Source organism: Eleutherodactylus coqui, chromosome 9 (genome assembly GCF_035609145.1).
Source record: "Eleutherodactylus coqui strain aEleCoq1 chromosome 9, aEleCoq1.hap1, whole genome shotgun sequence".
Lineage (NCBI taxonomy): Eukaryota > Metazoa > Chordata > Amphibia > Anura > Eleutherodactylidae > Eleutherodactylus > Eleutherodactylus coqui.
The window spans coordinates 102,195,546-102,267,634 of record NC_089845.1 but is presented as its reverse complement, the minus strand read 5'-3'; the positions used below and the strand labels follow the sequence as shown (position 1 = coordinate 102,267,634).

Below are 72,089 nucleotides of genomic sequence, written 5' to 3'. Positions count from 1 at the left end.
TCTTGTTCCTTCTTTTTTCCTTCTTCGTTTCCCACCGTCTTCTTCCTTTATATGGTTCAAAAGTATTTTACTAAATAACTGTAGGATACAATACAAAATGGTTTTACATTCAAAATATGTTTTACGGCAGAATGATACATTTCCTTTCTCTAATTCAAACTGATTAATTCTTGTGTTTTAATCTATATAAACAGTCATAGGAAAACTAGGTCTGCTCTCACCAGACCCGCTCAGACCTTAACTATGTCAACAGGGAAAGGATAACGAGGAGGGAGGGGTGGGGTGGTGTGAAGGGTTATGCCCTACAGCCCAAAGGCGCTATTCTACTTAGGCTGCATCCGCACGGGTTTTAAGATCTCGCTACAAAATCACTACAATGTAAAGCCCATGGTCTCCAATGGGTTCTTTCACATGAGCGATGTTTTGTAGTGTGATTTGGTAGCCCGTTCAGATGCAGCCTTATAGTGATGACTTTATTAAAGGGGTTGTCCCGCGCCGAAACTGAGTTTTTTTTTTTCAATAGCCCCCCCGTTCGGCGCGAGACAAACCCGATGCAGGGATAAAAAAAACCAAAACAGATAGTACTTACCCGAATCCCCGCGCTCCGGTGACTTTTTACTTATCTTGCGAAGATATCCGCCGGGATCTTCACCCACGGTGGACCGCAGGTCTTCTGTGCATTCCATTGCCGATTCCAGCCTCCTGATTGGCTGGAATCGGCACACGTGACGGGGCGGAGCTATGCGATGACGCGTCGAAGGGGGCGGAGCCAGAACTCCGCTGCTGCCGAGACCCAAGAGAAGGGAGAAGACCGGACAGCGCAAGCGCGTCTAATCCGGCGATTAGACGCTGAAAATTAGACGGCACCATGGAGACGGGGACGCTAGTAACGGAACAGGTAAGTGAATAACTTCTGTATGGCTCATAATTAATGCACAATGTACATTACAAAGTGCATTAATATGGCCATACAGAAGTGTATACCCCCACTTTGTTTTGCGGGACAACCCCTTTAAGTGGAGAATAAAGTAGATTTTGTGGTTATGGAGTTACAACTCCAGATGACAACCACACGTCCAAGCGGGGGGAAGAACAAAATATTATCCACACTGCCCATGTATTGTAGAAACTGGCATGTTTGTTGTCACCAGCGCCAAGCTCTTCCATATGAATTATATTATCTAATGCTTCTAGCTCTTCTTCCTTTTTAAAAGCAGAACTGAAGGATGTAACAAGGTTACCTAGAAGTGTAGCTAACTATTTTTGAGCTGTTTTTAAGGCTAAGTTAATGAAGACAAAGGAAAAAGAAGGAAAGAAAAGGGAAGAAAAGAAAGGAAGGAGAAAACAGAAGAAAAAGAAAAGAAGAAGCAAAAGAAGGATGAAAAAAGAAGGAAAAGAGAGGAAAAAAGAAGTAAAATATTATTTTTCCTTCCTTTTGTTCCTTTTTTTCCCCTTCTTTATTTTACATAGTCTTCTTTCTTTTTAAAAGAAGGAAAAAGAAGAAGCAGAAGAAAAAAGAAGTAGAATTTTAGTTGGTTTGGCCGAGACAAACCACCTGAGGCTAAGCTTTGAACCGAAGTTTTAGCGATGTTTGACCCGAAACATGGTTCGACTGTTTTGGTTCGTTCCAAACACTAATAATGATTATGGACCCAAAAAAGTTTCAACCACAGATAAATGTGATGACTAATGTGGTAGACCTTATCACTCCGGTTCCATTTATGGAGGAAAGTTATGCCACCTTCACCCAGATGAGTGTGTTTTGTTGTTTTTTTTTAGTTGAAATATGTATTTTGAACTCCACAACCTTGCATTTTTCCATCAATGGCATTGTGTGAGGGTTGTGTCACGTTTGTGCTCCTGGGACCTGTGGTTCTGTGGGTTTCCAGGAGCAAATTGCTGCAGGTGTGGTCGGTTTAGCTGGCTGATGACATGGAATTTTCTGTCCAACCAGTCACCTCCAGTCTACTGCATATAAATACCAACCCCTCTTACTAGAGGGTGCTGGTCAATTATTCATTTTGTCCCTTTTTTCTATTTTCCTCGTTCCATCTCAGAACTCTTAGGAGTCATGCATATTCTGCTCTGCTGTTGTTTGCACGAGGTCCCTCATCGGTTTGTAGGTGTGAACTGTCCTTTTCTGTGTTTGCTGTAGGTGACCAGACATGATGTGTGAACAGCGACCTGTTCAGTTTGTATGTTGTGTTTCCCTTGACTCAACTCAGTCTCATGATCTGTTTTGGTTTATTTCTAAACTTCGTCCTATGTTTGATTCACTCGTCCATTGGTTGTCGGACACTTGGTCCATGTTTGTATGTCCTACCCGACCGTTAGTGGGTTGATGCCTGAGCCTTGTCCTGTCCCGCTCGTCTGTTGGTAGGGGGACGCTAGGGCCTTATTTTGTCTGTCTGTACATCTGTAGAGTTCAAGCACTTGCAGTGTGATGGATGATGAGAAAAGAGTTTTTTAATATAAAATGGTGTCACAGCGGCTATCACCACAACTCTACAGGTAGTAATGTCTGGAGTCCAATACATTTTATGGTGTTGTAGATAATGTGATTTGTCGTGATGCCAGTGCTATATAGCACACTAGTTAGGTGAGAAGAGTCAGTATTACATGGAGGCCAGTAGTTATGAAAATATTCAAATAAACCTTCTTTACAGTAATTTTATGAGAGCAAGTAAAAGAGCATTTGTCTCAGTATATGGTGAAACTAGTCCAGGGAAGCCTGAGATAGAGACCGATGAGGAACAAGGAGGCCATCTTCACTCCCAAGTCACTACAGTGGAAATTAAAACATCTAAAGTGTGAGTATTAAGAGTCAAGTTATTCTGGAGAGCGAGTAGAAGAGGAAGATACAGAAGGAAGAGGAGGAAAGTTCAATGGGAAGAAACCAAACAGAATTCAGAGTAAAGAGACAACTCAGAACAACTTAACCCTTTCAGTCAACATCAGCTAACAAAATCTATAGTGAATGATGCATGTGGAGTTGGTGTTCTAATTATGCCGTGATGATCTTTTCCATCCAACCATAATTTGAATGATGTAACTGCTACCAAAAAAATAACTCTCTCTCAATATAGCTGTTAAACTGTTTTCATCAAAGTCAGCTTCCTGGAGTGCTTCCCACCATCCACAACATCTGCCTGGGGGTAGTAATCCTAGCTGTCTTATGGGCACACTACACCCATAGGACAGCTAGGAATACTACTCACAATCCTAGCTGTCTTGTGGGTACACTACACACTAGTCCCATTTTTTTCCTCTTATTTTTGTATTTTATTATTTTGCTCGAAATGGGTTCCTACTAGAGATGAGCGAGCACCAAAATGCTCGGGTGCTCGTTACTCGAGATGAATTTTTCGCGATGCTCGAGGGTTCGTTTCGAGTAACGAACCCCATTGAAGTCAATGGGCGACTCGAGCATTTTTGTATATTGCCGATGCTCGCTAAGGTTTTCATTTGTGAAAATCGGGGCAATTCAAGAAAGTGATGGGAACGACACAGAAACGGATAGGGCAGGCGAGGGGCTACATGTTGGGCTGCATCTCAAGTTCCCAGGTCCCATTATTAAGCCACAATAGCAGCAAGAGTGGGCCCCCCCCCCCAACAACTTTTACTTCTGAAAAGCCCTCATTAGCAATGCATACCTTAGCTAAGCACCACACTACCTCCAACAAAGCACAATCACTGCCTGCATGACACTCCGCTGCCACTTCTCCTCGGTTACATGCTGCCAAATCCCCCCCCCCCACGACCCAGTGTCTACAGCGCACACCAAACTGTCCCTGCCCAGCCTTCAGCTGCCCTCATGCCACGCCATCCTCATGTCTATTTATAAGTGCGTCTGCCAGAGGAAAAGCAGGCACACACTGCAGAGGGTTGGCACGGCTAGGCAGCGACCCTCTTTAAAAGGGGCGGGGCGATAGCCCACAATGCTGTACAGAAGCAATGAGAAATCCAATCCTGTGCCACCTCCATCTGGAGCTGCACACGTGGGCATAGCAATGGGGAACCTATGTGCCACACACTATTCATTCTGTCAAGGTGTCTGCATGCCCCAGTCAGACCGCGGTTTTTTTATATATATTGTCACAGGCAGGTACAACTCCGCAATGGGAATTCTCTGTGCACCCACAGCATGGGTGGCTCCCTGGAACCCACCGGCGGTACATAAAAATATCCCATTGCATTGCCCAACACAGCTGAGGTAGTAATGTCATGTTTAATACAGGTGGGCTTCGGCCCACACTGCATGCCCCAGTCAGACTGGGGTTCTTTAGAAGTGCAAACAGATGCATTTACAACTCCCTGTGGACCCACAGCATAGGTGGGTGCCAGGAAGCCACCGGCGGTACATAAAAATATCCCATTGCATTGCCCATCACAGCTGAGGTAGTAATGTCATGTTTAATGCAGGTGGGCTTCGGCCCACACTGCATGCCCCAGTCAGACTGGGGTTCTTTGGAAGTGGAAACAGATGCATTTAGAACTCCCTGTGGACCCACAGCATGGGTGGGTGCCAGGAAGCCACCGGCGGTACATAAATATATCCCATTGCATTGCCCAACACAGCTGAGGTAGTAATGTCATGTTTAATGCAGGTGGGCTTCGGCCCACACTGCATGCCCCAGTCAGACTGGGGTTCTTTAGAAGTGGAAACAGATGCATTTACAACTCCCTGTGGACCCACAGCATGGGTGGCTCCCTGGAACCCACCGGCGGTACATAAATATATCCCATTGCATTGCCCAACACAGGTGAGGTAGTAATGTCATGTTTAATGCAGGTGGGCTTCGGCCCACACTGCATGCCCCAGTCAGACTGGGGTTCTTTAGAAGTGGACACATGTAGTTACAACTCCCTGTGGACCCACAGCATGGGTGGCTCCCTGGAACCCACCGGCGGTACATAAAAATATCCCATTGCATTGCCCAACACAGCGGATGTAACGTCAGCTGTAATGCAGGTGGGCTAAAAATTCATTTGATTACACTGTAGGCGAGGGACCACAAAAATTGCTGTATCAACAGTACTAATGTACATCAGAAAATTGGCCATGGCCAACCAAGAGGGCAGGTGAAACCCATTAATCGCTTTGGTTAATGTGGCTTAATTGGTAACTAGGCCAGGAGGCAGCCCAGTTAAAATAAAAATTGGTGGAGGTGAAAGTTTCAACGCTTTAATGACCATTGAAACGTATAAAAATTGTTTAGAAAAATTATATGACTGAGCCTTGTGGGCCTAAAGAAAAATTGCCCGTTCGGCGTGATTATGTGAGGTTTCAGGAGGAGGAGCAGGAGGAGGAGGAGGAGGAGGAATATTATACACAGATTGATGAAGCGAAAAGGTCCCGTTTTTGATGGGGATACAGAACGATGCTTCCATCCGCGGGTGCAGCCTACCTATTGCTTAGGTATCGCTGCTGTCCGCTGGTGGAGAAGAGAAGTCTGGGGAAATCCAGGCTTTGTTCATCTTGATGAGTGTTAGCCTGTCGGCACTGTCGGTTGACAGGCGGGTACGCTTATCTGTGATGATTCCCCCAGCCGCACTAACCACCCTCTCTGACAAGACGCTAGCCGCAGGACAAGCAAGCACCTCCAGGGCATACAGCGCTAGTTCAGGCCACGTGTCCAGCTTCGACACACAGTAGTTGTAGGGGGCAGAGGCGTCACGGAGGACGGTCGTGCGATCGGCTACGTACTCCCTCACCATCCTTTTACAGTGCTCCCGCCGACTCAGCTGTGACTGGGGAGCGGTGACACAGTCTTGCTGGGGAGCCATAAAGCTGTCAACGGCCTTAAAGAGTGTTGGCCTGCCTGTGCTGTACATGCTGCCTGATCTCGGCGCCTCCCCTGCTACCTGGCCCTCGGAACTGCGCCTTCGGCCACTAGCGATGTCGTATGGGAATTTTACCATCAGTTTGTCCGCCAGGGTCCTGTGGTATAGCAACACTCTCGAACCCCTTTCCTCTTCGGGTATGAGAGTGGAAAGGTTCTCCTTATACCGTGGGTCGAGCAGTGTGTACACCCAGTAATCCGTAGTGGCCAGAATGCGTGTAACGCGAGGGTCACGAGAAAGGCATCCTAACATGAAGTCAGCCATGTGTGCCAGGGTACCTGTACACAACACATGGCTGTCCTCACTAGGAAGATCACTTTCAGGATCCTCCTCCTCCTCCTCCTCAGGCCATACACGCTGAAAGGATGACAGTGGCCCTCACCAGTGGGCCAAGCTGTGTCTTCCCCCTCCTCCTCATCTTCCTCCTCCTCCTCCTCCTCCTCACCGCGCTGAGATATAGACAGGAGGGTGCTCTGACTATCCAGCGACATACTGTCTTCCCCCGGCTCTGTTTCCGAGTGCAAAGCGTCTGCCTTTATGCTTTGCAGGGAACTTCTCAAGAGGCATAAAAGAGGAATGGTGACGCTAATGATTGCAGCATCGCCGCTCACCACCTGGGTAGACTCCTCAAAGTTTTGAAGGACCTGGCAGATGTCTGCCAACCAGGCCCACTCTTCTGAAAATAATTGAGGAGGCTGACTCCCACTGCGCTGCCCATGTTGGAGTTGGTATTGCACTATAGCTCTACGCTGCTCATAGAGCCTGGCCAACATGTGGAGCGTAGAGATCCACCATGTGGGCACGTCGCACAGCAGTCGGTGCACTGGCAGATTAAACCGATGTTGCAGGGTGCGCAGGGTGGCAGCGTCCGTGTGGGACTTGCGGAAATGTGCGCAGAGCCGGCGCACCTTTCCGAGCAGGTCTGACAAGCGTGGGTAGCTTTTCAGAAAGCGCTGAACCACCAAATTAAAGACGTGGGCCAGGCATGGCACGTGCGTGAGGCTGCCGAGCTGCAGAGCCGCCACCAGGTTACGGCCGTTGTCACACACGACCATGCCCGGTTGGAGGCTCAGCGGCGCAAGCCAGCAGTCGGTCTGCTCCGTCAGACCCTGCAGCAGTTCGTGGGCCATGTGCCTCCTATCTCCTAAGCTGAGTAGTTTCAGCACGGCCTGCTGACGCTTGCCCACCGCTGTGCTGCCACGACGCGCGACACCGACTGCTGCCGACGTGCTGCTGCTGACACATCTTGATTGCGAGACAGAGGTTGCATTGGAGGAGGAGGAGGAGGAGGGTGGTTTAGTGGAGGAAGCATACACCGCCGCAGATACCACCACCGAGCTGTGGCCCGCAATTCTGGGGGTGGGTAGGACGTGAGCGGTCCCAGACTCTGACTCTGTCCCAGCCTCCACTAAATTCACCCAATGTGCCGTCAGGGAGATATAGTGGCCCTGCCCGCCTGTGCTTGTCCACGTGTCCGTTGTTAAGTGGACCTTGGCAGTAACCGCGTTGGTGAGGGCGCGTACAATGTTGCGGGAGACGTGGTTGTGCAGGGCTGGGACGGCACATCGGGAAAAGTAGTGGCGACTGGGAACTGAGTAGCGCGGGTCCGCCGCCGCCATCATACTTTTGAAGGACTCCGTTTCCACAGCCCTTACTACTACCTCACTGATAGACAACTGTGTCTCATCGTCATCGGCCTCCTCACCCACTGAAAGGTCTTGAGACAGTTGCCGGAAGTCCCCAGCCTCATCCCCCGGACCCTGGGAACTTTCCAATGGTTGGGCATCAGTCACGAGAAACTCCTCTGGTGGGAGAGGAACCACTGCTGCCCAATCTGAGCAGGGGCCCGAGAACAGTTCCTGGGAGTCTGCCCACTCCTCAGAATGTCTCATTTTCATGGAGTGAGGAGGCTGGGAGGAAGGAGGAGCAGCAGCCAGAGGATTCTGAGTTGCAGCAGTGGACGGCGCAGAACTCTGGGTGGACGATAGGTTGCTGGAAGCACTTTCTGCCATCCACGACAGGACCTGCTCACACTGCTCATTTTCTAATAAAGGTCTACCGCATGGACCCATTAAATGTGCTATGAATGTGGGGACGCCAGAAACGTGCCTCTCTCCTAATCCCGCAGCAGTCGGCTGCGATACACCTGGATCAGGAGCTCGGCCTGTGCCCACACCCGGACTAGGGCCTCTGCGTCCTCTGCCGCGCCCACGTCCTCTAGGCCTACCCCTACCCCTCAGCATGCTGTATTACCAGGAATGCAGAAACACAACACTGTAATTAAATGTGCCGCTTATTGGCCTGTGATTGGAGGCTGAGTTCGCTTACGGAACGCCAGGAAATAATTTGGCGCAAGCCTGCTGTAACACTTAGCTGGCTGCGTATTTATTTGGAGAAATACTACCCCCAGCAGACACGGACCCAGAACACTGAGCAGAGTGACAGGCAGGCCAAATAGATTTTTTCCAAATATTTTTTTCAAAAGGACCACTGCGTATATTCAGTCTATAATATATGTCTTCTGGCCCTGCCTACACAATTCTGTCCCTGGACTGTGTGACGGAACTGCAGTGTTGCACTGTTATTAACTGCAACAGACCGGTGATTTCAGAGCCAGGAAATAATTAGGCGCAAGCCTGCTGTAACACTTAGCTGGTTGCGTATTTATTTGGAGAACTACTACCCCCAGCAGACACGGACACAGAACACTGAGCAGAGTGACAGGCAGGCCAAATAGATTTTTTTCAAATATTTTTTTCAAAAGGACCACTGCGTATATTCAATCTATAATATGTCTTCTGGCCCTGCCTACACAATTCTGTCCCTGATGTGTGTGTCACGGAACTGCAGTGTTGCACTGTTATTAACTGCAACAGACCGGTGATTTCAGAGCCAGGAAATAATTTGGCGCAAGCCTGCTGTAACACTTAGCTGGCTGCGTATTTATTTGGAGAAATACTACCCCCAGCAGACACGGACCCAGAACACTGAGCAGAGTGACAGGCAGGCCAAATAGATTTTTTCCAAATATTTTTTTCAAAAGGACCACTGCGTATATTCAATCTATAATATATGTCTTCTGGCCCTGCCTACACAATTCTGTCCCTGATGTGTGTGTCACGGAACTGCAGTGTTGCACTGTTATTAACTGCAACAGACCGGTGATTTCAGAGCCAGGAAATAATTTGGCGCAAGCCTGCTGTAACACTTAGCTGGCTGCGTATTTATTTGGAGAAATACTACCCCCAGCAGACACGGACCCAGAACACTGAGCAGAGTGACAGGCAGGCCAAATAGATTTTTTCCAAATATTTTTTTCAAAAGGACCACTGCGTATATTCAATCTATAATATATGTCTTCTGTCCCTGCCTACACAATTCTGTCCCTGATGTGTGTGTCACGGAACTGCAGTGTTGCACTGTTATTAACTGCAACAGACCGGTGATTTCAGAGCCAGGAAATAATTTGGCGCAAGCCTGCTGTAACACTTAGCTGGCTGCGTATTTATTTGGAGAAATACTACCCCCAGTAGACACGGACCCAGAACACTGAGCAGAGTGACAGGCAGGCCAAATAGATTTTTTCCAAATATTTTTTTCAAAAGGACCACTGCGTATATTCAATCTATAATATATGTCTTCTGGCCCTGCCTACACAATTCTGTCCCTGGACTGTGTGACGGAACTGCAGTGTTGCACTGTTATTAACTGTAACAGACCGGTGATTTCAGAGCCAGGAAATAATTTGGCGCAAGCCTGCTGTAACACTTAGCTGGCTGCGTATTTATTTGGAGAACTACTACCCCCAGCAGACACAGACCCAGAACACTGAGCAGAGTGACAGGCAGCCAAATAGATTTTTTTCAAATATTTTTTTCAAAAGGACCACTGCGTATATTCAATCTATAATATATGTCTTCTGGCCCTGCCTACACAATTCTATCCCTGGAGTATTACTGCAGGGCGCAATGCTCTTCACGGCCGATATACCAAAAAAAAAAAAAAGTGCAACACTGCTAAAAGAAGCCTCCACAGTACTGCACACGGTTAGATGTGGCCCTAAGAAGGACCGTTGGGGTTCTTGAAGCCTACACTAACTCCTAACACTCTCCCTGCCTCCACACTTCTGTCCCTGGACTATTACTGCAGGGCGCAATGCTCTGCACGGCCGATATACCAAAAAAAAAAGAATGTGCAACACTGCTAAAAGCAGCCTCCACACTACTGCACACGGTTAGATGTGGCCCTAAGAAGGACCGTTGGGGTTCTTGAAGCCTACACTAACTCCTAACACTCTCCCTACAGCAGCTCCAACACGATAGCACTGTCCCTCAGCTATCTCACAACGCATCTGAGGCGAGCCGCGGGAGGGGCCGATTTTTATACTCGGGTGACACCTGATCTCCCCAGCCACTCACTGCAGGGGGTGGTATAGGGCTTGAACGTCGCAGGGGGAAGTTGTAATGCCTTCCCTGTCTTTCAATTGGCCAGAAAAGCGCGCTAACGTCTCAGAGAGGAAAGTGAAAGTAACCCGAACATCGCGTGGTACTCGTTACGAGTAACGAGCATCTCGAACACGCTAATACTCGAACGAGTATCAAGCTTGGACGAGTACGTTCGCTAATCTCTAGTTCCTACCTATATGTGAGCTGGCATCACAACAAACTAACATCTTTCCCTACCCAACTCCACAGGTAGCACAGAATAAGAACTGCCAAGATATTTGCAGTGTTACCAGCCCCAGACCAAATCTACCATCTTTCCAGGAGAATCAGTAGAGCCACTGTGACTATTCTCTCAATTTCCTTTCACTGCTTTTATGGCGGCCCAGCGCCACTCCCTTGTGAAAATATTAAAATAAACCTTTACAGTAATTTTATCAGAGCAAGTAAAAGAGAATTTGTCTCAGTATAGAGTGAAAGATGGCAGGGTAAAGAAATTACTTTGTCACAGATGGCTCTACCCATCTTCTCCTCCAGGTGCAGCCATCCCAGTTGCATGCAGGCCCCATAAATAATACCTGTGTAAGGAACCGCTTGATACCTGTTTGTCTTCGTGACGCCTGTGCCTCTTTCCATTCATTGGTGCGAATAATTGACAAATGAATAACTTTTCAAAAACTGGAGGCATTCAGTACAGTTCCAATACACGGCATAAACAGTCTTAACAATTAACATGTGAACTTAATCCAATAATTCTTCCCATCAACAAGTTTGTGTCCAGCAGTCACTCTCTTTCTTTGGTACATTTGCAGTCTTAGTTATCTATCGGATTCCTGTTGGAGTGCTCCTGTCACAAACTAGTCACGCCTTTCAAAACTTTACTCCACTTTCACAGTCTCTCTCACATACTTTCCTTAATGGAACAGGTATATGGAGGAACCATGTACACGCTGTTGCAGCAGTTCTGAGATCTTCCCCTTGCTTTCAGGCCAGACCAGGTTTTAGTAGTATCTCTGTCTTTCCTGGGGCTGGGGGGCATGGTGTCGGGTGAGTGATGTCAGTTCTCACCTGTCTCTAGTTGCCCTGCCCTATTTAGTCTAACTTAGATTTGATGTCAGTGCAGGTCAATTCAGTTTGCTCCTGGATTGCTGGTGAGGAACACTACCTGTCTCTGGATCTCCATTTCCTTGCTATAGATGCTGCACCAGCAAAGTACCACAGTTTGTTACCTTGTACTATTCATTATTGTGTTCAGGGCTCCCTGATAGGGATTTGTTAGTGCCAAGGTAGCCATGTGGGCCCGCACTTATCAGAGCAGTCGGCCTGCAAATTAGGCAGGGGTCTATCCCGTGGTAGGGGTTTTCAGGGAAAGGTTTTCCCATACTTTCATTTAGTATTTATGTTGCACTGTCATGCTTTTTGGTTGTGTTATGCACAGTTGTGCTTACTCTTTTTGTTTGTCTACGCCGCACATCCGGTTAGAACGCAACACACACCACCGCCGACTCCAGGAAGACAGGACTTGCTCCCTAAATTCTCCCATGGCCAGGCATTCCATCAATGCAAGAGGATGCCCAGGACACGGCAAGGGTAAGCTGCGAACCTCCTGTCTTCTCACATGGCTCTTGCTCTCCATTGCATCTCCACTCTGCAACCTCCTCGTCTCACTCCCGACTACCAGTCTACTCTCACTCCTCCCCTAACATGTGACTCATTCTTTTCAACTCACACAAGCACAGAGGGCCACTACAGTTTCCCTCTACTTAAAGAAAGCCAACCCGGCGTCCTCTGAAAACAAAGGGAACTTGTCTGGGACAGGGGCTCTCAGTGTTCTAACCCATTTTTGGTTCCATGACTTCTTAGTAAAGATGCAACACCCCCAGAGGGGTGACCCTGAACACCTGGCTGGAATCGGCACATGTGACGGGGGCGGAGCTATGCGATGACACGTTCAAGGGGGCGGAGCCAGAACGCCGCTGCTGCCGGACCGAGCCGAAGGGAAAAGACCCATCTGCGCAAGTGCGTCTAATCAGGCGATTAGACGCTGAAATTAGATGGCACCATGGCGACGGGGACGCTAGCAACGGAGCAGGTAAGTGAATAACTTCTGTATGGCTCATATTTAATGCACGATGTATATTACAAAGTGCATTAATATGGCCATACAGAAGTGCATAACCCCACTTGCTGCCGCGGGACAACCCCTTTAACTCTAGAATACAAGATTGAGATTGAGTGTTTATGTGAAGAATTTTTCACTAGGATATCAATAGGATTAAGTATCGCTTCCTTAGATGCATCAGTTAGTCTTTCATGTAAGAAATTTCGCACTTGTGTGTATGGGGGGAAGTGAGATGTGGGTAAATTGTATTCCTCAGACATTTCCTTAAATGTCCTGTATCTAGGTGAATGTCTGGAAAATTGAGTCCTCCTCTGCTCTTGGGGAGCATCAACTTTTTTAAAGCAATGCGTGGGCATTTTTGTGACCATATAAAGGCACAAATGCCATATGCAGTTTTCCCAAATCTCACTGTTGCAGTAAGAGTGGTATTGTCTGCAATAGGTATAGGTAAAGGAGCCTCGGGAAGCTGATCTTTTTGATTAAATGACATCTGCCCAAAAAGGAGAACAGAAGGTTGCTCCATCTATCAAATTCCTTTGTTATTTTTAGTAATATTGGGGGATAGTTCAGTGTGTATAGGGTTTCTGGCTTCTTGCCTATATTTATTCTCAAATACGTAATAGAATTTTTTGCTATACTGACAAGACATCTTTTAAGATCTATATCAGCTGTTTTGCCACTGGGAGAAATATCCAGCAGTTCACATTTTGTGGTGTTTGCCTTGAATCCTGACTGTTTCCTAAAAGCATCTAATAAAGCAAAGACCTGGTAAATCATATTGCGATCACACAAGCACTAACAAGATATCGTCTGCAAATAACATAGTCTTAACTGTCCGACCACGGACCTTGATGCCTTTGATCTCTGTGTTCCCTTCCAACTGTCGCACCAACGGTTCAATGGCTAAGTTGAATAATAGTGGAGATAGGGGGCACCCTTACCTGGTACCTTTCTGTAGAGGAAATCTTAGGGAAAGGAAACCCGGTGTCTAGATTTGTGCTTGAGGAGAGGAATATAGATTCCATACATAGGAACAAAAGGGGCCTTTGAAGCCCATTCTGTCCATTGCTTTCTTCAACCATGGCCATGAGACATTATCGAATGCCTTTTCCGCATCTATCGTGAGAAGAGCCAGGGAGGGATGATCTGTTGAGTGTAACTTAATGTCATCGAGGACTGTCAAGATTTTCCGTATATTTATAATAGCCGAACGCCTTTTTGTAAAACCTGTTTGCAATGGGAAAATTATTTGGGGCATGATGGTGGCTAGGCGGTCCGCCATAATTTCTGCCATCAACTTTAAGTCAGTGTTAATTTTGGAAATTGGTCTATACGATCTAGTGGCGCAAGGGTCTTTTCCAGGTTTGGGTAGCAGCTTGATATGGGCTATATTTATGTCAGAGGGAATTGGATTTTCCTACATATAACCATCAGGCACCTGTTTTTAAGACACTGGGCTTGCTCTCTCTCTTGCTGGGACTCACTTCTAATACATCCACTCTCCAGACGCTACGGGATGTCGCTCTTTCTCCTCCATCTTCACCTACATGGAAGCTTAAGGTGCTTTCATGTGTCTCTGTGTTAGCATACTCCGGTAGACAAAATGGATCTCTCTTCCCGCTCTCAGACACTCACATTTATAACCTCACTTGTACCACATGACACAGTAGAATAGATACAGTCAGCAGACAGGCAATGATTTTAGTACAGTTAACCCTTCAGACGCGGCAGCTGTGCAACACATATACAGAAAATGACATGACAGCTCTGCACAATGCATCCACGTGAGACAACACCTGTATGACAGTTATGGAGGGGACCAGGTTTCCCTCCTATTTAAGAATGAAGCTGCTCATGGCGTCTCTAAAACAGAGTGTATACATCTGGAGATGTGCCATCCTGAGTGTCTTACTTACAATACTTTTAGGGACACACTGCTCAGTCATGGAGTGTGCAAGGCGAAACCTGTAAACACAACTCCAACCTCTGGTCACCTATACATAAGGATGTACCCACCCCCAGTGGACTGTGAATAAAGGAAGTGTCATTTCTATGTTTGGCCTCTATTTATGACAGCATGTAAGGAATTGACTTGCAATTACATTAGGGTAAAAATCTCCCAGGGTGGACAGAATCCAAAACCACAGGTATTGCTATGGAGCTTCTTACATAACACTTTGCTCTAAAGACTAGTGGTGTAAGATCAGCTGAATGATCATCACTGTTTCTTACTGTGAAGAGAGAAACACACTGTACCATACATAAAAATATGAAAAGGCGACTGGCAGGAAAAAGAGAGCAAAAATATCACTAGAGCAGTCAGTAGCTTAAGTCAATACCGCTGTCCGTGATTTGAATGAGGTGGATGAAATTCCCCACCCACTGTGACAGACTAAATGGGTTGCGTAAAGACTGGACTAAGGGGTACACGAGATCTCAAGTCATACACATTTAACTAGCACTCCATACACACAATCTTGAATAGAGATGAGCAGAGTATACTCGCTAAGGCTAACTACTTGAGCCAGTAGTTCCTTAGCCGAGTGTCCTCCCACTCATCTGTAAAGATTCGGCTGCCGGCGCGGGTGACAGGTGAGTTGCGGCGGTGAGCAGAGGGGAGCGGGGGGGAGAGAGGGAGAGAGAGATCTCCCCTCTGTTCCTCCCCACTGGCCCCCGAATCTTTAGAGACGAGCGGGGAGATACTCAGCTAAGGCACTACTCGCTCGAGTAGTTAGCCTTAGTGAATATACTCGCTCATCTCTAGTCTTGAACATACGGTGTCTGTACTTGGATTTGCATGAATTTAGTATTAAACTGATTGTATTAATACTAGACATTAATTAAGCGTGAATATGTAATGGCATTAAGCATTGAAATGACTTTACGTATGAAGATGACTGTTAGAGAAAGAGCATAAGCAAATAATTTTTGGCTGAATATGCCTTTACTACCTCCAGCACATGCTTGAACATTTTTTAAATATTGCATATCTTTACATGAAAAACTTTTCAATAAGAGAAAAAAGTGCAAGAAAATATCACTTTGCATTTACTTTGGTATTAAAGAATTATGTAAGAACGAGAAAAAATGAGGAATTGTCTCTTGTTATGTAAAGAGTCTTATGAGCAAAAGGGAAACAGTTTTTCCTCTCCTCACCACTGACGACACCGGAATCTCTTCATTGTCCGAATCCGTGGACTATCCGGTGGGTGACAGCATGCTCTTTATTAGCTCCAAGAGCTCCAGCTCATCACCCCAATAGTATCGGGGTTCAGGAGGTGGGTAGCCTGCCGGCACCCCACGGATCATGGGTCACGCATCTGTTGCTGCAGACATCTTTTCTGCTCTCTGGTCAATAGTGCTCTGCATCCAGAAGTCTGCGGCCGCAGTTAGCTCCTCCCACTGCAGGCGCCGGCAAGTCCATAAAGTAGTACTAGTCCCCCCTACTTTGCGCCAAGCCAGGGCGTTGTCATTTTGGCACTGAGCAACTTTGGTGGGAGTTACTTGGCAGGAGTGAGTCACAGAGGAGAGCATATAATGGGTGCCATCTTGGGTGGCCCTATTGGGAATAAAATGGCAGCCATTGATTTGATTAGGTTCACCAAATTAGATCCTGTGCCAAGTGACGCCAGAAAAAGCATATGGCTGCAACACCCCAGAGGGGTGACACTGAGCCCCTGGCTAACGTGAAGAGCTGGGAGGGTTAAGTGCTGACATGTCACGGTGGCACTTACCATGCTCTGGTCCTGGAGGCATGACATGCTGCCAAGGCCAGTGCAGATTGCCGGACGAGCTTCGACACTCCTTTGGCAGGGAGTGCCAATAAAGGTGATGAGGGGGGTTGTAATAGATATTACTCGTGACGCCATTGTTCCCACACACCGTTATTCAATGCGGCAAAGTAAATAACACGGAGACGTATGTAGTACCTGTGGTCCTTAGGAATGGTTAAGACCCGGTATAACTTTTAATTTAAATAACTGGTATAACAGGTAATTACAGGCACAATTCACTTGTAGTAGTTACAGGCTGTAACTCAAAATAAATAACACGGAGACGTGTGTAGTACTTTGGGTCCTTAGAAGAGATGAGCGAGCACGCTCGGATAAAGCAGTTACTCGATCTCTCTCACCCGTTCCGGGATTTGGAGGACTCCGGAGGAGGAAAAGGGCTAGGGGTCACTCTGCATACACTCTTGTCAGAAAACGTATTCAAGTAGGCTTAGCCAATAAAGTACTTCTGTGCGGTGATCCTAATGACGAATGGACACACAGGAAAACGGGTGTAGTGTGGTGTGAAGGGTACCACATATGACCATCAGGCACCTGTTTTTAAGACACTGGGGTTGCTCGCTGTCTCTCTCTCGCTGGAACCCACTCCTAATACATCCACTCTCCAGACGCTATGGGATGTCGCTCTTTCTCCTCCATCTTCACCTACATGGAAGCTAAAGGTGTTTCCATGCAGCACTGTGTTAGCACACTAGACAAGATGAATCTCTCTTCCTGCTCTCAGACACTCACATTTATAACTTCACTTGTACCACATGACACAGTAGAATAGATACATTCAGCAGACAGGCAATGATTTTAGTACAGTTAACCCTTTAGACGCTGCAGCTGTGCAACACACATACAGAAAATGACATGACTGTTCTGCACTGTGCATCAACATGAGACAACACATGTATGACATGTATGGAGGGGACCAGGATGGTGTTCTGAGCCACCACAAAGACAGCATATACCAACTTCAGTAAAAATAATACCAACCATAAACATGCTAAACCAGACTAATAATAGGTTACAGTAGTACTCTAAGGCCGCCTGCAGATGGGCGGAAATTCCGCAGCAGGATTTCCAGCGGAATTTCCGCCCGTGGTAGCTGACATAGGATTGCGTTTAGCAAACACAATCCTATGCAGACGGCCGCGGTTTGTCCGCGCGAAATCTCACGCGGCAAACAAACCGCGGCATGCTTTATTTCTGTGCAGGGCTCACAGAGCCCCGCACAAAAAACGTCACGCCCCGGCCGCCGGCTCCGGTCTGCGCATGCGCCGGCAGCCGGCACATGAAAGAGCCGGAGCTGCGGGTCGTGGGTGAGTACACACTGCTCTCTGCAGGCGCTCGGGTCAGGTCCGGCTGCAAGAATTCTCGCAGCCGGATCCGACCCGGCCGTCTGCAGGCAGCCTAACTCTTTTTCCATTTTGGTTGTGACAAATCATGCAACCCATTCTGGCAAGACTTACCAAAGATCTTACTTCCGATGCTAGACTCTTAAGAAATGTCAGCATTTTACTACATTTAGGACTGGCTAGTACCTTTTACTAAATTACTGCTGAGCTGATGGAACTCGGGATACATCAGCATACGTTATGGGGCCCTTTCATAATTCGTCTACCCAAAGCCTTGTGAACATTACACACACAGTAAAGCTAACATTCAGATAGAAAAGGGTAGCTAGTTTAGACAAAAATAAGGGTGGAAATTGTATGACCTTCACTTTCCCCTGTTTCGTACCAGATAGCAGGACTACTACCATTGCTTTCAGCCGACCTCCCAATGACATAAATGGGCCTGTGCTCCTAAGATACCATCTTTTGCAGAGTCACAAGTAAACACTGGCCTCCAAACTGCAGTCCACTTACACTCCATTCACTCTCTTGTTTATTCACTACTAGCAGATTATAAATATTTATCACTACATTAACATTCTTTTTCTTTCAAAGGTAATCATAAACATTACTATGCAAAGCACTGAAATAAGTATTAGCATAAGCATGAATTAAATCTACCTTGTACTTTTGGAGAAAATCAACTCTAGAGTCCCAAAAAGCGTTCAAGGTAATACAACGATACCTTCCATAACTAAAATTCCAATTTTGTTTTGGTTTTGTTTTTTTTGTTTTTTTAGTGTCCACCATTCTTTAAATTTTAGTAGTTCTCACATTCATACCATCCTATTGGTCATGTAGGCTCCTCAGTCTCTGACTCCGTTGAGAAGCCAGTGGGGGTGGGATTAATTTCCCATGACCTGATTTCCAATGACGAACAAACAGAAGGAGTAGGACTAAGGAATCCACGAACCTCCCGATCTTTCTCCAATTCTTCTTTTTCTTGGAGTTTAAAAGTTTCTATACCACCATACCTCTCACTCAGGTTTACACATGACGAAGGCACAGGGGTATTCCTTTGCTCTTTACACCCATCAGATGCCACTTAGTACGGAGGACCCGTGTTCAATTGGGGTCAATCACAATTAGATACAAATGAGAAGTTTTAACCCCCATACTCTCTGATAAATGGCTGTAATTGGGCTTGTTGAGCATCCTCATTTTTCTTATGGATCAAGATCCAGGGTAGACAGTGAGCACGGACAATCCCCGTAGATTCCATAAATGAAAGCCACCTCACAGTTCCAGCAGTAGGCAAACTTTTTATTGCATCCGCAGGGGTAGGAACCCCCCCCCCCCCAAATCAGCTTCCACAACAGCTTTGATTCGTATGCTGGTAATATCCAGCTCTTGACTGGCCGGCTTTTCAGCAGCTTCTCTTATAGCTCGGTATTGGTGAGGAGCGCGCTTAAGCGCTGTCGAATTTCAAATCCCTTCTGGGTATTCGGATCTCTAGTGTGGGTTCCATCAGGAGTTCTCTTTCAGAGCTGCTACTGTCTATTACTACCGGGTCTGGTTCTAACTCCCCAGCACATTCTGCTGATTTTTCCGTGCACGGGGTAGACTCCACCCTTGGGCAGTTCTAACCACCGCCCTTCTCTAGCTCCATTATGGAGATTTCTTCCCCCACTACTTTCTCCTTGCCGGTGGCAAATTTTTTTGGCGGGAAGTTTTGGCGGGCTTCTTTTGGCAAAGAAGGGTTGGGCTAGGCGCCATCTTGAGAATCCATTTCTTCGATCAAATGAATGTCTAACGGTGATACTTTCTCCAACAATATAATACAGTCCCCTCGCATCTCATAAGGCATCTTCTTCACAAACGGGTCATCCCAAGTGAGGCTGTCATCATAACACAAAAAATAAAGGAAAAGAAAGTCTCTAATTTAAGGTGCAAAGGTGTCATCCTGTTCCTAACGCGAAGACGCCATTCCCAAGTGCTGGGGAAAGATGGCGGGGTAAAGAACTTACTCTGTCACGGGTGGCTCTACCATCTTCTCCCTCTGGGCCCCAGCCGCAGCTGTCCGAGTCCCACGCAGGCCTCGTAAATAATACCTGTCAGAACCAGCAAAACTCGGGGCCGCTGTGCCCACACCACCGGTCCTGCCACCCGGGTTGCAGGTGTGCGGCGCAGGGGAGCCCCGGTTCTAGTGATCTCCCCTGGCCGCTGTAAATCCGGTCGCTGCTGGCTTGCTAGGGAGGCAGCAGGTGCTTCGCCATTTCCTTGACTACCAAGCGTGCTTCCTTGGTAACTGTCTGTTCAGCAAGGCTGGGGGCGGTGTTCCAGCACCTCCTTGATTGAGTCCTGCTGCTGTCAGGCTCTCCGCCCCAATCAGCTGCTGGGGTGGGAGTTCTGACAGCATTTAAATGTGTGTGCTTTCCTTCCAGCCTTGCCAGTGTTAGTTTGGTTCTCCAGCTGCACCCGCGTATATTTTGACTTCTCTTGTGACCCCGGCTTTTCTGACTTCTGCTTTTGGACTTGACCTCGTTTTTGCCTTCTCCTCTGTACCGCGTACCCTCCTGTTGCCGACCCGGATTGTCTGACTCTTCTACTGTTGTTTGTCTTCAGCGTCTGTTTGTCTTCCCATGTGCCGCTTCCCTAGCGAGGGTAGGGACCACCGCCCAGTTGTCGCCCTGGGGGTTAGCCCAGGGGGGCAAGAAGGCAGGGACAGGGATTGCAGGTTTTCTCAGGGACTCCCATTATCCCGGACACTGTCCTGACAATACCTGTGTAAGGAACCGCTTGATACCTGTTTGTCTTCGTGACGCCTGTGCCCCTTTCCATTCATCGGTGCGAATAATTGAGTTCACAGATCAATAATGTTTCAAAAAATGGAGACCTTCTGTTCTCCTTTACTTATAAATCCAACTTGTGCAGCTCCAATACACGGCATAAACAGTCTTCAGTATTAACATGCAAACTTAATCTAAGAATTCTTCCATCAAAAAGTTTGTGTTCAGCAGTCACTCTTTTCTTGGTAAATCCGCAGTCCAAGTTATGTGGCAGAGAAAAGATAAGCAGTGGCAGCATAAATGGTGAATAATATAATATTAGATTTTATTGCTCCATTATCTTGTGGTAGGCGACATTTCGAAATGCCTACTATAAGATTATGGAACAATAAAATCTAATATTATATTATTCACCATTTATGCTGCCACTGCTTATCTTTTCTCTGCCCTATTTTTGCCAGAGTTGACGGTTCATTAACTCCTCAGGTGGCTTTGCATTTTTCCATCTCCCCCTATTGGGTTAGAAGTTTGAGTGCTGCTGGATTTTTGCATTGCAGTTTACTATATATACTCGATTATAAGCCTAGTTTTTCAGCACATTTTTTTGTGCTGAAAAAGCCCCCCTCGGCTTATACTCGAGTCAGGGAAATGTTTAAAAAAAGAGGAAAAAACACCCTCTGTACTCACCTCCCAGCTGGCGTCTGTGTCCCCGGCGGTGGTGTGGCAAGCTGCTTGAATTCCTGTGTTCCCGGCGGCAATGTGGCAAGCTACTGTAAATCTCCCCACTGACATCCTCCGCCGTCCTCTCTTCTCGGCTCTGTCATCCCCCGCCATCAACGCTGTGATTGGATTGAGTGCCAGCCAATCACAGCCAACGCTCGATCATTCACAGCCAATCGCGAGCTGCTTTAGAATTTTCCCAGCTGTCATCTCCCTGCTCGGCTTTGAAATCCCCCGCCATCAGCCCTGTGTAAGTAAGCACTGTGATTGGATCGAGTGCCAGCTGTGATTGGCTGGCGCTTAATCCAATCACAGCGCTTACTTACACAACACTGACAGAGATGACAGAGCCAAGCAGAGAGGACGGCAGGGATGACACCGGGGAGAATTCACGCAGATTGCCGCACAGACACAGACACCGGCTGGGAGGTGAGTATGGAGGGTTTTTTTTCACCCAGTATATACTCGAGTATAGCTCGGCTTATACTCGAGTCAATACATTTTTTTTTTTGTGGTAACACTTGCTGACTCGGCTTATACTCGGGTCGGCTAATGCTTGAGTATATACGATAAGTTATCTGTCAGATTCCTGTTGGGGTGTTCTTGTCGCAAACTCGGCACACCTTTTCCAGTCGTTACTCCACTTTCACAGTCTCTCTCACGTACTTTCCTTAATGGAGCTAGTATATGGAGGAACCATATACATGCCACTGCCAACTCCAGGAACACAGGACTTGCTCCCCAAGCTCTCCCATGGCCAGGCATTCAATCATTGCAGGAGGATGCCCAGGACATAGCACGGGTAAGCTGAGAACCTCCTGTCTCCTCACATGGCTCTTGCTGTCCATTGCATCTCCACTCTGCAACCTCATCCTCTCTCGTCTTACTCCCGATAGCACTCTACTCTCACTCTGACTCCTCCACTAACACGTAACTCATTCTTTTCACCTCACATGCCCACAGAGGGTTAGGTAGGACAACACACAAAACCAGACTAAACAGATGCAATACCAGACACCAGACATTAACTGTTTAGTGAGCTGTTTGAGCCAATACACATAACCTTACACTGTGTCCAATGCCTTTCACATGAGACAATCACATAACACAGGAACAAACACAACTCTCACACTTAACTCTGGGCCACTACACTCTAACCCTCCGAGGTCTGGGGTGCTGCAGAAATATGACCATTTATATACCGTGGCCTTCTGACCTTTGTCAATCTACGGCCTTTCCGTTACCAGTATTAGACAGATCCTGTCCTTGCCTGCTGCGTTGTCTCTCAGGAGCACTTTACTAGGCCTCTGTCACTTCTGGGCCATCTTCATCATTCAGGAGCACTTCATTAGGCTCTGTCACTTCTGGGCCATCTCCCAGCTATGAGGCACCTCTATGCTTTGCCTTGCATGTACAGAATCACAGTCACGGACAACCGCTAGAAGAGGGGCTTCGGTCCTTCCCTCTCCACAGCTCTCATGCCTTCTGTGATCTGTCTCACGTCCTCTCCTCAGTCCGTCACAGCTCTCCGCTGGCTCCTCACTTCAGCGCTGTATCACACCAACTTGCAGCTCTCCACTCACCACTGACTCTCTGACTATCTTTTCCGACCGATTAAAACTCAACTGCTCTTTCCAACCGACTTCTCTAAAATAACTACCACTTCCTTTTTTCGACCTCCCACATGGGCTCTGGCGCTGCTTAGTTACGAAAATCAATTGCGGCCTGCCTCTTAACTGTCACACCACTGTCAGATAGCCAATCATATTGTTCATTTCTCCAGACTGACTGGTCAATTAGAGCTCAGATTGCCAGCAGCCAATGAGAAATAGCTGGTTATTGGGCAAATTAAATTTCGCTCTGTTGCATAGCAGATCAACCCAGAGTTAACCCTTGCATGCCCTGAGTGAATTGCAAACCTACATAAAATTAGCAATAATGCTTTTGTAGAACCCTTCTGGGCCACTACACATCTGTAGGTGTGCAGAAGCCTTGTGTGAATGTTGTCCTGCTTATGGTTTTCTGTCTTGTTTGTATTTGCTCTATTCCTACCCATTTACCTTCTAGGGTGAGCCAGGCCCCTAGGTTGAAGTGTGTGGCCATCCCTATTGGGACATTCGCCCCACTTTTAGGCAGGACACCATTTGGGGTTAATTGACTTGTTAGAGTAGGGACTCACCAGACACCGAGGACCCTTGTCGTGGGCTTGTGAGCTTATGTACTTCAGCCAAATTAGTAACTAATACCTGATATTCATTAGCTATTATATCTGCTTATGTGTGTTGGTGTTATTGCTAAGTGTTTTGGCGTTTGTCTGTTCTTGTTGGTTGTTTGCTCACTTGTCCGGTTTATCTGTTGTTGCATTACAGTACAGATTGTTGTTGGTATCTGTTGTTGGGTATGCACAACCTCCAGCCGTGTAAACACAACCTTGCATTCGTCCTGGGCGTGATGAGAGCTAAGTGCGCCTAACGCTCTGAGCGAGTGTAACGGAATGACTCAGCCTAAATCGGGGTTGCGTCTGCATAGGTTGTTCTCCCCACGTCTTGTACAGATGTAACAGGTTTTGAGAGCTTTGCTGTAGGTTTTATGAGTACCATTTTGGGATACATCCAAGTTTTTGAACACTTTTTATTCCTTCTTTTGGGAAGTTGAAGTGAAGTGTGTGTTTAAAAAATATATATATTTTATGGAATTTACTGTATGGCATAAATAGTGTGATATTTTAATGAGACCTTTTACAGGCACAGCAATACCAATTATATCTATTATTGATTGTTTATATTTTTATGCAATACATGAGAAAGGAGAGGGACTTCTGATATTTGGGTTTTTTTTATATGCATTTTTTGACAGATTTTTATTCAACTATTTTTTTCGTAAAGGACTTGAACCTGCAATCATTCGTTTAATACACTGCAGTACCATTGCATTGTACCTGCCAATAGTAGTACTAAGATGGCAGGCCTACACTAGGCCCTGGGCTGCCATGCCAACCCATTGGCACCTCATGATAACATCGCAGGGAGGGGGTACAATCAGGTAACAGAGGGAGTCCCCGCCCTCTGTTGATGGCGCAGTCATAATTGACCACTGCTTCTAAGGTAAAAGAGCCTGGGATCAGGTGTCTGCTATATAAAATCGACTGTGTATGGCACGGTCTGTCATGGAGCTCCTGATCACTTCTAATGACTCATTTTAGAGTACAGCATACAGAACAAGGTCCTTATATCACTCATGATCAACAGTAAAGCTAGAAGTGACCCTCTAAGACTAGGGCTACATGGCGACTTTTGGCTGAGACAGGGATCACCCAACCTCACAGTCTCATTAAGGTCAATAGGGTCACATTGCAAGCAAAAAGTGGCCACAGCTGGGATCTGCAAGGTGAAAAAAAATCCCATCTCTTGCAACCTGTGGGTTGCGATCAAGGCCACTTGCAACTCGCAATGCAGGGCCATTGACCTTGATGACAATGCAAAGTCACAGGGTTACACAGCAATCTTTGGTCATCTGACCCCTGTCACGACCAAAATTCACCATGTAGCCTGAGCCTTATCTTGCTACTCCTGATCCCATGTATATAAAGTATCTGGCAGTAGGTGACCCCTACATCCTGGCACTTTATACACACGCGATCACAGGTGTCTGGCAGGGAGCGACCCCCTTATCTTAGTACTTAGTACACGGAATTAGGAGTATCATGCAGTGGGCGACACTCCCCCTACATATCCAGGTACTGTGTATAAATACAGGATCAGGTATGTCTTACCGTGGGTAACCCCCTTATTCTGGTACTGTATGCTTACGGAAGGTGACCCCAAAATCATGGTACTTCATATACACAGGATTAGGGATGTCTGGCAGGGGGGGGGGGGTTGTGTAAGAGGGTGGCACACTATACACACAGGATCAGAGGTGTCTGATGTGGAGTGACTCCCTTATCTTGGTACACATGGAATTAGGGGTGTATTGCAGCAAGTGACCCTCATATTCTGATACTGTGTGTATATATACAGGATCAGGAATTTCTTGCAGTGGCTGACCCCGCTTATCCTGGCACTGTATACTTACAGGATCAGAAATGTCTGCAGCAGGTGACCCCTTTATCCTGTTACTGTATACACACAGGATCAGAAGTGCCTTGCAGGGGATGCCTCACATATGCTGGTAGTTTATACACACAGGATCAGGGGTGCCTGGCAGGGGGTTACCCCCATATCCTGGTACTGTATACATACAGGATCAGGCATGTTGCGTGAAGAGATCCTTATATTCTGGTACACTCTGACTTGGAGTCATGTGACTCTAGTTGGGGCACACTGGGTGATAAGTCATTAGCGATGCCATACTGTAATTGTGCACACAATTCCACCCAAAGATGGACGGATCTCAGGAAGTAGTTCCTTTTCTTAAAAAAACCCTCATATCTGAAACGTAATAAATGCTGCATACTTTAATGTTAGGACATATGGTGCAGTTGTGACATCATTTCGATCCTGTGAAGCCATCTGCTTTTACTTGCCCTCGATAAAATCGAACACCTCCACCTCACACACATGGAGGTGCTCCCAACGTTCAGGAATTTTTATAGTGATGAATCGGGCCTCTATTCCATCACAGCAAATGGGGATTTTCTCCTGAGAAACATCAGTGACGACTCCGCACCTGAAGATACAAGCAGAAAAAGGTCAGGACCAGCAGGGAAGTGCCAGCGTCTATTAACCCTAAGGCCTCCCTCACACAGGGCGTTTTATACAGCGTTTAGCGCTGCCTTTTCAGCCCAGCACTAAACGCTGTACAACACTCCCATTCATTTCAATGAGGCTGCTCACACAGGGCTGAAAACGTAGCGCCTCCCAGCGCTGCGCTTTGACAGCGATGCAAGTTCTATTTTGGGCCGTTTTCAGCCCTGCGTCGCCCATTGAAATGAATGGGCAGCGGTTTTAGCAGTGCTGAAAACGCGGCAACACTTGGTGCCGCGTTTTTGGCAGCGTTAACCGCTCGCCATTTTCGGGGTGAGGGCTTGTAATAGAAGCCCTACCCCGAAAATCAGCCCCAGCTAGGCTAGGTAGAGAAAATAAGAAAGTAATACTAACCTAGACGCTGCAGTCCGGGTCGCGGCCGCTGGTCTCTGCCGCTGATCCAGGCTTCCTCTGCACTCAGAAGTCTATTGCCGGAGGCCAGGTTTGAGAACCCCGGCTCCGGCAATAGAGTGCTGTGATTGGTTGTCGGCGCCCAATCACAGCCCTTCATTGACTGTCTCAGCCAATCAGCGCCGGCAAGCTCTGATTGGCTGAGACAGTCAATGAAAGGCTGTGATTGGGCATTGAGCAAGCGCCGACAACCAATCACAGCACTCTATTGCCAGAGCCGCGGTTCTCAAACCTGGCCTCCGGCAATAGACTTCTGAGTGCAGAGGAAGCACGGATCAGCGGCAGAGACCAGCGGCCACGACCCGGACTGCAGCGGCTAGGTGAGTATTTACTTTTTTTTTTCTTTTCAGCATTCTTGGCTGCAGCCGAGCTGAAAACGCAGCCAAAACGGGGCGGAATCTGCAGTAAACGCAGCGTTTCTGCAAACGTCCTGTGTGAGGGAGGCCTAACACAGCAGAAAATATGAATAAAAGCAGACTTCCTGCCATAATGGCAGACCACGTCATGAATAGTGACACCCCCCACCAGCCCCTGTCCCATCAGTCCATCCATGTTCTCTATCAGAAGATGGCATGGGTGCCCAAAACACCCCCAGCTCCACTCAGAGATTTCTTTAGTTCAGAGTTTCCAACAGATAATTATTGTAACGCATTACTGTGACCTGAAACTCCAGGCGGGCAAACCTCAGGAGAGATGGCGGCATAGGGTCACAGTAATTTGTCACGTGGGGGGGGGGGGGGACTGTCACAGTAATTTGCTGCACTGTGGTGGTGGGTGGGCTCTCACAGGAATTTGTCGCTCGTGGGGGGGAGTGGCTGTCACAGTAATTTGTCACGTGGGGGGAGGGGGTCTGTCACAGTAATTTGTCGCGCCAGTGGGGCGAGGTGGGCTATCACAGTAATTTGTCGCATGGGGGGGGGGGAGGGATGGGGGCTGTGGCAGTAATTTGTCGCGTGAGGGGGGCTGTCACAGTAATTTGTTGCGTGGTGGAGGCGGGTGGGCATTCACTGTAATTTGTCGCGCAGGGGGATGGGGGTGCTGCTACAGTAATTTGTCGCACGGGGGGGGGGAGGGGTGGCTGACACAGTAATCTGGTGGGGCTACTATTGTGGGGGTACTGATGCTGCTGTGGCTATAATTGTGGGGACACTGATGCTGATGCTGCTGTGGCTACTATTGTGAGGGCAGTATTACTGCAGTGGCTATAATTTGGGGGGCACTGATGCTACTGTGGATATAATTGTGGGGGCACTGATGCTGCTGGTGCTACTATTTTGGGGCACTATTACTGCAGTGGATATAATTGTGGGGGCACTATTACTGCAGAGGATATGATTGTGTGGGCACTATTACTACAGTGGATATAATTGTGGGGGTACTATTACTGCAGTGGATATAATTGTGGGGGTACTATTACTGCAGTGGATATAATTGTGGGGGCACTATTACTGCAGTGGATATAATTGTGGGGGCACTATTACTGCAGTGGATATAATTGTGGGGGCACTATTACTGCAGTGGATATAATTGTGAGGGCACTATTACTGCAGTGGATATAATTGTGGGGGCACTGTTACTGCAGTGGATATAATTGTGGGGGTACTATTACTGCAGTGGATATAATTGTGGGGGCACTATTACTGCAGTGGATATAATTGTGGGGGTACTATTACTGCAGTGGATATAATTGTGGGGGCACTATTACTGCAGTGGATATAATTGTGAGGGCACTATTACTGCAGTGGATATAATTGTGAGGGCACTATTACTGCAGTGGATATAATTGTGGGGGCACTGTTACTGCAGTGGATATAATTGTGGGGGTACTATTACTGCAGTGGATATAATTGTGGGGGCACTATTACTGCAGTGGATATAATTGTGAGGGCACTATTACTGCAGTGGATATAATTGTGAGGGCACTATTACTGCAGTGGATATAATTGTGGGGGTACTATTACTGCAGTGGATATAATTGTGAGGGCACTATTACTGCAGTGGATATAATTGTGGGGGTACTATTACTGCAGTGGATATAATTATGGGGGCACTATTACTGCAGTGGATATAATTGTGGGGGTACTATTACTGCAGTGGATATAATTATGAGGGCACTATTACTGCAGTGGATATAATTGTGGGGGCACTGTTACTGCAGTGGATATAATTGTGGGGGTACTATTACTGCAGTGGATATAATTGTGGGGGCACTATTACTGCAGTGGATATAATTGTGAGGGCACTATTACTGCAGTGGATATAATTGTGGGGGCACTGTTACTGCAGTGGATATAATTGTGGGGGTACTATTACTGCAGTGGATATAATTGTGGGGGCACTATTACTGCAGTGGATATAATTGTGAGGGCACTATTACTGCAGTGGATATAATTGTGAGGGCACTATTACTGCAGTGGATATAATTGTGGGGGTACTATTACTGCAGTGGATATAATTGTGGGGGCACTATTACTGCAGTGGATATAATTGTGGGGGCACTATTACTGCAGTGGATATAATTGTGAGGGCACTATTACTGCAGTGGATATAATTGTGGGGGCACTGTTACTGCAGTGGATATAATTGTGGGGGTACTATTACTGCAGTGGATATAATTGTGGGGGCACTATTACTGCAGTGGATATAATTGTGAGGGCACTATTACTGCAGTGGATATAATTGTGAGGGCACTATTACTGCAGTGGATATAATTGTGAGGGCACTATTACTGCAGTGGATATAATTGTGGGGGCACTATTACTGCAGTGGATATAATTGTGGGGGCACTATTACTGCAGTGGATATAATTGTGGGGGCACTATTACTGCAGTGGCTACAATTGAATAAAAAGGTGAGCAAAATATTGTTTTTTATGTGTAATACTGTATTGTACAATGCTTTTACTTTACAGGGCATTAATGCCCCACCCCCAAAAAATTCACTTTGGGCGGTGGGACAACCCCTTTAATTACCAGGCATTTTATATGGTATTCTAAATCAACATCACAGGTGATTATTCTGAACCCAGCAGATAAATAGGGATATTAAAATGGTGATTCGTTAATGAGTTGTACTGCAGTCAATTGGTTATGGTAAGTAATACAGTAAGTGTACCCATCTAAGATGCATTTTTAGACAGATGTCTGCATAGGGTATACAGAGGGTTTGTCTACAACCTTTCCCATGACATCATCAGGATTTCTTTGTGCTGTCACTGTGCCTCTCTGTCAGACAGGAGAAGGAGGACTGTTATCTTTCCAATGGGTGAATGAAGCCCTGCCTAGGAGATGCAGGATACAGAACTTGCAGGACCTGGACCTGGCATGTCACTGTGCAGGGAAGGGACAAGTAAAGATGGTTCTGTATAAGGACACAGGGTAAGGAGCATGGCCAGTATACAATAGAATTACCTATTACCCAAAGGCCAGTGAAACAAATTTTGGGGTTTTCGCTCATCTCTATCTACGTTACATTGTGTTTTACTGCTATGCATTGAGCACACTGCATTATCTCCATCCACATACAACTGTAGAGGTAACTGTACAGACCTGAAGAGGAAGAGTATCATAGTAGAACCCATCTAGTTACACTTACGACTTTTGTTGGCTGACATCTGGAGAGGTACCAGCCAGGACCTGGGCTCCCATCAGACGGTCACGGCAGCAGTCTTGCCTATTGGTCAAGACCACAACTCCGACAATTATGAGCCTCCTCATGTCTATGGTCAACCACGGCCCATAGTCCAGCTTGGTGTGCATGCAGGAGCCCAATTTGAACTCACTGTCATCATTCCCATCGATGGCAAGCTCAGCGCCCGGGATTATTCCTGCGCTCCCTTCATAAGTAGAGCTCTGACTGGCATGTCCATGCTTTGCATAATTATGAACTGAAAAACAAAACAAGAGATTGTATGACCTGCGGCTGTTTGCTATGGATGGAGATCCGAGATTTCTGTATGTGTAGGGGGTCTATGATGATATTTCATTGATCCAATGAGCCTTACGTCCAATGGGAATAGAACAATCCTTGGCCCAAGTGGCCGACACTCCCAGAACCAAGAGGAGAAGTCCCAACATCCTGGACATTTAGGGTCCAAGCAAGATCTAGAACAAAACATCCAGTGAAATCATCAGTGTTCAGTATATGGTGGGCTAGCAAAGTATTTAGTGCCCACATGATACCTATAGCCCCCCCTAACACATCTCCTCCCGATCCTGGAGGTCTGGAGCTGTCATCTGGGCCGCGGGACCCGCACCCCGGTCACATGATCGCCGGCATTTACTGAATGCCGGAGATCATATAAAAAGTCAATAAAAAGTTTTAAAAAGTTAAAGATTCAACTGCCCTGATGAATCGCATCCACTCGCCTCCTCCGCGATGTCCTGCGGTGTCCTGGCCTCCCGGGTCCCGACGGCGCCTTCTGTGCATGCACGTAAGACGTCTGGTGCGTGCACAGGAAGGCCCGGGAAATTAAAAATCTCTCTGGCTCCCACCTACCATGTGTAGCCGTGAGCAGAGAGATGTCCCCAGGAGCCGCTGTATGCGGTTCACGGTCACATGATCGCTGCTATCCAATGGATAACAGCGATCATGTAAAGTAAAAAAAAAGTTTAAAAAAAAATTTGTTTCATCTCCCCTTACAGATCATATCTGTGAGGTGAGATGAAATTAAGTACCTAAGGACCCCGAATCTATCCATGGACCTTACCGCGGCTTCTCCGCATGTGCTCACTGCCAAAATGTGCAAAAGCCACAGATTGCCTGGGTAAGTTAAAATCTCCCTGCTCCTGGCTACCAAATGTAGCCAAGAGCCTGGACATTTCACAGAGGCTCACAGTACGCGGTCCCTGGTCACATGATTGCTGTTTTCCAATAGAAAACGGCAATCACGTAAAAGTAAAAAAAGTTAAAGTTTCAGCTCCCATCACGGATCCGATCCGTGAGGGGAGGTGAAATTACTTACCTAAGGCCTCTGGCGATGTTCCCCAACTGGATCTTTATCAGTGGACCTTTCCCCAACTTCGACGCATGTACCCATTAGGAAAATGGTAGACACAAGCACAGAAGCTGGGGAGGGCCCGGGAAATTTAAAGGCTCCTTGCTCCTGGGTACTGAAGGTAGCCAAGATCCTGGAGCAGTGACTGAGGGCCACGGTGAGTGGTCCCCAGTCACGTGATCGCCGTTATGCAAAGGGAAATGGCGATTACGTAAATGTCAAAGGGGGGGACCCATTTTTGGGTGAAAGTCTTAATTCAGATGTGTGCTGTACAAAAAAAAGTTTTTAAAATGACACAGTTGCCCAAAAAAATGAAAATCGTAATTTTTTTTTTCTTTCTGGTTTGCTCATATTCATTCAAAAACTGTGGGGTAAGAATACGCAGTACACCCGTAGATAAAGGGGTCTAGTTTTCAAAATGGAGTCGCTTGTGGGGGTTCTCTGTCGTTTTGGCTGCTTAAAGGCTCTACAAGTGGGCAATGGGGCCTAGAACACCTTCAAGCAAAATGTCTGCTCTGAAAGCCACCGGGTGCTCCTTTCATTTTGGGCCCCGTTGTGCATATGGACAGAAGGTTAGGGCCACAATGGGTATGCCTCTGAACACAGGACAAACAGGAGTATCCATTTTGAGTGCAAATCCTCATTTTTAAGTGTTCTATTAAAAAAAACCACCTTTTAAATGGCATATTTGCAAAAATATGAAATTTTATTTTTTCTCCTCTAAATTGCATTAATTCCTGAAAAAAAAACTGTGGGTGAAAAATTCTCAGTGAATACATTGAGGGGTGTAGTTGTTTAAATGGGATCATTTGTGGGTGTATCTATCATTTTGACACCTATGAGGCTTTGCAATCTTGGCTTGGAGTAGGAAAGCAAAATGTTCCTCAAAATGTTAAAAATCAATTTTAAATTGTACGTCTCTTAAATGGTTAAAAAAAACTGAAGTTTTTCCAATGTGCTTCCAGAATAAAGTAAACAGATGGAAATATATATCTTATCAAAATTTGTATAGTATGCTTGTACATATTTGAGATATTGCAGTTGAAAATGTGAAGAAATGACACTTGTTTCAAAAATTTCCCAATTTTGGCACTTTTAATAAATATACACAAATTCTATCAGCCTATTTTTACCACCTAAATGAAGTATAATGGCATGGTGGATCGGCTCCCACCTAAATTCAGAAAAATTCTCCATTTCAGAAATCTAAGAGACCGGCAACTCACCCCCTCCAGCTCTCCTAATCATCGGAGAAGAGGAGGAACGACCAGAGAGTCAGATCGTGTCCTGGAGCAGCTGTGACGTCCAGCGGCCTGCTTACTGCCTGAGGGGGTGAGATTCCCTGCAGCTAGCCCCGACATCAGCACACTCCTGGTCCCCGGACACCCTGACAGGAGACAAGAGCCAGCGACACTTGCATGGCCGGAGCACAATTTGCCAGCCCTCTCCGGGACCCCGACATTTGCAGGAGCTGTTTTGGCAGGGCGGAGAAGAGGCCGAACGCAACAGGGGCCGCCATCTTGCCGTGCCTGGATGAAATGCTCTGCCGCAGAGCCGTGTGAGTGATCAAAAGAAAAGCAGCTCCAACTCGGCACACTGCGTCCCACCCTTCCTCTTCCAATACCACAACGCACCAGAACATCTACCTCTCTCGCTTCTGCCAGACTAAAGGCAATAAAGTAAATCCACGTACCTCCTCAAGACATGAAGTCAGAGCATAGCTCAAATTTTTCAGCCTTTTACATTAGAGGTAGGGATGAGTGAGTATACTCGCTAAGGCACTACTCGCTTGAGTAATGTGCTTTAGACGAGTATCTTCCTGCTCGTCCCTGAAGATTCAGGGGCCGCCGCGGAGCGGGGAGCGGCGGGGGAAGCGGGGAGGAACGGAAGGGAGATCTCTCTCTCCCTCTCTCCTGCCCGCTCTCCCCTGCTCCCCGCCACGACTCACCTGTCAGCTGCGGCGGCTCCCGAATCTTCAGGGACGAGCAGGGAGATACTCGTCTAAAGCACATTACTTGAGCGAGTAGTGCTTTAGCGAGTATACTCGCTCATCCCTAATTAGAGGCTAACTCTCTCTATATATCCCTTCCAGAATTGTGCTGCCACCTGGTGGTTGGTTCAGGAGAGACGTGCCGCCCCTCAATTTGTTCCAGCAAAAATTAAAATAGCAGGACAGAGTTTGAAAATAAATAAAAATTTATTAAACTGATTTTCCAGCAGAAGAATCGCATAATCTAGCATTGCAGAGGACGTGTGCCTCAATTTTTCCTCAGTAACCGCTGCTGCCTCGGACATGTTCCTGGAGTAATTTGAGGAGTAGCTACTAAATCGCCACCACCCCCACCCTGACGTAATCTGATAAACGCCCCAGCAGACGCATGTACAAGGTTGATATGCTGTTGCATTGATCCTTGATCAATTGGTGATCAGTGATATCCATAAAAGAAATTTCTAAGAAGCAAAGGAAAAAGAGGGGGGGGGGGGGAATTACACAACAGGCCGAAATATGCCAAAATACAGAAAACAGCACAAGAGCTCACCCCCACTCAGTTCTGCCCAGACAATCCCAGAGATTTTTTGTCCCCATCTCCAAGCAGATGTGACAGATCAGGAACAGGACCCCCACTCTCCAGCTATTGATCAAGAGGATGCACCTACAGCCTCGCCAATTGAGGCCAGCTCTCCTCAAGGCTTCGACGCAAAAGCTTTATATGAGAACATCAGTCAACTATTTAAAAAGGAACTCTACCTGGCGGTATCCGAATTTTCTAAGCAATTACAAGACCTATCCCAAAGGGTTGATGAGATCAAGACCAAGACAGACAAGGTCATTACAATCCTGGATGCAGATCAAGGCTATATAGATGAGAACCAGTCCCAAATAGAATTACTAGAATTAAAGCTGGAGGACTTAGAGAAGCGGTCCAGAAGGGCCAACCTAAGAAGTAGAGGTTTACCTAAACGCTTCACCGCATTAAAAGAAGCAGCTCTAAATATCTTTCAAGCCCTTCTTTCGCAGACTGAAACAAACCTATTCAGGATGGACCGTATACACAGAGCTCTAACTAAACCTCGCAATACAAACTTACCCAGAGACATCATCCTTAAACTACACTATCCGGAAGCTCGGGATCTGATACCTTCAGCTGCCAGAAAATTTTCATCCATCCCAGGGACTGAACCAGGGGTTCAACTCTTTGCTGACCTAGCCCCATCTACTCTGGAAAGAAGGCGCCAACTCCGCCCCATCACCCTAGCGCTCCAAAGAGCACAAATCCGCTATAGATGGGGTTTTCCATTTATGCTCTCATTCCAAATTGAAGGCCGAGAGCATACCATTAGATCGCTTGGTGAAGGCCAGGAGGCCTTGAGATCATCTAATATTGCGATTGATATATCTCTTGAACAAAGGCCCCAGACTCCCCGATCTCAGAGGCCATCTAGAATCTGGGAGACGCGAGAGGACCTGTCTAAGGCAAGATATGCTTACTCTACTTTGTCTGGGACTGAGTTTACATGTTATGGTTGGGCAGTATAGTGCCCTAATATGTTGAAGACATTTCTAAATATGTTTTGTTATAGATCACGATCACCAACATGGATGCCATGTTGTTTTCCACACAAGTGTGATTTAAAATAATTTGTTTTTTGAGTCAACTTGGCACACTATGTACCTATTGGTTTTTTACTCCCACAACAGTTTTTTTACCCATCTACCCTATTTAAAAAGTCGGTGTTGGTTCAGCCCAGAAAAGTGTATAATCTTTTCATCTCTCCTTGTAGTTGGGGTTGGTGCTCAAACCCATATGGTCTAAAAATTAGATCAGCACACATATATTTTTCCCATGTGTAAAATTATAAGTCATATTGTAAGGGGATTTAACTCCCCGATCAAGTGGAGGAAGACCTTCCTTGACTATGAGAAACACAGACCTGACATCATTTGCATACAAGAGTCTCATTTCTCGCAAGATTCCCACCCAAAGTATTTTAATACTCGATACCAATCCCACTATCATTCATCTTTTGCCACAACGAAGAGGGGAGTGTCGATTTTCATTTGAAAGTCCCTGCCATTTAATGTAACAAAGGTCATAACGGATGAACACGGGTGATACTTAAAGGGGTTGTCCCGAGGCAGCAAGTGGGTCTATACACTTCTGTATGGCCATAATAATGCACTTTGTAATATACATTGTGCATTAATTATGAGCCATACAGAAGTTATAAAAAGTTTTTTACTTACCTGCTCCGTTGCTAGCGTCCTCGTCTCCATGGTGCCGACTAATTTTTGGCCTCCGATGGCCAAATTAGCCGCGCTTGCGCAGTCCGGGTCTTCAGCAGTCTTCTATGGAGCCGCTCGTGCCAGAGAGCGGCTCCGTGTAGCTCCGCCCCGTCACGTGCCGATTCCAGCCAATCAGGAGGCTGGAATCGGCAGTGGACCGCACAGAAGAGCTGCGGTCCACGAAGACAGAGGATCCCGGCGGCCATCTTCAGCAGGTGAGTATGAAGACGCCGGACCGCCGGGATTCAGGTAAGCGCTGTGCGGGTGGTTTTTTTAACCCCTGCATCGGGGTTGTCTCGCGCCGAACGGGGGGGGGGGGTTAAAAAAAAAAAAACCCGTTTCGGCGCGGGACATCTCCTTTAATACTAATAGGAGACCTATATAATGAAAAACTGTATTGTCAATGCATATGCACCAAACATATCACCTATTGAATTTTTCCTGGCCATGTGTAATAAATTATTACAGCTAGAATATTCCAGGCTGGTCTGGTGCGGAGATTTTAATTTCACTATTGATCCTACTGTGGATTCCACATCCATTACCTCCCTGACAGGAACAAAAACCCAAACTTTAGAATTGGCCTCAGCATTTCAGACGCTCACATTGGTCGACAACTGGCGAGAGTTCAACCCTTGGAATAAAGGATTTACGTATTATTCCCCAGCTCATAGTCACCACTCCAGGTTGGATTGGATTCTTTCCAATCCCATATCAATCCCTCTTCTATCCTTCTCGCGCCATATAATATGTGCGTGGTCTGACCACGATGCAGTGCTCTCAGAATTCCTTTTTTCACCTCGTACCAGCATCCCATATAGTTGGAGGCTTAATGAATCCCTTCTAACCAACCCAGATCTGGCTAATGTCATTCAACAGGAAATAGAAAAATATTTTCAGCTTAATAGCCCTGAAACTACCTCCTCAGATGTTCGTTGGCTAGCACACAAAACAGTAATTCAGGGCACACTGATTTCCATGGCCTCCCGCATAAAAAAAGAAAGATCCCGGGCCCAGCAAAACTTTAAAAAATTACTAAACTAGAACAAGTTTATGTGCAACATCCTTCACTGTATCTATTGAAGGCCATCAAAGATTCCAAACTAGAACTAAATGCCATCCTAATCCATAAAACTGAAAAGGCACTAGCCTGGACACAAATCACGTACTATCAATACAATCAGATTGCTTGCTAGCGCGGAACCTTAGGGAGAGACAAACACTTAACGCTATACATAAAATTCAAACCTGACCACGTACTTTTACCTCTAACCCAGACAAAATATATTCCACCTTACACCAATATTATCAAAAGCTATATACAGCACCCCAGTCCAACTCCAATACCCAAACAGTCTCCTTTCTTTCCCAACTCAATATCCCTAGAATGTCTGACTTTGCCCTTTCAGGCCTCAACCTGGATGTCACTTTAAAAGATGTTGAATGGGCGAATAAACGTGCCAAAAAAGGCAAAGCACCTGGACCAGATGGTTACACTAGTCTGTACTATGAGAAATTTGCCCCGATTCTAATGCCACACTTGGTTGAATTATATAACCATGTCCTTCAAAAGGGCCAAATTCACCCCGACTTCCTACAAGCCCTCATAACGACCATGCCGAAACCCAGAAAGGATCCTGCAATCCCCTCTAACTATAGGCCCATTTCCCTCTTAAATATTGACCTCAAACTCCCCACTTCCATCATGGCCTCTAGACTCAATAAACTCCTTCCTTCTTTGGTGCATTGAGACCAAGTGGGGTTCATCCCATGCAGACAGGCACCTGACAATGTCCGCAAAATAATTAACCTAATCCACATTGCAAACCTCCAAAAAACACCATTAACAGTTCTCACCTTAAATATCGAAAAAGCCTCCGATAGCTTATCATGGTCTTACCTGCAACACGTTCTTCATCAAATGAGATTTAGGGGGCCTTTCCTAAACCTCATTTCAGTCCTTTATTCTAAACCCACAGCATTTTTTAAGATCCCATCTACCAGACCCATTCCTGTTAATATACTAAGAGGCACTAGACAGGGGTGCCCACTCTCCCCAGCCTTATTTGCGTTGGCAATAGAACCCTTAGCTGTAGCCATACGCAATAACTCTAATATATTTGGGGTCCCAGTGGACTCACAAAATTTAAAAATTAGCCTCTTTGCCGATGATCTTCTCTTAACCCTGACAAAACCCCTGACCTCTCTTCCCAATTTACTGTCGGTTTTAGGAAAACTTGAAATGGTCTCAGGCCTTAAGATTAACCAATCAGAATCTGAAATTCTTCATTGTAATGTTCTCCCCCACATTCAAAAACTCATAGATATTGATTTCAGATTTCACATATGTCCACATTATCTATCCTATCTTGGAAACAAATTAGCAAGTAATATAGATTCTATCAATAAGTGGAACTACGAACCCCTTATCCAGAAACTTAAGCAAGACCTACTAAAATGGGAAAGTCCCTACCTATCCTGGATAGGCCGGATCCACAGTATCAAAATGGTGCTCTTGCCAAGGATACTGTACCTTTTTAGAACACTGCCGGTCGCAGTATCACTTCAGGCCATACAAGCACTACAAAAAAGAATTATGTCCTTTATTTGGTCTCATAAACGCCCCAGGATATCAAAGAGAATCATGTTCCTCCACAAGAAGTTTGGCGGCTTATCGGTTCCTAACCTCCTTAACTACTATAAGGCAGCCAGACTAGCCCAAATTCCACCAATTTATGCAGGATCTAACTCCCCTCTGTGGGTCTTCATAGAAAATATGCAAATTCGTCCCCATAACTGGTCATTTATAAATTACTTTCAATAAATATTTTTGAAACATAAATGAAGTACAATATGTGGCAAAAAAACAATGTCAGAATCACTTGGATATGCAAAACGTTTACGGAGTTTTTCTATGTTAAAATGGCACAAGTCAGATTTCCAAAATTTGGCCTGGTCACTAAGGTGCAAAAGGGCCTGGTCACTAAGGGGTTAAAGGGGCTTACCAGTTGTAAACTATCAAATCATATCCTCAGGATAGGTCATCAATAGTAGATTAGCAGGGGTCTGTCTTCTGGGCAAGTGTGTTTTGTGTATTGAGCTGATTTTTGCAGGAAGCAAACAGCTTCATTCTCACTGCAATGAGTGGGAACTTTGCCTGCAATACCAAGCCAGCCCAATGCAGAGAGAATGGAGCTGTCTGTTTCCTGCAGATATGTCCCATAGAACAGCTGATTGGCGGGGGGGGGGGGGGCTCTGGTGACAGACCCTTCGTCAATCTATTATTAGTGAGCTATCCTGAGGATAAGCCTTTGATAGTTTACAACTGGACAACAACTTAAATGCTGCTTTTCCTTTTCAGTTGAACCTTGGAAGGCACTTCAGTAATGCAATGTTTCTGGTTAGTTAATGAAGGTGTTGTAGTGGCCTGAAACACCTATTTCTGGCCCCTCCATAATTATCATACATGTCATATCTTTTATGTGGATGCACTGTGCAAAATGTCTTGTCTGCTGTTATGTGTATTGCACAGCTGCAACATGTAAGAGGTTGATGTCTGAGAGTGGCTGGGACATGTCTGGAAAAAGCAACAAGTTTGTCTAGTCATGTGGTGTTGCATGAATATAAATATGAGTGATTGAGAGTTACTTCTATTTACTATAACAGTTGAGAAAGGAGGGAGAGTGCCGGCCACATGGGGGTACCTTCAACCCTCATGTGGTGAAGTGATGGAAGCAGAGGAAAGGTATCCTGAGGCCTACCATTCCAGGAACCAACCTTTGAGGAGAAAAAATGGGAGAAGAAAGGAGTTCGCCATGCAGTTGTTAATCTACTGAGTTCAAGTGAGTGTCTGCGGAGTGTTGCGCCCCCCTCTGGTGTTATTCTGCATCCCGGAGTGTGCGTGTCCAGGAGCGGAGCATTACAGATAACGAGACTGTATGCCCGATATCATCCTGTGTCCCTCCTCCCTGACCGTCAGCTGCAAACTGTCTTTTCCTGCACGAGTGAGTAAAGCTGTACTCTGCCAAGCAAGAAGTAAAGTTTGCCAGTCACTGCCCATTCCCAGTGATTGAATTTCCAAGTTACATCTTATTTTAACCTCCGGGTAATCAATGATGTGAAAGGAACGGTGGCATCACAAGTGACAAATTCTACAGTCCACTAAACAACTATACAGGTAATCACTGACCCAGCGTTGCCTGGAAGAGGTCTAATGGTGCCTTGGCCGAGGTTCTGTGCGTCCCTCCGGAAAGGAGTCTGGTAGAGCCACCGTGACGAGTGCCATCTCTACCCCCCTGCTCCTCAGTGTGGGCCTTGTGTCTCGGTCGCTGCAGTGTCTTATATGTCACTGTGTTTAAAATGCATTGTTCTGTGTGTGTGTATGCAAGATATGCTGTGAGCGTATAGATTACTCTGTATGTACAGTGGGCAGTGTACATGTAGAGTCCTCTGTTTCTATATAGAGTGAGCTGTGTAGGTATAGAGGCCTTTAAGTGCTTATAGAGTGCTCTATGTACATGTGAAGTGCTATTTGTGTGTAAAACGAACTATGTGCATGTAGAGTACGAGTGTGTTATACATAAAGCCCATTATACACAGGGTGACTGTGGGGTGCTGGAGCGCCCCACACCCCTCCCAGCAAGCATAGCTCAGTGAATAGAGGCACCTCCATTCACCGTAAACAGCGAGACATTCATAGATGAATGATTGCCTGTTTACACAGGCAGATGCAGCAGCAAACCAAGAATGATTTTATGGTCTGCATGAAAAATCCAATTAGCAATTTATCGCTGATTGTTCTTTCACTGAATGCGTTCATACAGCATCATTATTGTGCAAACTGCTCGATCTAATGAGTGATTTGGATGATAATTGTACCTTTGAAAAAGGGCCCTAAATAAAGTGTATTATTTTTTCGTAGAGTTTGTTGTGCATAAAGGGCTACATACGTATGTAGAGTGTGTATGTAAAGTGCTCTGGCAACATGTAGAGTGCTCTATATCTATTCTGAGTGCTCTGTGAGTATGCAAAGTACTCTATGTGTATGTAGAGTGCTCTGTCTATCTAGAATGTTCTGTGAATATGTAGAGTGCTCTATGTCTATGTAGAATGCTCTTTGTCTATGTAGAGTACCCTGCATGTACAGTGCTCTGCCTGTAAGTAGAGTGGTCTATGTGAACTGCTTTGTTAGTTTGTAGAGTACTCTGTGAGTACAGTATGTAGAGTGTTCTATGTCTATGTAGATTGTTCCATGAGTATGTAGAGTGCTTTTCCCCCCGTAGAGTGCTCTTTGGTATGTAGAGCGCTCTGTGAGTATGTAAAGTATTCTATGTCTATGTAGAGTGGTCTGTGAGTATGTAGAGTGCTCTAAGTCTATGTAGGCAGAATTTCAGGAAAGTGAACAAAAAGGAAGGACTGAAAGGGTGGTATCTTGTGGAGTAAACTTGAAGGGATAGCTAACACTAGAGAAGAGAGAGAGAGCGTATTCAAAAAGATCTAGAAAAGCTTAAACAGTGGGCGGTGACTAATGGAATGGTATTTAACAAGGAGAAATGCAAAGTCCTATATCTGGGCAAGACAAATTAAAAAAGCACATTCAGAATGTGAGGAATCGGGTTAAGCAGCAGCACATGTGAAAAAGACTTGGGTATACTAATAGATCATAGACTGAACAACAGTCAACAACGTGATGCAGCAGTCAAAAAGCCAAACACAATTCTGGGATGTATTAAGAGAAGCATAGAGTCTAGATCACGTGAGGTCATTATCCCCTCTGCTCTTCCTTAGTCAGACCTCATCTGGAATACTGTGTCCAGTTCTGGGCGCCCCAATTTAAAAAAGACATCAACAAACTCAAGCAAGTTCAGAGAAGAGTAACCAAGATGGTGAGCGGTCCGCAAATAATGTTCTATGAAGAACGGTTAAAGGATCTGGAAATGTTTAGCTTGCAAAAAAGAAGGCTGAGAGGAGACTTAACCCTTTGCAATCCAATTTTGGATTCAGGGTTTCCTAGGGGGGTTTCTCTTTCTGCTATTATACAATGGTGCCATCTGCTGGCTAGAGCCAGTACTGCGTTATGTGACATGTGGGAGAGGCCCCCGACAAGAGAGCGGCCAGTAATATACAGTAATACCCAGATGGATGTCTTCTGACATTGGAGCTGTACAGCCTTCAATCAGAAAGTCTTTAGATGTCAGACAGTGGATTGGAAGGGTTAATAGCTGTCTACAAATATCTGAAGGACTGTCACCGTGCCCTATTCGCATTTTCACAAGGAAAGACCAGAAGCAATGGGATGAAACTGAAAGGGAGGAGACACAGATTAGATATTAGAAAAACTTTCTCACAGTGAGGGGGATCAATGAGTGGAACAGGTTACCACGGGAGGTGGTGAGTTCTCCTTCAATGGAAGTGTTTAAACAGAGACTGGACAAATATCTGTCTAGGATGATTTGGTGATTCCTGCCCTGAGCAGGGGGTTAGAACCGATGACCCTGGAGGTCCCCTCCAACTCTACCATTCTATGGTTCTAAGAACAGCTATTGCTCACACTTGATGGGGTTGTGCTAGAATGTGCCCAACTATACAGAAGCACTTCCAAATAAGAAATGACCTATCTGATAGGTGAAATACAAAGAGGAGCTACAAGCATGTCCAGATTCACTTTCCCTGAACTCAAGATGGAGTGTAATACTCAAAAAGAACTGACCAGCTGCTATAGGCGCTGCTCTCTAAAGTCTGACAGATACATTGCCAGGCTAGGTTCTCACACAGAAAAAAATATTTTTATTTACGAAATAAAAGAAAAGAAATATTTAAAAAAAAATAGAAATAAAGCTGCACATTTTACCCCAGAACGGAGTCATCCTCTTGTTTCCGGAGGTTTGAGGAAGACTCCATTATGGGGTTGAAATGTATAGCTTTATTCACTTTATTAGTAAATAAAAAGAAGTTTTTTCTGTGTGAGAACCTAGCCTGGCAATTTATCTGTCAGACTTTGGGGAGCAGCACCTACAGCAGCGGGTCAGTTCTTCTCAATTCTATGTCTATGTGAATTGCTCTGTGAGTATGTAGAGTGCTTTGTATGTATGTACAATGTGTATGTAAAGTGTTCTGTAAGCATGTAGCATGTTTGGTGTGTATGTAGACTGCTATATGTCTATGCTGATTGCTCTGTATATAGAGTGCTCTGTGAGTATGCTGGCTGCTCTGTGAGTATGTAGGGTGCTCTGTGAGTATGTAGGGTGCTCTGTGTGTAAGTACTGTAATGCTTTTTGCCTCTAATGCTTTTTGCCTCTATCACACTTTTGTTATGTTTTTACCCCCTCAGGCTTTTGTTGCACTTTGATGACCCAAAATAACAAACGCCCGCAGACCTACCCTGTGCGGCCGCGTGACAGCCCGCAGATCTACCCTGTGTGGCCGCGTGACAGCCCGCAGACCTACCCTGTGCGGTCGCATGACAGCCCACAGACCTACCCTGTGCGGCTGCGTGACAGCCCACAGACCTACCCTGTGCGGTCGCTTGACAGCCCGTAGACCCAACCTGTGCGGTCGCATGACAGCCCGCAGACCTACCCTGTGCGGTCGCATGACAGCCCACAGACCCACCCTGTACTTCTTATTATACCGTCTGATAATATGATGTGATGTAGATCTTACCGGAGTCTGCGGGGTCTGGTGCTGCCGCCGCCCGCCCGCGGCTGCCTTTATATAACTTTACTGATGACAAATATTTGTCTTCCAGATATGGAGGATTTAGCAGTGTGTAATGAAGAGATTATACCCCAATTACTGCACATCCCCAGATTACAGAGCCGACAGATTATGGGGGCACCAGAAAACAGCATTAGGGGCAAAGCTGCATGGGTGTATCTAAACCAGGTGTGATACGGTTTGCTGGACTTTGTATCTAATCCTACCCTGTGTGTCACTGTCTGCTGAGCTGCAGTATCTCATCTTATCCTGTATGATACTGTCTGCTGAGCCGTGTATCTAATCCTATTATACTGTTTGCTCAGCAGCTGTATCTGATCCTGCGGTATCGTGTGATATGATCGCAGGGCTTTATAGAATAACTCAGATTGATCCCTGATGTTCCAATATATCTTTACAGGGGTTCTGGCTTTTTTGACACTGGGCTCCAAATCCTATGCTCTCCACACAGTTAATGATAAAGCTGTGCTGCCTGCAGCCTCCACTAGGAGGAGCTCTCTGCATATGGATTTGCACAGCTCCCACTAGAGCAATGTCTCAGGACGGTAGGGCTGCGTTCACACCACGTTTAGTGACCCCCAAAGCTGGCTCGGATGGAAACCCGTAGAACACGTGACACTTCTCTGGTCTCTGTCTTTTACACTGGACAGAGCCACGGGCAGGGAAAGAGATCTCTGCCTCACGTATTCTGACGTATGGCAGCTTCCAGCTTCTTCAGTGCTCATGTATAAATGCAGCAGCGTCAAACATGTGTGCCACCACTCTATCTCTATGGGCATACTGGAGGCAGATGCTGTATGCTGACCTGTGTATCTAATCACATCATGTGTGATACTGTTGGCTGGCCTGTGTATCTAATACCGTCATATGTGACACTGTCTGCTGATCTGTTTATCTAATCACATCATGAGTGATGCTGCCTGCAGACCTATGTATCTAATCCTGTCATGTGTGATACTATCTGCTGGTACTATTGTACCTTCGATAGTAATGAAATGGTGGTGACAGCATATATGGTGCTAAAAAAGTGCTTCCTTTATTCCTCCAAGCGTAAAAGATACAATGTTTCGACAAGAAGTCTTTTTCAAGTATAAAACCACAATCAATACATAGACATTCATATACAAATAACACATAATTAGACAGCAAATCAGAGCACAAAATTCTAGTGTCCCCACCTCCATATCTAACAACACCTGCGTGAGGAATTGTCATGGCGAATCTCCACTTCGTCCAAGATTCCAAAGGATGTCATTACGCATGCGCAGCTCCCAGGATGCGTGGCGCGATCACCTGATCAGCATTTTTGCGATGTTACAGTCCCATTGCCCAACTGAGCATGCGCTGTACATGCACGATGCGTTCCACCATAATGGCGTGCACAACGTCAATCATTTTCGCGCATGCGCAGAATGGAACTCATCCCTTGAAGGGTGTGATAGGATCCTATAGGTTAACTAGCGTAATACAGAGTTTATTAGTGTCTAAAATGACCTTCCATTGTACAGTATCACATTAAATAGCATGCTACCTTAGTTCTAATTAAATTTTTAATATTGGAACTGCAAATACTTTATGAATATATATCAAATAATTCATATACGGGATCATCTCTTCTTATACACACGCTATCCATGATCAATGAAGCTAGGATTATTATAAGGACGCAGAAAATGGACATAGGGATCGTCATCACAACAAAACCAAATTGCATCTGAAATGTAAAAATTAAAACATGTTAAAAAATGCATAACTGCATATTGTAAATGCACATAAATGGAATGCTAATACGTCAGATACAAGTGACTACTTGAATTGACTATAATTGTACTCGTGATTCAGTCCTTTTGGACTGAACGTATCAAGTGTGTGAATCCAACGGAGCTCCTTCTATTTAAGTGCTCTAATTCTGTCACCACCTCTGACTGACAAGGGCACCCCATCGATCACCCGAAACTTAAGCTGACAGATGGAGTGCCCGCATCATGGAAGTGGCGAGGTACAGGCAAGTCCAGATTCTTTGTGCGAATGGTGCTGTTATGTTTCCCCATCCTGCTCCTCACCTCCTTCGTGGTCTCACCCACGTACTGTAGCCCACATGGGCATGTTATGAGATATATTACATAGGAGGAGCAGGAATAGCGACCACGAATCTCAAACATCGCACCCGTTCAACATGGAGAAACCTGTCACCCTTTACTAGGTTCCTGCAACATGAGCAATTTAAGCATGGGTAATTACCCGCTTTACAAGGCAAAAATGTTGCTTGCATCGGGACCTTTGCTTTGTAAACTAGAGAGTGAACAAGTTTATCCTTCAAGTTAGGGCAACATTTATACGACATCATTGGAAGACTAGCAAATTCCTCAATATTTGTCAGATTCACAATAGGCCAATGCTTCTTCAAAATGGCCTGCACTTTTTTACTCACTGGACTGTACAAACGGAATACGTTTTGGTTTATCCAACCTCGCTTTTGGTGCCACCAGAGTGTGCTTTTCCACAGTTCTCACCCTATCCGCGGCGTCCCTCACAAGACCTTCTGGATAACACCTGTGTAAAAAATTTTCACACATTTGGGTTAGACGTAAGTCCAACTTGTTTTCATTAATGATCCGCCTTACTCTTAAGAACTGGCTCCACAGCAAAGACTCAATAGTGGCTCATGGATGAAAACTTATATTCCAGAAGACTATTGCAATCTGTATGTTTCACATAAAGATCTGTTTCGAAGCCATCACCACTCCTAGAAACCAATACATCGAGGAATTCAATACATTCACATGAATATTTCACCGTAAATTTCAATTCAGGACGGATACTATTCAGTTCTTCATGAAAACGCAGTAGTTTCCTCTCAGAACTTCTCTGGAGCAAAAAGATATCATCTATATATCGGTGCCAGGAGACCACCTGCTGCCAATGGGTCAAAGTGTAAACATGATGTTCCTCGAATACGTCCATTTATATATATGCGTATGTCGGCGCCACATTCAAACCCATGGCGGTCCCCTGGCACTGTCTATAGTATTTGCTCAAAAAGACAAAATAACTCCTGGAGAGGAGTAATTCTAGCAGAGTCAGAATAATATATTCACACTCAACCGTAAGATCTGACGAGAGAATGTTTTGCCTAACTGCTTCCAGGCCTCTTTCATGTGTAATTGAGGTGTACAATGAAGTTACATCAAAGGATGCAAGGATGACATACCCAGAAACCTTAATCGCATCAAGTTTTGATAGAAAATCTCCTGTGTCTCTAATATACGATCTGCCCATAATTGACAAGAATATTGATATATTAGAGAACATAGATCCATGACCGGAGACGATTGGTCGCCCGAACGGATTGTCCAAGGTTTGATTATCTTGGGCAGTACGTATATTGTTGGAACATTTGGAGAGTCGACATACAGGAGATCAAACAATAGTTGATCGATATTACTTTCCGCCAGTGCGTCCACCAAAGTAGATTGTAAAGATGTCTAATACGCTATTGTAGGGTCATTTGGTAGCAATTCATGCACTTGGGAATCACCCAATTGTCTTAAGATTTTCCTTTCATATTGGAATGAATCCATCACCACCCCCCCCCCCCCCCCGCCTTTGTCGGCTGCCTTGATGGGGATGGATAAATCCTGTGCCAGTGAGCGTAGAGCTTGGCGTTCATACTTATTCAGATTATGTTTATAAGGTCCACCAACTTTATGATGACGTAATTTATCAATATCACGACTGACCAACTCAATGTATGTTTCTACTGTATGATCAGTGGTGGGTGGTTGAAACTTGCTTTTATTGCGTAGACCCACCTCACTCAGAGTGAAGGTCTCCTTGTGGGCGGTCTGCGCATCAGAAGCAGTTGATGTATTTGTTGAGAAAAATATGATCTCAATTGTCTAAAAAAAACTCTTAAGATTGAGGTCAAGGTTAAACCAGTCAACCCGAGGGGTCGGACAATATGATAAACCTTTGGAGAGCACATTCTCCTCTACCTCAGTGAGCATCCTAGAGGAGATGTTGACCACTAGGTTTACTTGGTCACGATAGGAGTCCGTTTGTTGCTGGATTGAGTCATCCTGTTCATCGATCCTCTTCCTGCTCCTGTGATGTTTGTGTCCACCTCTTCATAGGGGCCCTTTTCATCTGCTTTTTCTTTCGTCTTGTCGCGATTCATTGTGCCATGTCCTAAAAAATTCACCAATCTGCTCGAGTCACAGGAGGTGTCGTCTGTGGACTCTGACCCGGCAGATGTAAAGCCAAATCTAGCTGAATCCATATCTTGTCTTCTTCTCATCATCCATTTGTTACGTCTCGGTTTCCTCATCTCGTGGTTTCCTTTAGTGGTCTGCCACCCATATATGCGGCCTCTTTCATAATCTTCCAAGCCTCTGAACCACTTAGTCCTCTTAACTGTTTCTATATCTCCCTTGCATTTCTGTAGAGATCACAAGAAAGTATAACCAGATAGTGCCTCAGGATCGTCATTCAGTGAAAAACGACACAATTCTAATCCTCCAAAGGGGGAAGAGCTGCGGAAATAATTGGGGTCTCTCATAAGAGAGTGGTCCCAAAGAAATACAATAGAAAATGGCTATTAGCAAGGAACAAAACTTTTCTGCGCTCGATGAATGGTACGTTTCCACAAATAGTGGTTGTCAAGAACGTATAGGAGTTACACTTACTGGGGAGGAGGGGGGTATGATGACCATAAGCCCCTTCCTTGAAGTGATGTCTCCTTTTTTCTCCAGAAAGACGTTTCGAAGCGTTAAAGAGAGTAATAACACTTTTTATTTCTAATGTTCGCTAAAAACGGGCAACGCGTTTCTGTGCTCACTGGCACCTTTCTCAAGCCATAATTAAGTAATACAATCGTTACATATATATAGTATAAGATCACTTACATTGTAAGTTGCTGGTGTCTCCCGGTGGTGGCGGCCATATTGGGGGCGTGTTTGAATTTGCCAACGTCATATCACGCTAGTCACGTGATCGGCGTTTGACGTTTCCACCGTAGAAAGGCATACAAGGTGTCAGACACGCCTCTAGTGATACCTTGTATGCCTTTCTACGGTGGAAACGTCAAACGCAGAAAAGTTTTGTTCCTTGCTAATAGCTATTTTCTATTGTATTTCTGTAGGGAAGTTTCCCCCTTCTTAATAACACATCCCTAATCATCCAATGAGGTCTTCAATTTTATTTGATCCTCAATTTCCTTGATGCAGGTGAAACACCCGGCAGCTTCAACTTGCAAAAACTCCACATTTAATAACATAATGTCCAGTGAGAATCTATTGGAAATGTTCTCAAATTTCTGGCAAAACACAGAGTTCTCAGGCAATAGTGTTGGTCTCAAGTGAGATCGTAATCCACGCGGAATGCGCTTTACTTTATAATACTCAGATAATGTGACCATATGTAAATTCAATGAAATATAACATTTCTTTTCATTCTCCCATTTGCGTTGTAGCCCCTCCAAAGAGGGAGTGCTCAAAAACGTACTGTCAAAGCTGGTGCCCGCAAGTATTCTGGCTGTATCGGCATCTGAAAACCATGATGTTTGGGAGGTTCTCGGAGCACCATCATCCAGGTTCATGTCATCCATATCGTCAAGACAATAGGTGCACGCTGACCTAGATCAGAAACGTCCAATATTTATAGAAGGGTGTCAGCAGCACACTTTCAGTCCATTCAGGGCTGGACAGATGTATGCAAAGCCACCATGTTAGATCTTGATCCAAAAAAGATCCAGGTTCCTCTGTTAGTAATGAAATGGTGGTGACAGCATATACGGTGCTAAAAAAGTATTTCCTTTATCCCTCAAAGCGTAAAAGATACAACGTTTCGACAAGAAGTCTTTTTCAAGTATAAACCACAATCAATACATAGACATTTATATACAAATAACACATAATAAGACAACAAATCAGAGCACAAAATTCTAGTGTACCCACCTCCATATCTAACAACATCTGCGTGAGGAATTGTCATGGCGCGTCACCACCGGAAGCTAGCGGTTTGACAGGACTTGCTTTGAGGAACGACCCCTAGCTACTGATTTGCTGAATTATTCCCCGCCGTACAGTCCACTGGGGACTGCACAAAATGTTCTGCAGCCTCCTCTCCATGCCATGTGGCCTCCCGTTCCGCCGGCGCATGCTGCAGCCAGGAGCGCTGTCACAGGGTCTGCTGACCCATGTCTCGAATACCGTCATGTGTGATACTGTCTGCTGACCTGTCTATCTAATCTCATCATATGTGATGCTGTCTGCTGACTTGTAACTAATTCCGTCATGTGTGTTACTGTCTGCTGACCCGTGTCTGGAATACCGTCATATGTGATACTGTCTGCTGACCTGTGTCTGGAATACCGTCATATGTGATACTGTCTGCTGACCTGTGTCTCGAATACCGTCATATGTGATACTGTCTGCTGACCTGTGTCTCGAATACCGTCATATGTGATACTGTCTGCTGACCTGTGTATCTAATCTCCTCATGCATGATACTGTTTGTTTACCTGTGTATCTTATCTCATTATATGGTATACTGTCTGCTGACCTGTGTATCTAAATCCTGTCACGTATGATACTGCCTGCTGGGTTATGTATCTAAATCCTATCCTGTATTATACTGCTTGCTGAGTTGTGTCTCTAATCCTACCATGCATGATACTGTCTGCTGACCTGTGTATCCAATCCTGTCATGAGTGATAGTGTCTGCTAAATGGTGTATCTACGTCCTATACTGTGTGATACTGTCTGCTGAGTTATGTGTAGTGGCCCAGTACATGCTTTCCTGGCCCCCTCCATAATGTCATACATGTATGTCTTATGTAGATGCGCTGTGCAAAACTGTCTTGTCATTCTGTTATGTGTATTGCACAGTTGCAGCAAGTGAGAGGTTAAGGCCCCCTGTCCACAACTGTGAATTTGCCGGTGGTAAATCGCCGCCGAATCATGCAGGCTGAAGCTTTCCATAGCTGCTATGGAAAGCGCCGGCCCCGTGTTCACGAGCGGAGAATCATTGCGATTCTTCGCTCGCAGCGGGTAATTTGCAGCATGCTGCGAATTGCCCCGATTCTCCGCGGTCAGCCTATCTATGAGATTAGGCTGACCGGTGGAGATTCGTGTGCGGCTCCTGCTCTTGGGCGGCGGCTCCCACAGCGGAGATCTGCCGCGGGACTTGTCAACACCCGTGGACAGTCTGCCTAAGTGTTTGCAAAGCCTGGAGACTGTTTGTAAATGTATCAATTTATGTCCTGTCATGTGGTATGAGAGAGGTTATAAAAGTGAGTGCTTGAGAGCGAAAAAGGGGGCGGCATGGGGGCACCTTCAACTCTCATCCAGTGAAGATGGAAGAAGAGGAGAGAATCCACCAAGTGTGTGTTGGTATTCTTGTATTATGTCGCCCCCGAAAGTTAGAGGTGGCGACATAATACAGGAGTTTGACGTCTAGTCACGCCCCCAGCTTCTGATTGGCTGGGGGCGTGTGTGGCCTTAGGAGGGGAAGCAGTGAAGGCATCAGCGGCAGAATGACAGCCAGCGGTGGCAGCCAAAGCAGAGGGAGCAGTGGCAAGAGGAGACGCAGCGGCTGTGGCTGGAGAAGAGGCTGCGGCTTCGGCACATGCAGCAGCATGAGGACAGGGCGCAGCGGCGTTGGCACCAAAACTGGGAGTGCCAGCGGCAGGAGCAGAGCCGCTGGCAGACGCTGGAGGAAGCGGCGGCGGAGGAAGCACGAAAGCAGGATATGGAGCGCCAGCAGCAGGAGCAGAGCCACTGGCAGCAAACGCTGGGGGAAGCATGAAAGCAGGACACAGAGCACCGGCGGCAGGAGCAGAGCCGCTGACAGTGGACGCTGCAGGAGAGGTCAGAGTCTGCATTTAATTTTACACTTCAATTTACCGGGCCTGGAGGGTTAGGGTGAGGGTTTATTTTCATATGAGATTTACATATAATGTAACCCTTACAGGAAAATGAACCATTACCCTCCAGCCTAGGCAAACATCCATGCCGAAGCTGCTGCTAGCTGCCTTCAGAAATTTGCCAATCGGGAGCGAGGGGCCTGACAGGGGCATTCCTCCTGTCAAACCCCTAGTTTCCGGTAGCGTCAAGATACAATAATACCATGTGTTTCCAGAATGAAGAGAGAGGGAGCAGTAAGTGAGCTCATCTTTCCAAGGCCTAGTGCAGAGGTACTCTGGCAATTGTTTCACACCCGAGCGTCCTGTAGTCTGGGTCTGCTGGGTGGAGGTACTCTAGCCTATCTAATGCCTGCACTTTCCAAATCTGTAAATTGTACCTTATGTATTGCTGACGTTTCTTTCAAGTAAAGTTATTCCAGGTCCTGACCATTCCTAGGGACCTTAGGTACTATATCCCTGTCTGTGGCTAATTTATTTCTCCACCGATGTTCATGCCGGTGGCCACCAGAATGTTGACGTCACCCGTGACAACCTCATCACCTGTTTTACCCATTATTGGGCAGCCCCGTGACGGGGTGTCCAGAAGATGACCAGCAATGCCCTGGCCAAGGCTATGTGCGTCCCTCCGGGAGGGAGCGTGGTAAGTGCCACTGTAACATGCCAGCATTTTGCCCTCGCAGCTCCTCAGCGTATGCCATGTGTTCAGGGTCACCCTAGGGGGCGCTGCATATGCATCTAATCCGGTTGTGCAGGATACTGTCTGCTGACCTGTGTATCTAAATCTGTTATGTGTGATACTGTCTGCTGAGCAGCTGTTCCATGTGATAGGTCTCTATGGGACCGCCAGAGGTAGCAGCGTACAAGCACTTCACTATCTCCAACAGTTTCAATACTCAGATTTGAATGAAATGCTATTCTGACCATGGCTTTATTCACCCTGAGACACCCGAAAAAAACCTCCTGTTTTGTGATTGGTGGGGATCCCAGCGGTTGGACTGATTAGATACTTATCACTTACCCTGTGGAGAGGGAATACATGTCTTTAGAGGGAAAACTCCTTTAAAGAAGTTGTTCCACAAAAATAACTTATTCCCTATCTACAGGGTAAGTGATAAGAATCTAATCAGTAGGGGTCCATTCACAAGAATGGGGGTGAATGGAGTGGCGGTGCACATGCATGACACATGACCACCACTTTATTCACTTCTATGAAAGTTAAGAAGATAGGTACTGCAGGCAATTTACTTCAATGGGAACTTTGCCTGTAATACCAAGCCTGACCACTGCATTGGGAACAGAGCTGTCTGCTTCCTGCAGAAATCAGCTCAGTGCACTAGCCTGGCGAACAGTTTAACAGTGAGGATCCCACAATCTACTATTGATGGCTTGTCCTGAGGATAGGCCATCCATGACTTGTAAATGGACAACCCCTTTACATTTAGCATGATCTGTGTAAATCCACATGCAGTGAGCTCCGCCTAGTGGCTATAACTATAGGTTGGGATGCAGGAGAAGCAGTGAATGGCCCCTGTTCACACGGGCTCCATGATAGTTATGGGTTCAGCCTGTATGGATGTTGCACCCCTGCCCATATAATGCGCCCCCAGAACCGTACAGCGCTGCTCTCACCGCACTTGTCAGGCCGGTCGGGATCTATCAGCAGTCACAGGCCTTTGGGATTTTATCTTAATCCCTTTTGTACATGGAGACGGATGTGTGTGGATAACGCTGACTTCTTGTCTCACTGAACACGTCCGGGCGGCAGAGGTGATGAGCGGCATCCTCTGTCTGGGATCAGCAGACCACATCTAATCTGGACTTACAGATGAATGTTCCCAGAGATGTCGGTGAGTAATGAGTTCGTCAGGAGAAAAGCTTCTGCAAGTCTCGTCAAAAGTTGGAAAAACTTAGTATACGGAAAGCCGCAGCAGAAATCTGTGACACACAGTGACAATGGATCGCAGACCTTATGAACGTGAACATGATGGATTTAGGTCACCTAAGGTTCAGTCCTGGAATCGGTGATGTCCCTTTCATCAGCGTACTAGCTTCCTTCCTCGCTCCCTCCTCTGTAGGTTCCCCCTTGTATTTGGGTAAGGCTCTGTGGTGAATAAATGCGCACAATTATTACATGTATATGCTAAAATGTCAGCCTAGGGTAACACATGTAATACAGGGGTCATGTTATAATGGCGCAGCAGCAAACAGATGAAGGCAACATAAATTTGCCGCACACTATAAGTCTTAACTGTACACGTATATATCAACTTTTGCTCCGTAGGATGGGGCTATATCTTCACATGCTGAAAATAAAACGGCAGGGTCTAATGTCCACAAGGACACAGTCTCTTAGGTTTTCGGCAGTGGCACTCGTTCAAAGGCCTTGACTTCTTGTCAGCTGCTCTCTGTGGCACACATGGTAGTCCATCTCCTGGGCATGTGCTCTCTGGCTAGACCTTGGACCTTGCCGTTTGCAAGGACAGCACTGTCTCAGGGTGTACACAACAATGCCTCCATATCTCTCCGGCATTCTGCACCATGTCCCACGGCACCATGCTCTCTCCAGCTGCCGCACCCATTGGACCACCCTGATCTGTATGGACCCAGACACTATGGTGAAATAGTAGCCGAAATCCAACACGATACCAGGGACATAGGAAATGAAGATTTATTTAATGTCGACATTAATGAGTCTAGGAGACATAAAGGTTCTCAAATCCAGACTGACTTGTGACATCACAACAGATTCTTAAATACTAGGTAGGCAGTCTTATTAGAAGCTGATGCTTATTGGTTCATCTTATCACTTATACTAGTTACATGTACAGAAAGTACAAATCACAGAAGATCCCTTAAAACTTATAATATTTTATTTTAATATTTTAAAAAACATACACACATTGGGCTCGATCATCAACTGATGAAAGGACAAGGATAAGACAACGGATAAAACACACGTGCTCATATAGATCAGAGTGTGACCGTGCACGAGAAGTTTCAGATCGCAACTGAGTTCATGCAAATGTGATGTAACTGCGTGAATCTCAGATTGCAAATGACTTCCCGAGGGGTCGATATTTTAATTGTTTCACATATATAGCTGGGGTGACTAAGGGGTGGTTATTTTGATATCACGTCTCTCCACCATATATAGCTGAGGTGACTGAGATGTAGTTATTATGAGATCACGTCTCACCACTATATTTCATCCTGGTCTATTTGTTGATTTTATTGAGCACTTTTATTTATATTTAGATTGGTTCAACTTGATGGAATAGTCAATTAATCAACGACTAGATCAATTCCGGATTCAAGGTATAGGGTTCGATGCATTTCTGTCGGACCTTCGACTTTTCAAGAACCGTATGGTCAGTGAGCTAAAATATGTTGATATGTCTGTCAATATCGACCCCTCAGGAAGTCATTTGCAATCTGAGATTCACGCAGTTACAACACATTTGCATGAACTCAGTTGCGATCTGAAACTTCTCGTGCACGGTCACACTCTGATCTATATGAGCTCGTGTGTTTTATCCGTTGTCTTGTCCTTGTCCTTTCATCAGTTGATGATCGAGCCCAATGTGTGTATGTTTTTTAAAATATTAAAATAAAATATTATAAGTTTTAAGGGATCTTCTGTGATTTGGGCTTTTACACTAATTAGTTCCCTCTGCCTCTGTGATTCATGTACAGAAAGTAGTGGTAGGCAGAGCTAAGGGGGGCAGCAGGGGGGGATCATCGCTGCATCCCAACATCTAGTTTACACTTTAGATACTGTCGGGGGTCCTTCCAAGGGGGACCAGATGCTAATGTTGCCTAGGTCCAAATTGGTATAAGCAATCAACGAGTGCTCGGAGAAGACACGCTGACCAGACAGAGTGTGATCAAAATGGCTTCTAGTTAGAGATGAGCGAGCACCAAAATGCTCGGGTGCTCGTTACTCAAGACGAATTTTTCACGATGCTCGAGGGTTCGTTTCGAGTAACGAACCCCATTGAAGTCAATGGGCGACTCGAGCATTTTTGTATATCGCCGATGCTCGCTAAGGTTTTCATTTGTGAAAATCGGGGCAATTCAAGAAAGTGATGGGAACGACACAGAAACGGATAGGGCAGGCGAGGGGCTACATGTTGGGCTGCATCTCAAGTTCACAGGTCCCACTATTAAGCCACAATAGCGGCAAGAGTGGCCCCCCCCCCCCTCCCAACAACTTTTACTTCTGAAAAGCCCTCATTAGCATGGCATACCTTAGCTAAGCACCACACTACCTCCAACAAAGCACAATCACTGCCTGCATGACACTCCGCTGCCACTTCTCCTGGGTTACATGATGCCAATTCCCCCCCCCCCACGACCCAGTGTCCACAGCGCACACCAAACTGTCCCTGCCCAGCCTTCAGCTGCCCTCATGCCACGCCACACTCATGTCTATTTATAAGTGCGTCTGCCACAGGAAAAGCAGGCACACACAGCAGAGGGTTGGCACGGCTAGGCAGCGACCCTCTTTAAAAGGGGCGGGGCGATAGCCCACAATGCTGTACAGAAGCAATGAGAAATCCAATCCTGTGCCACCTCCATCTGGAGCTGCACACGTGGGCATAGCAATGGGGAACCTATGTGCCACACACTATTCATTCTGTCAAGGTGTCTGCATGCCCCAGTCAGACCGCGGTTTTTTATAAATAGTCGCAGGCAGGTACAACTCCGCAATGGGAATTCCGTGTGCACCCACAGCATGGGTGGCTCCCTGGAACCCACCGGCGGTACATAAATATATCCCATTGCATTGCCCAACACAGCTGAGGTAGTAATGTCATGTTTAATGCAGGTGGGCTTCGGTCCACACTGCATGCCCCAGTCAGACTGGGGTTCTTTAGAAGTGGAAACAGATGCATTTACAACTCCCTGTGGACCCACAGCATGGGTGGGTGCCAGGAAGCTACCGGCGGTACATAAATATATCCCATTGCATTGCCCAACACAGCTGAGGTAGTAATGTCATGTTTAATGCAGGTGGGCTTCGGCCCACACTGCATGCCCCAGTCAGACTGGGGTTCTTTAGAAGTGGAAACAGATGCATTTACAACTCCCTGTGGACCCACAGCATGGGTGGCTCCCTGGAACCCACCGGCGGTACATAAATATATCCCATTGCATTGCCCAACACAGCGGATGTAACGTCAGCTGTAATGCAGGTGGGCTAAAAATTCATTTGATTACACTGTAGGCGAGGGCCCACAAAAATTGCTGTATCAACAGTACTAATGTACATCAGAAAAATTGGCCATGGCCAACCAAGAGGGCAGGTGAAACCCATTAATCGCTTTGGTTAATGTGGCTTAATTGGTAACTAGGCCAGGAGGCAGCCCAGTTAAAATAAAAATTGGTGGAGGTGAAAGTTTCAACGCTTTAATGAGCATTGAAACGTATAAAAATTGTTTATAAAAATTATATGACTGAGCCTTGTGGGCCTAAGAAAAATTGCCCGTTCGGCGTGATTATGTGAGGTTTCAGGAGGAGGAGCAGGAGGAGGAGGAGGAATATTATACACAGATTGATGAAGCAAAAAGGTCCCCGTTTTTGATGGGGATACAGAATGATGCTTCCATCCGCGGGTGCAGCCTACCTATTACTTAGGTATCGCTGCTGTCCGCTGGTGCAGAAGAGAAGTCTGGGGAAATCCAGGCTTTGTTCATCTTGATGAGTGTTAGCCTGTCGGCACTGTCGGTTGACAGGCGGGTACGCTTATCTGTGATGATTCCCCCAGCCGCACTAAACACCCTCTCTGACAAGACGCTAGCCGCAGGACAAGCAAGCACCTCCAGGGCATACAGCGCGAGTTCAGGCCACGTGTCCAGCTTCGACACCCAGTAGTTGTAGGGGGCAGAGGCGTCACGGAGGACGGTCGTGCGATCGGCTACGTACTCCCTCACCATCCTTTTACAGTGCTCCCGCCGACTCAGCCGTGACTGGGGAGCGGTGACACAGTCTTGCTGGGGAGCCATAAGGCTGTCAAGGGCCTTAAAGAGTGTTGGCCTGCCTGTGCTGTACATGCTGCCTGATCTCCGCGCCTCCCCTGCTACCTGGCCCTCGGAACTGCGCCTTCGGCCACTAGCGCTGTCGTATGGGAATTTTACCATCAGTTTGTCCGCCAGGGTCCTGTGGTATAGCAACACTCTCGAACCCCTTTCCTCTTCGGGTATAAGAGTGGAAAGGTTCTCCTTATACCGTGGGTCGAGCAGTGTGTACACCCAGTAATCCGTAGTGGCCAGAATGCGTGTAACACGAGGGTCGCGAGAAAGGCATCCTAACATGAAGTCAGCCATGTGTGCCAGGGTACCTGTACGCAACACATGGCTGTCCTCACTAGGAAGATCACTTTCAGAATCCTCCTCCTCCTCCTCCTCCTCAGGCCATACACGCTGAAAGGATGACAGGCCAGCAGCATGGGTACCCTCACCAGTGGGCCAAGCTGTGTCTTCCCCCTCCTCCTCATCTTCCTCCTCCTCCTCCTCCTCCTCACCGCGCTGAGATATAGACAGGAGGGTGCTCTGACTATCCAGCGACATACTGTCTTTCCCCGGCTCTGTTTCCGAGTGCAAAGCGTCTGCCTTTATGCTTTGCAGGGAACTTCTCAAGAGGCATAAAAGAGGAATGGTGAAGCTAATGATTGCAGCATCGCCGCTCACCACCTGGGTAGATTCCTCAAAGTTTCGAAGGACCTGGCAGATGTCTGCCAACCAGGCCCACTCTTCTGAAAATAATTGAGGAGGCTGACTGCCACTGCGCCGCCCATGTTGGAGTTGGTATTCCACTATAGCTCTACGCTGCTCATAGAGCCTGGCCAACATGTGGAGCGTAGAGTTCCACCGTGTGGGCACGTCACACAGCAGTCGGTGCACTGGCAGATTAAACCGATGTTGCAACGTGCGCAGGGTGGCAGCGTCCGTGTGGGACTTGCGGAAATGTGCGTAGAGCCGGCGCACCTTTCCGAGCAGGTCTGACAAGCGTGGGTAGCTTTTCAGAAAGTGCTGAACCACCAAATTAAAGACGTGGGCCAGGCATGGCACGTGCGTGAGGCTGCCGAGCTGCAGAGCCGCCACCAGGTTACGGCCGTTGTCACACGACCATGCCCGGTTGGAGGCTCAGCGGCGCAAGCCAGCGGTCGGTCTGCTCTGTCAGACCCTGCAGCAGTTCGTGGGCCGTGTGCCTCCTATCTCCTAAGCTGAGTAGTTTCAGCACGGCCTGCTGACGCTTGCCCACCGCTGTGCTGCCACGACGCGCGACACCGACTGCTGCCGACGTGCTGCTGCTGCTGACACATCTTGATTGCGAGACAGAGGTTGCGTTGGAGGAGGAGGAGGAGGAGGAGGGTGGTTTAGTGGAGGAAGCATACACCGCCGCAGATACCACCACCGAGCTGTGGCCCGCAATTCTGGGGGTGGGTAGGACGTGAGCGGTCCCAGGCTCTGACTCTGTCCCAGCCTCCACTAAATTCACCCAATGTGCCGTCAGGGAGATATAGTGGCCCTGCCCGCCTGTGCTTGTCCACGTGTCCGTTGTTAAGTGGACCTTGGCAGTAACCGCGTTGGTGAGGGCGCGTACAATGTTGCGGGAGACGTGGTCGTGCAGGGCTGGGACGGCACATCGGGAAAAGTAGTGGCGACTGGGAACTGAGTAGCGCGGGGCAGCCGCCGCCATCATACTTTTGAAGGACTCCGTTTCCACAACCCTATACGGCAGCATCTCCAGGCTGATAAATTTGGCTACGTGCACGTTTAACGCTTGAGCGTGCGGGTGCGTGGCGGCGTACTTGCGCTTCCGCTCAAACACTTGCGCTAGCGACGGCTGGACGCTGCGCTGACGGACATTGCTGGATGGGGCCGAGGACAGCGGAGGTGAGGGTGTGGGTGCAGGCCAGGAGACGGTAGTGCCTGTGTCCTCAGAGGGGGGTTGGATCTCAGTGGCAGGTTGGGGCACAGGGGGAGAGGCAGCGGTGCAAACCGGAGGCGGTGAACGGCCTTCGTCCCACCTTGTGGGGTGCTTGGCCATCATATGTCTGCGCATGCTGGTGGTGGTGAGGCTGGTGGTGGTGGCTCCCCGGCTGATCTTGGCGCGACAAAGGTTGCACACCACTGTTCGTCGGTCGTCTGCACTCTCAGTGAAAAACTGCCAGACCTTTGAGCACCTCGGCCTCTGCAGGGTGGCATGGCGCGAGGGGGCGCTTTGGGAAACAGTTGGTGGATTATTCGGTCTGGCCCTGCCTCTACCCCTGGACACCGCACTGCCTCTTGCAACCTGCCCTGCTGCTGCCCTTGCCTCCCCCTCTGAAGACCTGTCCTCAGTAGGCATAGCAAACCAGGTGGGGTCAGTCACCTCATTGTCCTGCTGCTCTTCCTCCGAATCCTCGGTGCGCTCCTCCCTCGGACTTAATGCCCTTACTACTACCTCACTGATAGACAACTGTGTCTCATCGTCATCGGCCTCCTCACCCACTGAAAGGTCTTGAGACAGTTGCCGGAAGTCCCCAGCCTCATCCCCTGGACCCCGGGAACTTTGCAATGGTTGGGCATCAGTCACGATAAACTCCTCTGGTGGGAGAGGAACCACTGCTGCCCAATCTGAGCAGGGGCCCGAGAACAGTTCCTGGGAGTCTGCCCGCTCCTCAGAATGTCTCATTTTCATGGAGTGAGGAGGCTGGGAGGAAGGAGGAGCAGCAGCCAGAGGATTCTGAGTTGCAGCAGTGGACGGCGCAGAACTCTGGGTGGACGATGGGTTGCTGGAAGCACTTTCTGCCATCCACGACAGGACCTGCTCACACTGCTCATTTTCTAATAAGGGTCTACCGCGTGGACCCATTAAATGTGCTATGAATGTGGGGACGCCAGAAACGTGCCTCTCTCCTAATCCCACAGCAGTCGGGTGCGATGGATCAGGAGCTCGGCCTGTGCCCACACCCGGATTAGGGCCTCCACGTCCTCGGCCGCGCCCACGTCCTCTAGGCCTACCCCTACCCCTCAGCATGCTGTATTACCAGGAATGCAGAAACACAACACTGTAATTAAATGTGCCGCTTATTGGCCTGTGGTTGGAGGCTGAGTTCGCTTACGGAACGCCAGGAAATAATTTGCCGCAAGCCTGCTGTAACACTTAGCTGGCTGCGTATTTATTTCGAGAACTACTACCCCCAGCACACACGGACCCAGAACACTGAGCACAGTGACAGGCAGGCCAAATAGATTTATTTTCAAGATTTTTTTCCAAAGGACCACTGCGTATATTCAATCTATAATATATGTCTTCTGGCCCTGGACTGTGTGACGGAACTGCAGTGTTGCACTGTTATTAACTGCAACAGACCGGTGATTTCAGAGCCAGGAAATAATTTGGCGCAAGCCTGCTGTAACACTTAGGTGGCTGTGTATTTATTTGGAGAACTACTACCCCCAGCAGACACAGACCCAGAACACTGAGCAGAGTGACAGGCAGGCCAAATAGATTTTTTTCAAATATTTTTTTCAAAAGGACCTCTGCGTATATTCAAGCTATATATGTCTTCTGGCCCTGCCTACACAATTCTGTCCCTGATGTGTGTGTCACGGAACTGCAGTGTTGCACTGTTATTAACTGCAACAGACCGGTGATTTCAGAGCCAGGAAATAATTTGGCGCAAGCCTGCTGTAACACTTAGCTGGCTGCGTATTTATTTGGAGAACTACTACCCCCAGCAGACACAGACCCAGAACACTGAGCACAGTGACAGGCAGGCCAAATAGATTTTTTTCAAATATTTTTTTCTAAAGGACCACTGCGTATATTCAAGCTATATATGTCTTCTGTCCCTGCCTACACAATTCTGTCCCTGATGTGTGTGTCACGGAACTGCAGTGTTGCACTGTTATTAACTGCAACAGACCGGTGATTTCAGAGCCAGGAAATAATTTGGCGCAAGCCTGCTGTAACACTTAGCTGGCTGCGTATTTATTTGGAGAACTACTACCCCCAGCACACACGGACCCAGAACACTGAGCACAGTGACAGGCAGGCCAAATAGATTTTTTTTCAAGATTTTTTTCCAAAGGACCACTGCGTATATTCAATCTATAATAAATGTCTTCTGTCCCTGATGTGTGTGTGACGGAGCTGCAGTGTTGCACTGTTATTAACTGCAACAGACCGGTGATTTCAGAGCCAGGAAATAATTTGGCGCAAGCCTGCTGTAACACTTATTTGGCTGCGTATTTATTTGGAGAGCTACTACCCCCAGCACACACGGACCCAGAACACTGAGCAGAGTGACAGGCAGGCCAAATAGATTTTTTTCAAATATTTTTTTCAAAAGGACCACTGCGTATATTCAATCTATATATGTCTTCTGGCCCTGCCTACACAATTCTGTCCCTGATGTGTGTGTCACGGAACTGCAGTGTTGCACTGTTATTAACTGCAACAGACCAGTGATTTCAGAGCCAGGAAATAATTTGGCGCAAGCCTGCTGTAACACTTAGCTGGCTGCGTATTTATTTGGAGAACTACTACCCCCAGCAGACACAGACCCAGAACACTGAGCAGAGTGACAGGCAGGCCAAATAGATTTTTTTCAAATATTTTTTTCTAAAGGACCACTGCGTATATTCAAGCTATAATATATGTCTTCTGGCCCTGCCTACACAATTCTATCCCTGGAGTATTACTGCAGGGCGCAATGCTCTGCACGGCCGATATACCAAAAAAAAAAATGTGCAACACTGCTAAAAGCAGCCTCCACACTACTGCACACGGTTAGATGTGGCCCTAAGAAGGACCGTTGGGGTTCTTGAAGCCTACAATCACTCCTAACACTCTCCCTGCCTAACCACCACTTCTGTCCCTGTAGTATTACTGCAGGGCGCAATGCTCTGCACGGCCGATATACCAAAAAAAAAAAAAGTGCAACACTGCAAAAAGCAGCCTCCACAGTACTGCACACGGTTAGATGTGGCCCTAAGAAGGACCGTTGGGGTTCTTGAAGCCTACACTAACTCCTAACACTCTCCCTATAGCAGCTCCGGCACCAACAGCACTGTCCCTCAGCTATCTCACAACGCATCTGAGGCGAGCCACGGGAGGGGCCGATTTTTATACTCGGGTAACCCCAGCCACTCACTGCAGGGGGGTGGTATAGGGCTTGAATGTCGCAGGGGGAAGTTGTAATGCCTTCCCTGTCTTTCAATTGGCCAGAAAAGCGCGCTAACGTCTCAGAGAGGAAACTGAAAGTAACCCGAACATCGCGTGGTACTCGTTACGAGTAACGAGCATCTCGAACACGCTAATACTCGAACGAGTATCAAGCTCGGACGAGTACGTTCGCTCATCTCTACTTCTAGTTTATTGAAGCAAAAACATCATATTATATAGATCATAGACCACTGCCCAGTCAGGAAGGGCTTGTCTTGTGGTCAGCAAATAATTGCAAGAATACATTCCTTCTTAATGAGCTATTGTAAAGAGAAAAACTTGAAACAGAGCATCTTGTTACTTTACCACAAATGTCCTTGGTACACTAAGTCCGGGGAGAAGGACAGATAAGCAGACCTTGGATGTCTGAGACAAACTATTTCCTGACCACCTGGTTCCCGCTTTCACTATCTAAGGCATACATTTATTTTTCTTACTATTTTGGTAGCTTAGAAACAAGATTAACCCCTTACAATACGTACATACCGGGGGAGGGATACAGAATCAGCACCTGGACAAGTTCCTGGTACCACAGCGCCCCATTGTCTTGATGACCACTTACGTCACACAGCAAAACTTCACATTCTTAAGAAAAGGAGATTGCATTCCCATGTTCATAGTTAGGGAACTGAAAGATTATGTGAAGTTAGTATACAGTAGCTATATTTCATTTGTTAGATACTTATAATTACGTTTATACTTATGTGTAACAGAACAATATATGTTTAATATGCTTCAGCCTTTGGGCTGGTAACAGAGAAACAATAGCTTATAAGTCCTTGTACCACAATGGGGAAGCAGTCTCTCTGTCCTGCCTCTCTTCTCATGCGTTGATGCTCTGCTCGACTAGCTGTCTCATCTGCAGCCTCTCGATTGCTGGCTGCCTGGTCATCAGTGGCTGTAAATGCACAGGCCATTACCCTCAAACTTTTCTGGCCCCACTGATCCGCTTGCTCCCAGTTGGGCCTCTCCACTACAGTTGGCCCTTCTCTAGGATTCTGGGCCACACTGACCATCTTCTCTTCTAGGCCTCTCCAGGAGTCCCTGGTTTTGTTCACACCAGGAATCTGATGTGCATCTCCAACAAGGTGGTGCAGCACATGCGGCACACACAACGCAATCTTCTCAATGCACCATTTATAATGCCCCGCCCACTCTTGTCCAAGTCATTGGTAACATGCCAGCAGCGTCATCAAGTGACACAGGACCTTCCCTACTATGCGCCCCCATTTTCAGGGTTGATGACACACAATACATTGGGCAATATAAGGCTGTGGAGCCTTGGTTTAAGGATGCAGTGCTGCAGTATAACTACATGGTGGGAATATATCCTGACAATGAATTCCGGACAGGATGAGAGCCTTTGTTTTTTTTTTAGCCCTGACAACGATCCTCCAGAAGAGGATGAGAGGGGGAGGGGTTAATCCTTCGTTTTTGGGTCCTGACGACAATCCTCCTTCAGATGGGATGAAATCCTTTGTCTTTTGGTCCTGATGATGATTTTCCAGGCCAAATGATAGCCTTAATTTTTCGGTTCTAACAATCCTCCTCCAGACGGGATGAAATTCTTCATTTTTTGGGCTTGACGATGACTCTCCCAGTGAGATGAGAGCCTTCGATTTTTATTTTTTATTTTTCCTGGCGATTTCCATAATTGCAGCAAAAATGTTAGTTATAAAAAAAAAGTGCAACAAAGTAGGAGTGTTGATACTCGTCGTTTTGATGCAGTTTTTGAAGCCAAAGCAAGTAGTAGATTCGACAACTCCTCTGATTACGATCTGTTCCTGACATTGGCTTCAAACACTTCATTAGAATGGCGCCCGTGAAGCCACCGGTTTCAGCTGAGACCACAAATGCCCCCTGACTGTGGATGTACTTCATAACATTCTCACAGATCCGTCCATATAATAACCCTTCCACAAGAGGCCGGCGCTTTACACCAACTGGGAACATATCCTTCGGGTTTATGTGCACCAGTTGTTCTTGTGGCGGTTTTCAGCACCTTTTTTGCTGCAATTTTCATAGCTGTAACGAAAAAGTCGCATGTAAGGCCGGCTTCACACAGACATATTTGTGCGCAATACGCAGAGAATAGAACCCATTTATTTCAATGGGTTCAATTCACATTTTCGTATTCTGCACATGCATTTTAGTCACGCAAAAAGAAAAAAAAGCTAGAAAATGTTTTATTTTTCTGTGCATTTGCACGCCAAAGGTCCTCATAGAAGGCAACAGGGGGTGCGCAATACGCAAGGAGATGAGTGAAACACTGTGTAATTCCACTGGTAAAAGAACACATCTGAAACAAATTAGCTATTTCAATCAGTATGTTGGCTCACGCAAATTAACATGCCTTGTGGGGAGGAAAAAAGCATCATTCGTTCTGAAAGAATGCCGCGGCCTAAATATATCCTGGGGGCGGGGGGGGGGGGGGTGGTCATGAATCATTCAATACTTCTCAGGTGTGCGGGTTGTCTCTCCTCCTGGCCTTAATTATGACCTGGGTTTGCTGAGGAGCAGTCTGATTCTACTAGATGGAGCTGGTCAGGCGGATGTTGCTGCACTCCAGCCCAAGTCCAGCTTCTCCCATCATCAGGAAGGACTCATATAACCTGGGGAGCATGGAGTGCTCAGCACTGAACACTGATTGATCTGCCAGAGGGTAAGCTGATTGTGGTGGGATGTGGGTATTGACATGTATGTGTGCCATATGAGGGGAAGGATCACAGATGCATGAAACTGGATTGGTACCTGTGATTTTTCTGCCTAGATTTCTCCGCCCCATTAAGAGATTGATGTGGTCCTGAGCTTCACCTGCAGGAGCTATAGGTTTCCACTCTAAGGGTGCGTAAACACAAGCGAATATACGGCACAAAAATACGGCGTAGATACACTGCAAGTGCGGCAATTACATTGCAATGTACTGCTACTCACGAGCGAATGTACGTCGCTTAAAGTCGTCACCAGCAATAATTCAATATGTATGCGACGTATATACGATGCAGTCGTAAGAATACGTTCCGGTCGACGTATGGACGTGTACGTGTTTCGTGTAAAACAGGTTTTGCCCATTACAGTGATTAGCTGAGATTGCCGCTGCAACAGGTGAGAAGCGCCGTAATAGCAGACCGCAGGGCTATAGATGTAGGCAACGCATGACGGGGTTAACGGGGAGGCTAGAGGTTAACAGAAGGTGAGACTGATGGGTAAAGAAAAGGGGGGGGAGAGTAAAGGGGGAAGGAAGCAGATAGAAAGAGCGGGAACAGCAGGAGGAGGGGTCAGTGCAGCAACGGACAGTGAGGAGAAAGAGCAGAAGCCCAGGCAGAGAGGAAGACAGAAGATAAGAATATAAAGAAAGAAGCCCAAAAGCAAGACGCGGAGGAGAAGGAGACGGGACAGAAAAGAAGTAGGAAGAGACAAGCCTGAAGTGCCCGAAGAGGTCTGTCAGGAAGAGCCTGAAGACGATCCACTTACCCAAGATGGACGCCGTGATGGAGAAGATCCGGGCAGCGGTCGAGGAGCGGGGGCTGGAGTGGCTTGAGAGGGTCCTGGATGGAGCGGCGCCTGGACCGGTGAGCGGCAATGCGGGGGTCGCGGGGTCCAGCGTAGCAGCGGGAGCAGGGCCAGCGGTGGCCGATTACCAGGCGCCCGGAGCGGCAGCAGGAGGCCGAACCGGGCGTGCAGGAAGCCGGCATCCAAGGGGAGCGGCAGCAGCAGGGAGCAGAGGGGGACCGGAAGTCGCGGTGAGGGAGACCAGACCGCGGAGGGCCAGCCCGCCGGCACGACTAAGCCCAGAGGACGCCCCACAGCGCCGACGCCGCGTAGAGAGTCCCTCACAGGGCCCTCTGGCCCGGCTCCCCCCCGGCATCAGCAGCAGGGGGTGAGAGCAGGCCCGGGAGGAATCTCGCAGGGTGGCAAGGTGCAGCGTCTGGCTCTAGGTCCCGTGCTGCCAGGGGGGCGGGGCCTAGCACCGGACTGTCGGCAGGACATGCTGGAGATGCGTGGGGCGGCTCACCAAGGGAGGCAGCAGGCAGGGAGCAGCCCCACAGTAGTCGCAGCAGCACGGGAGCTGCAAGGAACTTGGGCCAAGAGGCCCCTATTGCTGGACACTGGGGGGAATCAGAGGAGGGAAAGCGGCCGCCGGGAGCCAGAGCGTTCGCCAGAAGTGCGGCTGCAAATCAGGAGGTGCGACTGCAGCCCGGCATGCATCCCGACTTCCGGCGCGGACCACATTCGGACGTGGACTCGGATCCGTTGGAGGGAGGATCGGCGGCTGGTGGGACCACAGCCCCAACGCAGCCAGGTGAGATTAACTCTGGCGCCAGCGACAGATAGCATGGGGGGGTGGACAGGGAGCGCGGGTGCGACGGTAGGCGCTAGCGGGTTAGGCAAGGATTTTGGGTCATTTTTGGGTGGATTATGGGAGATGTGGCGCAGGCAGGAAATAGGGCCGACAACGTCGCCGGTATCGGCATGGGCAGTACCGTCTTGCGCATCGGTTAGCCGTGACAGCACTGGGGGAGGTAGCATGACAGGAGCGTCAGAGGTAGAAAGGAGGAACCAGGCAGCATTCATTAAAATCCTCTTCTTTATTGAATAGCCATGAGGAAGCAAGCAGCGTCAGAGGGTCAGCAGTCCCGTGACCGTAGCGGTGCAGACGGAAAAAGATGGGGACGGGATTCGGCTGGACGACAGAGCGAAGGGGGAGGTATATGTCTGTTTTGAGGGGCCCTTGGGGGCTCATTTAAAGAAAGAGGTAAAAGAAAAAATATGGCGCGACGAGTACGTCGAGATTTTTTCTCTTCTCCCTTTAGAAAAATTTAATTTGGATAAAGGGAAGAGAACAAAGTACAAGAAGGAAGAGGAGGAAAAGCGTCGGTGGCGTTTGATCCCACAGACATTGTCCAACTGGCTTCAAGCGTTCGCTACGCTGGCCAGTGTAATAGGCGAGAAAGCGCCGGAAAATTTTCAGGCCTATTCTGTTACTTCGATTCCATAGGTGAGGCATACAGAGTGTACGGGGGACAAACATGGCTCCGGTACGACGAGCAGTTCCGGCAAAGGAAAGCGGTCCGACCATCTATTCGTTGGGACCAAAAAGATATAGGGCTTTGGCTTCGAGTGATGGCCCCAGTGAGGTACGGGCAGCCCTTTCAGGGGGGGGGGGGGGCCGGGAGTGCGAGCTCGGCCACCGGTTCCCACGGAAGCGGGTCGGGGGGATAGGCAGGGGGTCACAAGCCAGGATTATGTTGGCAGTTCAACGACGGCCAGTGTAAGTTCGGGAATAGCTGCCGATTCAAACACGTCTGCTCAGTGTGTAACGCTATGTCACATGGAGCGGCAAGGTGTTTCAAGAAAGGAAGAGGAAAAGGTTTTGGGGGTACTGGTAAAAGGGATGACACCAGTGAAACTGGCAAAGATGGTGCAGTTTCTAAATAGGTACCCAGATAAGGAGAAGGTGAAGTTATTGTTAGAAGGGTTCCGGGATGGTTTCAAAATTCCTGCCCCAGTTCACGAGGTTCCAGTTACGACAAAAAATTTACAGTTGGCACTTCGGCATCCGGCTGTTGTCACCGAAAAGTTATTACGGGAAGTGCAGTTAGGGCGCATGGCGGGGCCTTTTAAGTCCCCGCCAGTAGCGGATTTGGTTGTGTCCCCGCTTGGCGTGGTCCCTAAGAAGGAGCCAAATAAGTTCAGATTAATACACCCCCTGTCATACCCAAAAGGAGCATCTGTCAATGACGGGATAGACCTGGACGTCTGTTCCGTGGTTTATACTTCATTTGATGCCGCGGTAAAATGGGTTCGGAAGTATGGATGGGGGCTAGGCTGGCGAAAGTGGACATAGAATCAGCTTTTCGGTTACTTCCCGTGTCACCCGAGAGTATTAGATTGTTAGGATGTTTTTGGGAAGGGTGTTATTTTGCCAACAGGTGCCTACCCATGGGCTGCTCTATTTCGTGCGCTTATTTCGAAGCGTTCAGCTCATTTTTGGAGTGGGTGGTTAGGGACTCCACCGGGGTTAGGTCCGTCATCCACTACTTGGATGACTTCCTGTGTATAGGGCCAGCGGGGTTGCCAATTTGTGCGACGTTGCTGGAATCTGTCCAATGGGTTTCTCGGCATTTCGGGGTGCCTTTGGCGCCGGAGAAAACCGAAGGGCCCACAACCTGTTTAAAGTTTTTGGGCATTACCATTAACACGGTTGCAATGGAATGCAGGCTACCCGAGGACAAATTGGAGGATTTGAAGGGGGAAGTATAGAGCGAGGGTAGCAAGCAAGGTCACTTTAGGGACCTGCAATCTTTATTGGGCAAGCTTAATTTCGCTTGCCGAATCATGCCGATGGGGAGAATTTTTTGTAGAAGGTTGGCAACGGCTGGGGTTCGGCTACCCCACCATTTTATTCGCTTAGGTGAAGGCCACAAAAAGGATTTGGCTGTGTGGGCGGTGTTTTTAGAGAAATACAACGGGAGGTCGGTAATGTTGGAGGAAGTTGTAGACAATTTTGACTGGGAATGGTTTACGGACGCGGCAGGAAGCACCGGTTTTGGAGCCTACTTCCAAGGCCGGTGGTGCACGGGCAAGTGGCCAAAAGATTGGTTTTCGTCAGATTTGGTTAAAAATATGGTGCTGCTCGAATTGTTCCCTATCATAGTGGCCCTAGCGTTATGGGGAGAATATTTTAGGGATAAAAAGGTGCGTTTCCACTGCGACAATTTGGGGGTGGTGCAGGCAATAAACAATTTGTCTGCCTCGTCCCCTCCAGTAGTGGCCTTATTGCGCCACTTGGTACTGAGGCGCTGTCCTTGAACGCATGGATTGTGGCGGTACACGTGCCATGGGTCAACAACTCAATCGCGGATGCTCTTTCTCGTTTTCAGTGGGAGCGATTCCATCTGTTGGCCCCAGGAGCAGAGGAGGAAGGGGTGTCTTGCCCGACACACATCTAGAGCATGGTCGGCGAGCAGCGGAGCACTTGATAAGCGCTTCGCTGGCTCAGGGGGCAAAGGGCATCCTACGATGCAGCATGGTTGGAATGGGAAGAGTGGCTAGGGTGGTTCGCAAATGTTAACACGGAAGAAGACACTGTAGGGGTGTTGTTAGAATGGTTAGGGGAAAGCTCGGCGAAGGGTTTGTCGGTGGCTAGGGTTAATAGATTTATGGGGGGGGTGGCATTTGGCATGAAGCTGAGGGGCAGAATAGATATAACTAAATCTTTTTTGGTCAGGCAGGCGCTAAAAGGTTTTAGAATGGGAAGAGGGGGTCAGGATACGCGACGGCCTGTATCGTTTGAGATGTTGGAAAAAATAGGAGAGGTATTGGGGGAGGTGTGTGACGATGTTGCGGAACGTTCACTGTTTAGATTTGCCTTTTCTTTGGCATTTTTTGGGGCGAGTGGGCGAACTTGTTTCGCCCAGCAGGAAGATGGGGGGGTTGCAGGCGGAGGACCTGAAAGAGGTACAGGGTCGACTAGACTTCTTTATTCGTCGCTCTAAAACGGATCAAGAGGGAAAGGGCCGCCGGGTATCGTTAGGGCAGGTTCCAGGAAGCATCATGTGCCCCGTTAAGTGTTGGAGGGAATATAGTTCATTGTTAGGAGATGGGGCAGGGCCGTTATTACGCCATAGGGATGGCTCCTTTTTGTCTAGATTTCAATTTTCGGCGGTGTTTGAAAAGGCACTAGTTAAACTGGGCCTGGATAGTGCCAATTTCGGGACGCATTCTTTCAGGATAGGGGCAGCGACGGAAGCAGAAAAAGGGGGTTTAGATAGCCGAGCGGTAATGAGAATTGGCCGATGGAAGTCAGGGAGGTTTAAATCATACATTAGACCGCATTTGTTATAAGGGGAGGGAGTTGGAGGTGGTAGCGGTACAAGGCGGGGCGATTAATTACGGTTAATTTCTTTTTGTTACAGATCACCGAGCGGCCCTCGTATGGATATCGGGTCATTCGTACGTTTATTTGGGGGGGGGGGGGGTAAGGGCTAGGATTAGGCCGAATGGCAGGCAGTTGAGGCTTAGCAGGGATACAGCAGTGTTTAAGGTTGATTGGAGTTAGGGGGATGGCATGGTTTAGAGTTTTGCAGGATGTTCAGCGATTAGTTTCTTTGGATATGGCGCCTGATATTTTGGTACTGCATGTCGGGGATAATGACTTGCGGCGGAGACCGTTCAGGAATTTATCCAGGTATGAGGGTTAAAATTCTAAGTGCAACACCAATCGGGCCCACCCCACTTTCCCCGTTGCCGGCCGTAAGAAGAGACACCACACACAGGAGTCTGGTCTAGCTCCTCACACGGGAGAAAAAACTGCGCACTTTATTACAGATTACATGAGATCTTATACCCTCTGCCCTCTCACCACTAGGGGGTGATGGGCTTATAACCATATATGGGCAGTCCGGATTTGCGGACTGAGACAGTGAAAATCATATAACAGTCATGTACATTTGAACATCTTGATATCTTGTTCCAGCGCTTCTGGGAAATCGGCCAAGTACATGCGGCCTTGTCTGGTTCCGTATCTTCTCTGAATTTCCTAGAACATCTCTCTCTGCCTTGAGATATCTGATGTAAGGTGACATTTAAGTTTTTTTTTCTCATTTGGAATTGAATAAAACTTGCATATAGGTATAAAAGCATAAAAAACACATATGGCAATATATATATACCCTCACAAACCCCCCTAAAAAACTTAATATGGAGATCAAGCATCAGACCTTGCACTCTTCCTCGGTCGTCTCTCCCTTGCGTCAGGGTTTCTCCACTGCCCGTAAGTCCCTACTCCTAAAAGGGAGGGATCCCTACCTCACCTCAGAAGGAGGCCATGGATTCCCTGGGCTTATTTCCGGGCATCCATACCCTCTATCTGTACAAGTTAACACCCCACAGGGTGTGCCCTCGCCGGAACCTAAGGTCTTCTGCACTTTCCCTAGGCAAATGGGAAGTCCACTGACAGTCCATCTTATGAGACTGAGGCAGACACAGTACTAGTCCATCTCTCCATTCTTCAGGTAACGTATCTGGTTGGCATTATCGGAACTGGCTCTTCATCTTTTTCAAACAAGGGAAATTTTGGTCATATTAAAGGGATAATACACAAACAGGAAATTACATACCCCACCTCTTTCTGCTAAAATCATATCCACGGCCACTCTATTTTGGAACGCCATGGATGCAGTGGGCCCTAACTGGTCAGCTAACCCTTTCAAAGCATCTCTGGTGTAGTTTACAAACCTCTGCTGATTGTAATAGATATAATTCATCCAATCTACATTATTATTAACAGTGACAAAAGCAAATAAGGACTCAAAACCTGCTTTAACCTGATCTCTAGAATTAAATTCATCTCGCACCCCCCTTGGCACTCCTATTGTATCTATGTGTACATGTGGATCAAAGTTACCACCTTGAGTGTCAATGTCTCTCCTAGCACGATGCGGTGTTGGATTCTTACCCTCAGTGTAGGCTTATTGCACATTTCATTATATTAATTTGTTCTGAAACAGGGGGCTAGTGTACAGTAGTCAAAGGTGTGTGTTAGAGGAATTGTACCAAATTATAGCATTTAAAGGATATGCAGGATCATTAGTTCTTTCAGTGCGAAGTGTGGATCCAAGTGGGCTTTCCTTCGAGCTTGACTGCAGTTGGGGTGGTGAACAACATCTGGTAAGGACCTTTAAACCGGGTTTCTCTCAAACTTTTTTACATCTGGTCACCTGGTTTTAGATTGTGACACTCATCTGTAGGACCTGGTAGAAA

The 72,089-nt window shown here is 47.1% G+C and overlaps 1 protein-coding gene across 6 annotated transcripts; it reads right to left on the bottom strand.

Moving 5' to 3' along the window:
• Positions 1-25,459: 25,459 nt before the first annotated feature.
• On the bottom strand, positions 25,460-43,149 carry LOC136578291 (fucolectin-7-like). Of its 6 annotated transcripts, none has more exons than XM_066578243.1 (4): positions 43,130-43,149; positions 30,190-30,289; positions 29,781-30,072; positions 25,460-25,698 (listed from the first exon to the last, which is right to left on the bottom strand). In XM_066578243.1, exons 2-4 carry the CDS (start codon positions 30,269-30,271, stop codon positions 25,548-25,550), a joined length of 525 nt encoding a protein of 174 aa, XP_066434340.1. In that variant the 5' UTR covers positions 30,272-30,289; positions 43,130-43,149; the 3' UTR covers positions 25,460-25,547. The 6 variants fall into 6 exon arrangements, with proteins under 6 accessions (XP_066434340.1, XP_066434339.1, XP_066434338.1 ...); XM_066578242.1 differs by lacking the exon at positions 43,130-43,149 and adding an exon at positions 42,848-42,902; XM_066578241.1 differs by lacking the exon at positions 43,130-43,149 and adding an exon at positions 33,131-33,202.
• Between the last annotated feature and the right edge of the window lie 28,940 nt (positions 43,150-72,089).

Bases quoted from the DNA above. Each gene is read 5' to 3' on its own strand.
- LOC136578291 (XM_066578243.1), bottom strand. From the start codon at position 30,271: ATGTCCAGGATGTTGGGACTTCTCCTCTTGGTTCTGGGAGTGTCGGCC. The intron at 30,073-30,189 runs GTAAGGCTCATT...TTTGTTTTTCAG, and splicing joins TTGTTCTATTCCCATTGGAC to TTCATAATTATGCAAAGCAT. The intron at 25,699-29,780 runs GTAAGTGTAACT...TTGTATCTTCAG, and splicing joins GATGTCAGCCAACAAAAGTC to GTGCGGAGTCGTCACTGATG.